Genomic DNA, 72,089 nt, shown 5'->3' with positions numbered 1-72,089 from the left:
TGTCATTTTTTTCAGGAAGAAAAAAATGGAGTTTCCTGAAGAACTCCAAAAACACTGCAAAGAATAACTACTATCCAGGAAATGTTGTTTCATGATTGGCTTGGACATCCATGCCAGCCTTTTTGTAAGTAGGCAAGTTTTCATTGTTCTGGGTATTTTGCAGCATTTTGCAACAGGGCTGATGATAATTAATCACAGAGCTATGGATCTGCATGATTTGGTAGAAGATGATGTTCCTAAGATCAAAGTAGGCAAGTGAGGCTATTATAAATGAATTTTGGCATGGGGAGGGGCTTAATAAGGGAAAAGGATTAAGACATTCAGTTCCTTTAAGGCAGAGACTGTCTATTTTGCTTGCAAATCTTTATAAAATCACATCTGCACTAATGACCTTGTATAAATAATACTTTCTATTATTACTAATTTTTTTTTTGGAAATCATATGAAAAGAAAGGCCTTTATTGTTTTCTTTTGTTTTGGTCTAGTGAAAATATTCTCAATTGTTCAGGCTTAGTTTCAATACACTGAATTGCAACATTCAATAAAAAAAAAATGCCCCAGAATATCCTGGAAGGTTAGAATTCAGCATTGGTTCAGAAGATTCAATGGAGTGTGAAATGTGAACAACTTGGTCGTTCAAGATGTAAAGATCAGGTCAGTTCACATCAGAATTTGTAAAAGTTCAATTGTTCAACCATTCTTACTGCATTTCTGGGTGTGGGAATGCTGCTTTTGTGCAATTTACAACAATTTTATGCTATAGAAATTAGAAATACAGGAAGATGTTACCAGCTAGGATATAACCCTTCTTCTAAATTCTCTCTGTCCATTTTTCTTCTTTTTTCATATGTACAGGGAAGATACATTATGCCATTACTTACTCAGTAGCAGATAGGTTTGACAATATCCCATAAACGCTCTCCTTTGGTACGAGCAAAAAGAAAAGACTGAAATTTGAGTTCCCACACCCAAAACTCTCTCTGCCTTCAACTTTTTTTTTAATTTAGAAGTTTCAAACAATAGGAAAAAGTGGCTAAGAAGAAGAGGGTGTGGGATAGACCTATTTATCCATTGTTTTGTATTTATTAAATATTGGATATCACAGTTTACCCCTTCAAGCTGCCTAAAATAAAAGAGGTGGCTCCATCAATTGACATAAATGGGAAACCATAACGGATATAAGATAATGATGCCCTATGCATTCATTCAAAGACCTAAATTGGGGAAGTAAACCTAGGTATTCATTGAAGCTCATTCCCACACATCCTCACCTACTCTTCTACATGAGTTTAATATGAAGATCTGAAAGAAGTTTTAAAGTCTTATTTACACACTGGGAACCCCTAAAGCTATCATGGACTCTATAGCTAAAACTGGTAGTGTGGCTTAGGATGTAAACCAACAAATAAACATAGTTGCCACAATTGGGATTTTGAAGTGAGTTACCAAAGACTAATGGAAGTTATAATAATATATGTAGCTCATGGTAGAACTGTATAGTCCTTCTGCTCTCTGAGCTTGGTTGTTTGCTTACAGACATTTCATTACCCAATTTATTAATATCACCAATGCAAGTAGAGTGAGGTTTGTTTAAAAACAGCAGCTTGCCCTGCCATCAGCCACTGTCCAAGTAAGCAAGGATTAACACCAGACAAAGAATCAAGCACAAAACAATACCCTAATCAATGAACTAAAAGAATAAACTGCTCCCTCCCCCAAACCTAGCAGTTTAAGCAGTTTAAATAGAGAGTAAACCAGGGGTGGGTTCCACTTATCTTTACTACTGGTTTGTATTGTGCCTGCAAACTCTTCTGCTCATGTGCAGAAGCTTCTGCACATGCACAGATCACCTATGATGACGTCCAGATCAGTGGGGGGAGCGTGCCACTGGTTTTACTACTGGTTTTTGCGAATCAGTCCGAACTGGGGGCAACCCACCACTGTAGTAAACCCTACACTCATTTGTACTAATGAGTACTAAATCCTACACTCATTTGTACTAATGATGTAACCTAGTTGGTTAATAAAACATTTGTGAGCAAACAACTAAACTCAGAGAGCACCAAGGACTCCGCTCATGTAAATATCCCATTTTCAACAACTCTTGTGGAACAGAAATTCTGAAAACAGAATTTTCAGCTCCTTTCAGATCTTCATGCTAAAACACACAAAGATTTGTCAAGAGTTGATGTGGATACGGTGAGCAGGACTTGCCAGCATGGCCACTTCCATATTGGGTGAGCTCTTTAGGAACTAAAGTCAATTAACTGAATGCAATCCACTTTTCTAGGCAAAGCATTATTACAAAACATTAACACTATCCTATCTGAGTTTTTAATCATGATTGTAGACTCAATGATCCCATGCCTAGCCAAAAACAAAACACCCAAATGAGGGGGGAAACAGGAACAAATAATAAAAATGACCAAATCCAGTATCCATTCATCAAAAGTCTGTAGAGATTCTCAGTCATCCAGGTCATGGTTGTCCCAAAGTACTTTTTCAGGAGACAACTGAACTTTCCTGTTTTTTCTTTGAAGATGTTTTGCTTCTCATCCAAGAAGCTTCTTCAGGTCTGACATGATAGTGAGATATAAATCCTTCCATTCCCCACTATCCAGTCAGAGCTGAAGAAGCTTCTTGGATGAGAAGCGAAACATCTTCAAAGAAAAAACAAGAAAGCCCAGTTGCCTCCTGAAAAAGCACCTTTAGGGCCATTCATCAAAATTTACTCAACTCTCACGATTTCCAGGGAACTCAGAGATAAATTGTGGCATGCAAAAACCAGCACTTTAAATATCATGTTTGCAGTCTGAAATCTAGAAGCCTAATCAGGGCTTCCTTAGAAGAAGAGAAAATGATTACATAAACAAAACATGCGATTTAGTAACAAAAAATATTTGATAAATTAGCAATAAGTAATATTTTAAAAATAGCTGTTCTAAGCTATTTAGTTTTAGTTCCTGCCAAGGTGGGGGAGGGGGGAAGGAAGGGAGGAGAGAGAGAGAGAGAGAGAGAGATTTAAAATGTGGATGTGAAAAATCATTCCAGGTTTATTCCTTTGATGTGGACTTCAGAGTCTGCCTTCATAATGCAGCCTGTACATCAACCAAGACTGGATTTTTTTTTTTTTTTTGAATGCTACTCCACAAAATTTAGAGGCTGCTTTAAACAACAAAACTGCTTGGATTTAAATTTATGCTACTCCTTAGAGACAAACATAATTAAAGCAAATTTAAAATTCATTAAGTGAAAAAGATAAAACTTTGAAACACATACCCACAGAAACACACACCCTTTATAGTTTTTTTTTTTTAAAGCACAATGGTACTTTTTTTCTGTCCTTTACCCTGTTAAAAAGAAAAGCTATGGGGCCTAGTTCTGTCATGGCAGGAGCAGGCAGTTGGATACGGTAATGCATGCCTGAAGCCTTCACCAAAGATGATAAGCCTGCATGAATTTTACGAGTTTCAGTATCAAGGTTGCCCTCGCCCAAGGGATTTAAGAATAAGGGGGAAAAAAGAGAAGGCAGATGTATGAATAACTGGCATTGTAAATCTTCACCGTGGCAACCTACAGCTAGAAAAAGTCTGTGATGGGTTCATGACTTGAGAAGAAAGCGACACAGCAGAATGTGAATGGATTTTCTTCAGCTACTTAATACACTGCTTAGACCAGCTTAAGTATGTGTGTGTGTGTGTGTGTGTGTGTGTGTGTGTGTGTGTAAACGCGTGTGCACATGCACATGAGAGAAAGAAAGAGTATATATGTAAGTGTATATGGGAGAAGAGGATTGTATTTATGTAATTTGTCGATGAAATTGCTGGTTTTACCCTGCTTATTAGCTTCAAGGGAAAGGTACACTGTAGAAAAAAACATCATTTAGTTGCACTTTTAAATGTCTAGGGGGGGAGAAAGGGGGGAAAAAAAGATTGAAGGGAGAGGTGTTCCAATTTATGCAAGCACATAACACCACGAAGCAAATTGGACACTCAACAACACAGCACAAGGTCACTGCGGAAGTCACAAGAGTGGGGTGGGGTGTAGATAGCTTGAGGTAGAAAACAGACCATGATAAATAGCTTCCCATTCTGCAAAATCTGGTAGTTAATGAAAATAAGATGCATCTGAGTTCTCAGTGAACACCTGACACACACACATACTCTCTCTCTCTCTCCCCCTCCCTCTCTCTGTCCCCCTCCCTCCTCTTTCTCCCTCCCTCTCTCGTTCACTCATGCTCAGGTCCTGCTGATGTATGAAAGCAAAGGGCTGGCTCTAATTGCACAATTATAAAACGGAAATGATGCAGATTTGGCAACACGGAGAAAGGAGGCAGCTCAATAACATTGTTTAATAACAAGCAAATAAAGCTCAGAGGGGAAAGAGGTGACGATTTCTGCTTTAGGCTCATTAAGGAGCCTGAAACATATTGTAAAAGAGTGATATTTAATTATGGAATGGACTGATAATATGGAGCAGGGCCTCACTGGGAGAAATAGACCCCTGTGCTCCTAAGAGCTAGCAGTTCCCTCCAAACATCAATTACCATGATTATCAAGCCAGGGCTTTAAAAATGCACCCGCCTTAGTATTCCATCAGTGACCCATAAACAGGCCCAGGCAGAAGCAGGGGCTAAATTTATGGGCATCAGCAGCCAGGCCCAGGTGGTGGGGGGGAAGAATTTCCCACCACTCACCTCAGCACAGGAGTATGGAGGAAGAAACGAAAGAGAAAGAAAGAAAAAATTGTCTTCTGCCCTGCCAAAAGAGCAATTTATTACTAAGCATTTGCTGGAGACAGCGTGTGTTGGCCTGCTGCCTTTTCCCCCCTCTGTTGACTGTCTGAATGAGAAATGGGAGCATATTAACCATCTTATGGGTTACAAAGGATGGCTTGGCATGGTCCCATCAAACTTAGTGCTGCTCAGGTGGGTCAGAAGTCAAGAGAGAACATTAGCAGCAGAGATTTAGAATCTGGTGCATTTTCTTTAACCTTAACTGTTGGGGACAGAGGATCACTTTATTTCTTTGGTCAAGAAATCATTTACTCTGGAAAGACATTACAGGCAGGGCCATAGCATCCACCTTAGAGGAGATAAAGAGATTTCTAATAGGGTGAAAAAGGAATATTCCTCTTGGGAAGCTGCGCTTCTATTCCCACATTAATGGTAAGTCATTGTTCAGCTTGGTACTTTATAAACTAGCTGCCTTCCAATTTCCAAATAACAATAAAAGAAGAAAGATACTAGATCATAAAAAGTAAGAAGCAAATAATATTTAATCAAATATTAGTTTCTCTTTTATCTTTGAAACAATCCCTTCCCAGAAAGGATTATATACCAAGAGTCAAGCCCAGTGCGTACTATCTATTCCCAAACTTTTCTACCTATTGTGCAACACAAGCAAAGGAACGGTAGAGGAACTCAGATTCTCTTTCATTTAATCTTGTGTTTCTCAATTTCAGCAACTTTTAAGATGTATGGACTTCAATTCCCAGAATTCCCCAGTGAGTCATGTATAATCAAACTTGACCAATTTTTCTAAGTAAGTACCCTTCTGTCCATGTTATTTCATGTGAATCTCAAGATAAATTTATGTTACTCATGAAATATAATTTTGTCTGGAAAACAAACTTTGTTGTGCAACCTGGTTAAAGAAGGGCTCTTTAGATTTTTGAAGGATTGAATGCAACTCCCAATTGCTATGGCTGTGGATTAGATATGGCTTTATAGGATGCCCAAGGTAGGAAAAAGGCAGGGATAGTAAGCCTGGTGGCTCAGCAGACTAAAAGCATTGTGATTAACACCAGCTGTCTGCAATTACTGTAAGTTCGAATCTCACCAGGCTCAAGGTTGATTTAGCCTTCCATCCTTTCTAAGGTAGGTAAATTGAGGACCCAGTTTGTGGGGGCAATAAGCTGACTTTGTATAAATATACAAAAGTATGAAGGCTATTGCTTAACGCATTGTAAGCTGCCCTGAGTCTCCGGAGAAGGTGGCATATAAATCAAATCAAAAAAAAAAAAAAAGCAAACATTTTAATATTCTCAGAAAGACAATTGTAAGTTTTTCTGTATTAGCAATGCCACTTCTTACAACTTTATCAATTAGTAGTTTGTATCATTAGCATTTTAATAGCATACTTTGATTTTGAACCTTGTTTTTCATATATAAATTCTGTAAACTGCCTAGATTTTGGCTGCATTCAAGTGGTCAGATTTCATATGTTTAATAGACAAAGAAAGAAATAGCTAAAATGGAGGATCCTTGCATCTGCTTATTTTCAGGGTCCTTATCTTCCAAGAAAAGGCATTCTGGGAAGATGCCAGAAAACCTTTTCTTGGTCTGACAAGTGTGTCTCTTGAATAGAACAGGACACAGGACAGGACAGGACAGAACAATAGGTTTATTGGCCAAGTGTGATTGGACACACAAGGAATTTGTCTCCAGTGCATAAGATACCCAGTGGATATCACTTTTGATATCCCCAATACCATATCTCTCCTCTCATTTCTTCCACAGCCATTTTTATTCCTTCTCATAGCTGTCTGTTCTCAGATACCAGTGCAGATGTTTCCTAGCTGTGGATATACAGCTGGCAATAGGGCCATCTATAATGGCACAGCTTTTTAATGTGCTGGTAAGCTGCAGATAGTGCCCAATGATGTCATTTTACAGAGAAGAAGACTAGGTAACATGAAAAATGCCAAAATAAATTCATGCTCTTTATCACGGACTATGATGGTGTATCTAGTAGACCAGATTCCCTTAAGGGAAAGGAGGCATTCCAGAGGAGTAAGAGGTAACTCAATTCAGATAATTTGTGTGAAAGACAGAGAAGAGAGCTGCTCCTTAAAAGTTCCCAGCGTATATGCTTGATAGAGGAAATAGGCTTCTTCAGTCTGGCAAGACTCTGTCTATAGATATGCAACAATAAAAGAAAACCTGCTTGGAAGATTTGTGCCTTTCTTGGTTTGGGGGGCCTGACATCAATCTTGCAAGATCAAAGCAATCTTTTCCCCACATCATATATTCTGGGAACTATTAGGGAGATGCTGTCTTCACCTCTTTTTTCTCACACAAAGTATTTGAACTGAGTTGTCTCTTACTTCTCTGAAGTGCACCCTCTCTCTCCTGGAAATCTGGCCCATTACATTCCATCACAGGACCACTTGATTGAGTCATCATTCATCACTAAGATACTGTATCGTGTTTATATCAATAGGTATATGTGTCTGCAAAGTATTTGATTGACCCCAGGATCATTTGCAACACTGATATCTTTATGATGTGTGAGAACTTCAACTCCTAGCATTCCCCAGCTAGGATTCTGGTCAAGGAATTCTAAAAGTTGAAGTCCACACATCTTAGAGATGCCAAATTCGAGAAACACTGCAGTTATTACTATATTGTTAATACAAATTGCCATTAAAATGGTTTCAAACTCTTCAAAATGTCTCTTTTTCCTACAAATTAATCTCGTCATAAGAAAGTCCTTACAGCAAAAAACATTATAAATTATTTATATATACAAATACATGTCAACATTAGAGACTATCCTTCTCAGTCATTGTTGGGTCAATACCCATAAGCCTTAGCCAATGTGCCAATAGTCATATTGTCTGGGGATTATGGTGACTGTTATCCAACACATGAGTAGTGAACAGAATTTAATAACCAGAATAAAATCTTAGATATTTCTCTTTTCTGACCATGAGAAATTCTTGCCAAGCACCTACACAAAGACACAAAAGAAGCTTGAACTCATGAGCATTTTGGATAAAGTTGTCTCTTCTGTTCCTTTTAATACTTGATATCTCCAGTGTAATCATGAAATAGCAGTTACTTATTTATCTCACGTCTTGCTCCTTGATAGCTACCCAGTCCTGCCGGCATGACCTCTGAAGCACACACATTAATTTTACTTCAGTATTTCTATAGCATCAATTAATAAAAACTGACTACATTTTCAACAAACACACATGTACTGATAAATGAGGGTCCTGACTTAATTGCTCTGTAAATTAAGAGCTCACAGTGGTGACAACAGAAAATAGTTTTAATATTTAAAAACTCATTAAATTTGTGTACATTCTGCATAATTAAAGACACACAACCACTTTTAAGAGCTAATTCAAGATTAATTTTGAAATGTATAGTTCAGACAATGGAGTTTTTGAAAAGTTTATAAAAATATTTTTATGATTCAGTAAGCCACTGGTTTTTCATTTTTGTTCAATTGTTCTCTTAATTAATTAGAAGATATACAGTATATGTATATTCTAATAATATATGTATGTATATATATGTGTGTGTTTATAAACATTTAAATATATAAATATGAATAATGTATACACACAAACACACACAATTTTGTTTTCCTAATACAAATAGATTTAGGTGAGGCATATAGAAATAATATTACATATTTTTGTGGTTTAGGGGTTTGTTTTTTTGTGTGCTTGTTTTTTCCATTCCTACTCTGGACACAATATCTTAGTCTACTTATTTAAAAAAAAAGTTAACAGTCACTTTGGGAATATAAATGTGTATTTTCTATGTGCTTCCTCCCCCATTATAGATACAATTAAATTCAACTGCAAATGCTGTAGCAAAGTACCATACGTTGTTCAGGCAAAGCAAGATATAATCTATGCAAAATTTTGCTTTCTGAATTTATATAACAATAAATTTGGTATATGGAAATGAAACACTTTCAAAACTTGTAGAAAACATATTATACTTTCACAAACTGTATTGCTTTCTCTTCTTTTTTCTTATAAATTTTAGTTATAGTTGCAATTCATTTAACAGGTTGTAATGCTAATAAGAATAATCTTCATTTTAGATTTATATTTTAGTTTAGATCTAGGCTCCATATTCTAGAATTAGGGAGGTTAAGCACTAGAGTCTGGTGTGCATGTGTTAGTTTGTGTTGGGGGTAGGAATGAATTGTAGCTCTATCAGAACAGGCTAAATAAAATTTGTAAGGTTGATAATATATTATTAGAAATTTCTTTTGGAGTTTACAAATAGGGAAATTTCTGAAAACTTCAGACAAAGTTCTCAGGAATGTAAAAGAAATATGAAATTAGCAGACAGATTTGAACTGCCATCATCAATTTTGTAGTGGCATCAATAAGATGAATGGATTCCGCCAGTTTCTTTTCTCTTTGCTCAAAACGTCTCATGAAAATTGGATATTTGGGAAACATATATCCCAAAAAATAATGTCTACTGGAAAAGGTTGTAAACCAAATCTGGCATTTAATATGGTTGCTTGACTGGAAATAGTCTAAAATAGTGTAGATTATTTTAAAAACACATATAAAGTTAGTATTGTGAAGAAAGACCATATGATATTGAAATTAGAATAAGTCTTTTCAGGCTTGTATTAAGATAACAAATACAAAAGTGTGAAACAATAGGTAAAAGTTAGCAATATCCACAAAGGCAGTGTTTCTCAACCTTGGGAACTTTAAGACATGTGTATTTCAACTCCCAGAATAATGCACTTGTCTTAATGTTGCCAAAGTTAAGAAATGCTGAAAAAACAGCAAATTTTGATTTATATATCCCCATTTACTGTACAAATAAACCATCCCCTTTTATAGTAATTTGTTTTTATTTCTTTTTCCCTATAATGTTACCTCATTGAAATCTTGTTTATTGGCACACATTGTTCAAAGTGAGTCGAGGTGGCGCAGTGGTTAGAGTGCAGTACTGCAGCTACTTCAGCTGACTGCTAGTTAGCAGATCAGAGGATTAAATCTCACCGGCTCAAGGTTGACTCAGCCTTCCATCCTTCTGAGGTGGGTAAAATGAGGACCCATATTGTTAGGGGGCAATATGCTATTTAGTATACTGTCTTTGGTGTAAGCCGCCCAGAGTCCTCAGAGAGCGGGCGGCATAGAAATATGACTAGTAAATAAATAAATAATAAATAAAAGTCTACCATAAATTATGTAATATTAAAAGATGGGTAAATATGTGAATGTTGAGAATGTTCCAGCTATAGTGATGCACAGTTCAATCTCATTGATTTACTTGTTCTGCCATTGAGAATCGGAACTTAACTGAGCATTTTTATCTTCAGATGAATTGTGCCTAGTATCATTATTATCACAAAGACGTACATAACCCAAAGTGTCTTTATGTTGTTATAATCCCATAATTGATTGCAAAAGACTTAGGGTAGAGCAGCATCTGATATTCCAGTGTGTTGAACACCAGCTTCACCTGGCTAATTCTGAGAAATGATGGGAGGTGTAGTAAGAGAACTTTTGAAGGGCCATGTATTGCCATGGGCCTTTGTCACAGGGGGTTGGGAGGAAGGGCAGTGACATCTTGCACAAGCAAAGGATGTGACTCACATATTGCATATCATTCTTGTGATAACTTGACTGGTGCAAATTCTGTAATTTGTATCATTGCACACAGACATTATGCCACCTGTAAGAATTATGAAAGTTTTTAGAAAGATGCAGGGATTTCCACCAGGCAAATAGTCATAAATCTTGCCGAGGGAAAAGGATCATTGTAACAAGGAGAGTAAAAAATAAAATGGAAAAAAAAAATGGAAGCTTACGCCAGTGATGTCACACATAAGTGAAATCATTGTCATGTTTAGTAAATTAGTATGGCCTAACCACACAGCAGCAGTAGCAAAAAAGAAAAAAAAAAGACAGAGAAAGAGAGAGAGAGAGAGAGAAAGAAAAACCCTCCTTAAGCTACAATAAAGCCTAAATGATTTTAGACTCCCATGATCCTTTGTAGTCATCTTAAAGCACTACTTTAGTGAGCTAAACCTGTAAAGTTTTCTTTGGAGCGGCTGTGACTTGATTAGATCTATTTCAGCCTCGTCGTGGTAATAGGCTCCTCTCTGTGAAACTGCTTAGCCTCTGTTCCCCCGGCAGCTGGAGAAACTGGAATTAATCAGGTCTGCTGGGGACTTCTTCAGCATCTCCGCAGGCCAGCAACTCTGGAATCATTTACTACAGAATCTTACTGTCAACTCTTTGTCATTTAGGCTTTTGATTATGCTTCTTTCCCTGGAAAAGGAAGAGGAAAAAATGGAAATGGGTGACAGATTATCCTAATGGAAAATTTCTCTACTTTTATAGGCATCTATTATCCTGCTTTGTACTTTATTTTTTTTTTTAAATTATAGGTGCACAAAAGATTCAAGGGGAAGAGGGTAAGCGGGAGAAAGCAAAAGGAAGCGATTAAAATGAATGAGTTACTTCTAATTAAAGTACTACCGTGCTAATAAAATTAGCTGCTAAAAATGGTTTATATTTTACTCATGTCAAAAATAGAAATTTGCAAGACTGTTTAAAAGCATTTGCAAAGTCATTGAGGTGACAGTAGGCACTTTTCTTCATCAAGCATCCAGATAACTTTTTAACATATGTCATTGTGGGACTTAGGAATCCATTCTTTACTCTGGTGAGCGATGAGCCTTATTTCCAGGTGACAGAAGACGGGTCCTTTGGGGATTCCTGCATAAGACACGCTTAAAGATTTGATGTTGGCCATCACTGAATCAGCCTTTGATATTTCTTTATAATCTGCTTCTCTTCCAAAATGCTGGACCAGGGCTCAGTTGATGGGAATGACAAAAACTGTTGCTCAATGATTCTGGAGATCACTGGGGCTGTAGGAGGTGTGATAAATTGTGAGAATACTCAACTCCAAACTTACACTTCAAAAGAGTAAGTAATGTTTTTTTGCTTCAAAATATTAAAAGAATAATAGTACCATAAAAATGACAAACAGACATAGAAAGGGAACATTCAAGAGGATAAAGGCATTTGATTTGTCCCTCTCCATTGTCATCTCAAGGGCCCATCTCATCCATCTTAACCAAAGGCCCAAGGGAACTGCCAGGTTTTAAAGAAATACTTGAAGGAGGGCAAGGTGGAAACTCACTCAGAAAGTTCTTGACATTTTGTTAGATGATACGAAAAAGGTGAAAGGAATGAGCAACCTAGCAGATGACATAGGCAATGTGGTGGCTACCAATGACTGTCCTTCCTGCATATTCAAAATAAAATTGCTGGCTTTTTCTCTCACTGCATAATGAATATTTGGGGGCAGGCCAGGTTCAGTAGAGCAAGAAATCTGAATGGAACTATGAATATTTATTTGGGCTATTCTATGCATAGCATTTATGTGGTGCCTAGAATAGCCCAAAGCACACATTCTGGTAGTTCCTTTAGGATGGGCTCCAGCACATGTCCAAAAGCTAAGAAGACTAAATCTCTGATCCCAATGATCGATCCAGATTAGATCCTGAAACATTACTCCTGGGACTTGCCTTAATTCTATTTGCCTTAATTCTATGATTGTTTAACCTTTTAGTTCTTTTTTTTTTTGAAACAGTATTCCAAATGTCTAAACTTGCTATGGTGCATGATGGATGATTTATAGGGGAACCATTCCTACTTAAATTTAGTTAAATTGGGTATAGATAGATACCAATATAGAGAAGTGGGGAGAGGGAAGAGGGAGATGTCAGTTTTGCCATTGCTGTATATTATCTGATTTTGATTTCCCTTTCTTATATTGTTGGGATCTATGAACATTTCAACTACTTTCCAGCTTTTAAATAAATTTCTAGCAAACAGGATATGAAAAGTCCTATGTTTGTCCAAATATGGCATAGGAATGGCATCATGAAGATGTTCCCATTAATTTATTCCAAACAGGTAGCAAAAAGTACAGTCTCCGAGACAAAGTATAGTCTCCAAGGCAAAGTAGACCTGAAAATTCTGTCCAGATGAAGGCTGTGTCTCCCTTTGAATGGCTCCTTTTGAATAGCTTGTAGGTGGCCAAGCTGTTAAGGGACAAGGCCCCCTAAAAAAGAAAGCAAGACAAAAAATGTAGCCAAATTAATTAAATATTGATATTATTTGGAGAGGGGGCTTGGTTACTCAGGTCGAAGGAATGCATTGGAATGGCAATGGGCATTAAAACATTGGCATGATTGAACTGAGGGCTTTTTTTGCTACTTCCATATAGAATTTAGCACTACAGATCTAGGCTGCAAAAATTGGGAAAACCACTAGAGATTTTGCTAGCCCAGACATGGTAATCCTAAGAGATTTTAGGGCAGAATTATCAGGTCTAGCTTTCAGCCAAATGGTAGAGTCTTAAGGGAGATCAAATTGTTCTCATAGAATGAACCATAGTTCATTGTAAATGCCTTGTAGCCAATGGAATTAATAATAATTCAGAAAATGCAGCGCCAGCTGCAGAATGGCTATAGAGAATTCCATTGTCAATACAGCATGATTAAAAGTTTGCAACATTTGCAACACAAAAAAGAAGAATCATGATCGAGATTCAGCGGATGAAAAAACTGAACAGAAATAAATGGACAATGAGCACTCTTTTCTTTAAAAGTACTTTCAAAGAATAAGAAAAGAAGAGATAGGACCACTATGTGGGTGTTCCATTCTTGGTCCACTCATCATACTATTCTTGATACACTCATAAGTGAATGGTTGAAGAAGACCATTGTTAGTGTGTAAATTGAGAAGAGTATGTATTTGGAAATGGGTTTAAGATATTTTTTTTATGGGAGAAAGACTGCCCTATCTTTAGACCACAACCTATTCAGTCATCTATTGCCCAGCTCAGCCCAGCCCAGCATTATTGTTCATCTTGAGTCTAGTATTATGGAATTTGATCATAATCCAGAGGGCCATACCATCATGGTATTTTTATTTACAAAAATTTACATAAAGACTCAAAGAAAGGAAGGCATATTCTATCATAATCTCTTCATTTTCTGTGCAACTGCAATTTAACTGGCATTTTATAATGATATCTTTGTACGTAATTGTATCAATTCCTATAAGTCTTGATTTTTTGGGACTGATTGTTTTACATAACCAGAGACATTAGAGAAATAAAAGGCAAGCATAGCTGCCTACATGAAGACTGAGAAGTTTAAAAGGGCTGAGTCTTTCAGTATGTAGTGGAGGAAGAGGTAAAGAAAAAAAGGCTCAAATCAATCATTCAGAAAAGAAATAACTTAAAGACTTAGGTTAGACACAATGACCTGTTTAATGTCATAATTGGCTGCTGCCAAATTCGTCAAACTGAATGAAGTTCTTAACTAAAATGTCATAAACTTCTCAACATGAAGATTTATATAATGCAGGTATCTGGCCGGTTATACGTTTGTTATGTTGCATTTGACTTTTTCTAAAGAAAGAAAAAGAGGGGGAAAAAAAGAAGGATCTGTACATGTCTATGTTCTGGAGTTTTTCAAAACTCTAGGAACTAGTCCTGATATATATACGTTATATACTCAGTATATATGTGACACACACAAGATAAACAGTCATTTTTCTGATATAATAAAAATCAGATTTAAAATATTTTCAACGGGAAAGCTACATGTTTATGATGAATGGATGTGGCTAATGTTAAATTTGAACAGTGTGTTTTTAACAAGAGTGTCAATGGAACATTTCATAATTAAAGTAAACTCCTTGAGGTCCTGTTGCCATTCAGGGATTCTAATGTTTACTCTTTAATAATTAGTTACAGTAACGGTATAAAACATTTTATGGGATGCTGATTCTATAGAACCTGCATTTAACTTTTGGGAAGGATGTAGGATGCTGCTGCTTGGATGCATTGAGATATGTGACAATTTTAGTCCATTCCTTTGTGACCAACGTCTAGTCAGTGCTACAGAGCTGCTGGCCCTATCCACTTGTTTCCTGATTTTTGTGTGGATGTTAATAAAAAAAAAGTCTTGGAGACTTTGGATGCCAACTCTTGGATGTCTCTATTCTGGCTTTAACATTTCTAACTCTTCTGGTCAAATTGCCCCTTCCCCTTTTTTGACATATAGAACCAGTGCTCCACTATGTGGTATCGTTCCATGTGCCAGTTCTCCTTGGCTAGAAAAAAAGACAATTTTCCTTACTAGAGAGAAAAAGGAAGAAGAGCCATTATACCAGTGCTCAGAATATTCTGTTGTTGGTTAGATGGATAGAGCAGATTTTGAAATATCTTTCTGGACAGGGGTAGCCATCTCAGATCTAATCTTACATTAGTAACAAAACCAACTCACATCTCTGACAGTCTCCCTGAATGGGCACATATGCAGATGCAGGCTCGCTCAAGCAAAGATATTGCCTTTGAGGTTCTACATGCAAGAATTTAGCAAATAATCAATTCCTGGATGAGGAAAGAGATGAAAGGACCATAAACGGATGAACTCCACCACTCCGGTCTGCAATCATTTATGGAGCAGGCCAGCCAAACAAAATAGCCTGATTTCAAGCATGTGGTGTCATAGTCTCGTCCTAGTACTACAGTCACAACTATCCTAAAGTAATTGAAAACATTGGACTGAAACACACCTAAATCTAATTTTTGTTGTTAAGTTATTGAAGCATCTGCTTATTCAGTAAATCAAGAAAATATTGAAAAATGGGATATGAAGGCTGAAGCAGTGCAGAAAAAAAAATCATAACTTTCTTCTTGTATCTATAGATTCCCTCATTGTTTTGGCACGAGCTTAACTTGTGTTATTAAACTTATCGCTCTCCTCTCTCTCCCCCCCCCCACTGTCCCCTATCATCATCTATCTGGAACCAAAATAAACCACACATTGTTCTTGCATAAGTTTGCATGCAGACATCTAAGACTGATTGCATTGGCATTGGTTTAGACTGTTGTTATTAGGCAAAAATTACCTTAAATCGATAGCGAGGTGCAGTGGTGGGTTGCCTCCAGTTCGGACCAGTTGTAAAACCAGTGGGAGGCCCCACCCACCTCCCCAGATGTCGTCATCAGTGATCTGCGCATGCGCAGAAGCAATGCACGTGCTCTCTCTTTGCTCTTGCACACGTGCAATCCCATTGCGAACCGGTAGTAAAGGTAAGTACTCCTGGAGAGGTGGTTTATTCTTAGTCATGGTATTACCTAGTAAATATCATAGTTTGTTCAGGTCTCATTTAGGGCTTTATTCCCTATTATTTTTATTGAAGGTAAGTTCATCCAGAAGCTTAACGTAATATCTGATAAAATTAGGGTCTCTAAACAATAAGGCTATTTGTTTCTGGGGACCCTAACCAAGAGAAAAAATAAAATAATACACAGAATAAAATAATACACACAAAGTTTTTCCATCATCATCATCATAAACAAACAACAACAACAAAAAAAAACCACTGGAAACATCAGGTTGAGAAAGTTTTAGAGAATGAAAAACTCAAGATCTTGTGGGACTTCAGGATTCAGACTGACAGGCACTTGGTCCACAACACACCTGACATAACAAAAATTGAAAAGAAAAAAGTATGGTTCATTGACATTGCAATACCTGGTGATGCACGGATTGAAGAAACCACCTTACTCGGAACAGCTTACATCCTCTGACAATACCTTAACAGTTCCTAGGTCCTTGGTTAGGACTCGAGCTGCTGAGCTATTAACCAGCCTCAAAGGCTGTGAATCTCACTAGAGATTAACCAATAATAATAATAATATATACCTCCAACTCTCAAAATTCTATAGCTTTGCATAGTTTAAACCTGCATAATTCTTAAATTGGCCTGTTATTAATACTTTTGCTGCTGTCTGAGGCACATATGTTTGATTCTTCAATGGCATTCAGTGAGTTATCTGCAAGGTCTCTTACTGCTGCTACAGCAATATGAACCAGACTACACCCACATGAACAAAGAAAATTTAACTTTCATAAGTTGATTTTTAAAATGCATTCACTTTGACTCAACCAAGTACATCTAAAAAAAGATGAAAAGCATCTTTAGCGTGCCAGAAACATCTGGTTTCATATTTTGAGCCCAAAAGGAAATTGCATGAAGTCTAAAGTCTTATGTTTTGATTTACATTATTATTGGAGAGCTGAGAATCTGCCAGTCATAAAATAAAAATTTTATGATAATAAATAAATAAGGAAAACAATCTGACAAAACATGTTATGGAACAAAGATGCATTTCAAGTTTAATTAACTGATAACAATGTTTAGGAGAGCAGAATTGTGCCACCAATTATGCAGCTAGTAAATGCATGCCAGCCATGCAGAGCTGGCCTATAAAAGTGTGATAGAAAAGAAAGAAAGAAAGAAAGAAAAATCTCCTGCAGCAAAATTTGTCCAAGCACAAAGGGAAGGTATTCAGCATGTAGTAAATCAGACGGCAATTAAGATCCCCTCTGAAGACGTTTATGAGAAGGTATTTTATAGATTGTATTGCAGTTGCTGGGTTTCAAGTGTGCATTGTAAATTGCACAATTGTCATCAGTCTGGCTTTCCAATATGCCTACTGATAGTGTCCACAGCAACTGCGGGGTTAGAAATTTTCATTGTGCAGATATAAAAATGGGAGGGGAAGAAAGAGAAGGCAGAGAAGACTATATGTCCATGGAGTTGTATAAATTGGTCCTGTCTATTCCTGGCCTTGTGTCTTTCCAAAGTGGTGCAGTGGGACCCTAGCTTCAGAAATATCAGCTGCTGGAAGACGCATGTGATCCTCCATTTTATGGGAAGGAAGATGTGCTTCAGTCTTCTACAATTCAGGGATGGAAATTTTCCCTGTTGCCTTGTTTTCCTCAGCCTTAAAATGAATGTGTTATTCCAGTCCTCAAGAACACCTAGTGAGACCTCAGCACAAGTATATACTACAAATAATAAGGTAAATTAAGGTATTCATGGTTTTATAGTTTGTTACCTTTAGCTCAGCTCAACTCAGCAGCCCAAATCCATTCCTTTTCAATATTGTAATGGCAGCATTTGTTTTCCAATTTGGACAAGAGCCTTAAAAAAAAAAAAGAGGAAAAAATAGTCAGACTCATTTAACAAATAGAAAATTGTTATATTTTCAACTGAGGTGCACAACACTTCTTCATTACTTTCAACAATCCAACTATGGAATTTGCATATGGACATTAAGTATGCTGTGATGTGTCCCACTGACATCTTTTTTTATTAAGAGTAAATGCTTTGCATTCTCTTTTCAAGTTTAAACTCATATTATATTTTTTTTACAGATATTTAGCTGTAAATAGGCACAAATAGAAGCATCACAGTTATAATGTGGTGGAAAGGACCTTGAGGTCTTCAAGTCCAATCCCCTACTTAGGCAGGAAACCTTATACCATTTCAGACAAACAGTTGTCCAATCGCTTATTAAAAACTTCTGATGTTAGAGCATTCACAACTTCTGCAGGCAAGTTGTTCCACTGATTAATTGTTCCAACTGTCGGGAAATTTCTCCTTAGTTCTAGGTTGCTTCTCTCCTTGATTAGTTTCCATCCATTGCTTCTTGCCCTGCCTTCAGGTGCTTTGGAGAATAGGTTGGCTCCAGAGGTGGTATTCAGCCAGTTTGCTCCGGTTCGCGCAAACCATTGGCAGAAATTTGGCCAAGGTCGCTGAACCGGTAGCAATGGCCAGCTGGCCACGCCCCTGAACTGGTTCCCCAGTCGCCGCTCACTTGCCCCGCCTGCCATGTTTGTCACCACCATGTTCTTTGCACACATGCATCCCATTGCCTTGCAAGTTCAATGGGATGTGCAAAGAACATGGCAGCAATGGCAGCAGCTTTTTCCGTGACCTCCCTCTGGTACTTTTTGGCAGCCTGCAGCCACAAAGTGGCTCTCAAAGAGGACGTGGTGGGGAGGGTTCTTTGCCAGCCGGTTTCCAGCAGTGGCGGCTGGCTGGGGGTAACCGAAAACTCCAGTCAGCTTGCCTTCTGAACTCTGGACCAGCTGCCGTGGAAGGTAAGCAGCCTGAACAAAGAGGTGGTGATGTGGAGGAAGTGGGACTAGGGCCGGGGTCGCTAAAGGAGGGGAAACAGGGGCAATTGGTGAACAGAGGGCAGGGGTAGATAGGTGGAAATTCAAAAAAAATTCCTTCCTTTTCTTGTGGGCATGGCTAGGTGGGGGAGGGTCATGTGACTGGGCATGGGCGTGAGTGATGTCAAGTTGGCCACACCGACTCAGTCACATGGCCTCCCCACCTAGCCATGCCCACTGAACCGGTAGCGAAAATTTTTGAAACCCACCACTGGTTGACTCCCTCTTCTTTGTGGCAATCCCTGAGATACTGGAACATTGCTATCATGTCACCTGTAGACCTCCTTTTCATTAAACTAGACATTTCAGCAACTGTTCTTTATATATTTGAGCCTGCAGACCCCTAATCGTATTTGTTGCTCTTCTCTTCACTCTTTCTAGAATCTCAAGATCTTTTTTACATTGTGGTGACCAAAGCTGGATCCAAGTGGCAAGTTGCCAAGATGTATAATTTGAAGGGAGACAACAGGTTTGACTTTTTGATCAACCTTCACAGGGTGTTACCTGAATTAATCAAATCATAGTAACAGGAATTTATTTATGTATTTATTTTATTTATTCTGCTAATCATAGGTCAAAGTATAATACAGGGAGGCCATCTTTCAAGATCTCAAAACATTTATTTTTTGCTTAAGAATAGTCATAAACACAACTGTTAACCTTAGGCAAACCAAACAGAAACAATAGTAAAGTTGCCAGAACAATGCCATACACAACAAAACCATGTAAAGTTCACAACAGGTCTCAAGCTCAATTAAAACATAGTTAACTTGCTCCTTTTGGGAGAGAGTTATACTGATGGTGCTGATTCAAAAAGTCCCTCTTCTAACCTGCTCCCACAGTCCTGCAAAAAATAGATGGCTGTTGTGGTCCGCCAGCAGCTGGCAGTGGAGTCGGACAGTGATGAGGCTGAGGAGGAACATGGGTCAGTCCTGGAGGCTGGGGAAGGCCCAGATGAGGGCTCTGGATCAGAGGCAGAGATGAGGCCAGAGCCATCAGGGAGTGATGTGCGGAGCCTTCAGAGGCTGACAGTAGAGAGGCAGAGAAACAGGAGGAGCCTGTTCCTAGTGCACGTATGAGAAGAGCTGCCAGAAGGCAGGAGCAGCTAAAGCAGAGAGGATGACTCGGGAGTAGGGCCAAGAGATGATTGGCTCCTCCCATAAGGCTTAAAAAACCAGCAACGGCTCTTGGCCTCTTTGCCGGAAAAGAACGTTGAGAGAATTGCTTCTTGTTTCACTGTATTTATTTCTTGTTGGCGTCTTCTGCTTCTGACCTTTTGCCAAGAAAAGCCTTTGGCAGTTTGCCTAATTATCCCAAGGTCAGTGATAAACTGAGGAATGGTGTTTTGAAGAATTTGCTTTAATTTATTTTGGACTATGCTGAGAATGAGTTAATTCTCAGCTGTTCTAACAAAGTCTTTTTGTTTTTGAACTGTTTGCATTTAATACTAACTACTTGAGCCTGAGTCACAACAATGGCAAACATTTTCCAAAATTTGTGATAGGACTAATGTTTATGAACTAAGGCAGGCTTTTGTCTGAATGGAAGCCATGTTCCCTAGTGGAAATATTAAAATATCCCAAAGCCATTAATTTATAGAAAATACCTTTTCTTTAACTGTTAAGGTAGAGAAGTTGTTGGGAATACTTTGTCGTCCTATTTTCTTACTACAGTCACACACTCAAATCTTGGAGATCAAAATTATATCTTCATAGAAAAAAGATGAGGACGTCTTCCCTCACTCTATCAGATTGTGGCTGCTGCTATCCTGAAAATTGGGTGGATAGTGCTGTATCAAACTGACCCTCTTTCCAGCCCATCAGGATACTTTGATCTGCCCAAAAGATCACCCAAAGATGGTTTTAATCAAAACAGTACAGAATGTTTTATAAGGATGTTTTGACTCATTTGCCCCAAACCTTCCTGGAACGATGGAACTAATTTTTTTTCATCATCTGATTAAGATTCATGATAATGAGTCAAAACATGCCACTAGTAATTCCCAGCAGCACAGAAGACAGGATGTTAACTTCTACAAACACAAGCATGCATACAAAGAGAGACACTACATGGAACTAATCCTTCAAGCATATGGATGGGTTCATTTTCTTAATGAAAAATTTGACATGTTTGGAATATCTAGAAAGAGAAGGAAGGGGGGGGGGAAACTACATCCTACTTAACCACTGAAACCATTTTCTATTTTTCTATCACAAAAGCAAACAAACAAAATAGACATTTATACAAAAACACACGCATATATATCTATTTCCTGTATTATGCATTCGTTGACACCGGGGATGCAATAAGAGGCAATTAGCATAAGAAATAACCTTACGGTCTGATCCTAAGAAATAATGCTACACATCAGTTTACATAAGTTAGCGCAAATACTAACACTAAGAGGCAACATTTACTGTGTTATTAATGGCTACCGTCATGACAATTGTCTTCAGCAGATCCTTCCCAGTCTCAGCATGGCAAATCTCCTTCTCTCCATGACCTTTCGAACGGCTTTATCAGTCAAGAGTTATATGCAGATAAACCTCCTCCTTGCTTATCTAGGGAGGATGAGGTAGCTTAACTGGGCAGCAATATTGCATCCAAATCCCCCTGATTTCAAAAGTTGGGATGATCACCATTTGAAACCTTTAAGGACAGTTTCTCAAATAATAACCCAGATTTTCTAAACATTCAAAAATATATAAAGCTATTATATTTAAAGCTTGACATTAGATGGCACATTCGTGTTCAAAAAGGGCACTAGGTATCTTCAGGACTGCCTTTCTCCAATGCTCTCTGCTCATTCAGAAAGATCTGGCCAGGTTGTCATGCTCCTAGTTTCATTGATAAAAGAGTGACACCTTTTTGGACCTCAGAGGTATCCTTACTCAGCGGCCAAAGCTGTCCTCTGAAATAGCATTCTCTCTGAGATCTGCAAAACATCCTCCTTGCCGCTTCTTGGAAAACTTGTTTCTTTCAGCAGATCCTGAGACAAGATGATTTATAATGCAATATTCAATTCTGTGTATTTTTTCATTTATAATGTTTTCTCAATATGGTACTTAATATTGTTATGTTATTACTGGCTTACTGACTTCTATTTTTAAAAATTGTCTTATTAATTTATTTATTGCCAAGAGTTGCTAGTGTTAGAAAATTACAACAAATTATTTCTAGTTAAGTTTCCAGTAAATATAGTCTGAGACAACTCCTCTATCCACATCAGAGCAGACACACTCAGCACTCAGTTTGGTTAGCAAAAACAAACAAAGATAGCTTAACGTTAATTTATTAAACATCAGCAAACATCAAAATCATTGCGAAAGTCAAAAAAAAAAAGAATTAGATACAAGAAAGGCAAAAGCAGGATGAGAGAAAGATATGTACACCGGGCAAGAATTAATATTTCTGTGTCTCTAGATAGCCACAGTACATCAAAAGGTTACAGAACTTTCTGGAACCACTGAAAAAAATGCTGTCTCCAAGGGAGTGGCTTTGGGTTATTCTAGCTTTAATGAGTACATAATGGGAGCAATTTCTTTCTGTATCATGAAATAAACAATTTAAGGGATAGGGTTGATGTATGCAACAGCTTCAGTGACTGAAGTTGCTTATAAATCAGATGAAAGAGAGAGAGAGAGAGCAGAATAAAAATGACACCTGGTACCAACCTGCCTTACTAAATTTCTCTGCCCTGAATCAGCTGTGAAATGCAAAACATGTGGAGACAAGCATCACCTTGCACGTAGATGCCCAGATTACTCCAAATCTCAGAAATGGGAGAAATGGTGCCAGTCTCTTTTTCCAGGATGGATCTTAGATAAGTCAGGCAAAGTCTCTTTGAAATGCTTGCTCCCCATGGTTCTCACATCTGGCTTGTGTTGCCCGTTTTCCCCTTAACAGCATTCCTACCCTTCTTTTTCCTACAATCTCTTATAATTAATTTCTTGTTTTTTAATGGTATATTTTATGTTGATATATACATAAAACATAAAAGAAAAGAAAAAAGAAAAGAAAAGAAAAGAAAAGAAAAAAGAGTAGAACCTAAGAAAGAAGTCATTCTGCTCCCACCATTTACTTGAGTTTCCAGATAGGACATGCTAAAAATCATACTATAGAAAATCCACCTTAAAAAAAAAAAGAAGTAGAAAAATTAAAAAGGACTGCTGCTCTTTTTAACCAGATGATCCTGTAAGAATAACTTTTCAACCACAGAGTTCCGAAACATTTTCATGCCAGCAAGGAGAAGTAAACTGAAAGTTGTTGGAAAAAGAATGACGATTCATTCCTTTGTGTATCGTTGCTACCTGAGCTTTCCATTGTGGATGTTACAGAAGTACATTGTTATCTTCTAGATTTCCTTCCATCCTTGGAGCCCTGCTTGTCTCAAGAAATGTAAAAGATGCTGAACCATAATAGATCTCAGGACTCTGACAACAAAGTAACTGCAGGTTTTTTTTTTTCCAGCTAAAGGGAAATGGAAACACACATGATGAGTAATTTAAATCTTACTTGTAGATTTTGTGACCATGAAAGTCGCTAAAGGCTGATTTTGCTTAGTGTGTGAAGAATGTTTATAAATGTAAACTATTACTATGAGTCTCTATCAATATCAGTTCATTCTGTATGTATTTGTTCATCTTCAAACATTTGCCACATTTGCTGCAAATTCTTCATCAGAGTTTTCAGGCCGAGGAATTCTTATTTCACATGCCTCATTCAACAAAACTTTCAGCTCCACCATTTTTTAAAACTAAAATCTAAAGAATCCAATCTCCAATTCAACTTTTTAAAATATCTGCTTCAAATTATCCATTCATATTTTTCCTGGAATCAATCTAAAAGTTGGTACATCATTCATACCACAGTGAGAAGGTCAGTACCTTTTTTTCTTATTTTTTTGGATTCAGGCTAAACTCTGCTAAAGCTGTTGGCTGCTCTTCTGCTAGGTCACCAGGCTGCTTTCCCTCAGATAAAGGTAGAATCTTATTTTCTCTGTCTTTTCAATTGCTCCGTCATGAAAGATAAGATATTGTTGGCAAGAAAGTTAAACAGTAAAAATCTCTTTTATTAAGAAATAAAGCAATAAAAGGTAAGAGGTTCGGAAGTGATCTAAATTGCAAAGGAAGCATGCCACTATAAAGTCAGAAATGTCAGATCAGCAATGTGCCAAACATTTAACAAACTAACAGAATAACAGAGTTGGAAGGGACCTTGGAGGCCTTCAAGTCAGTGATGAAATCCAAATTTTTTTACTACCAGTTCTGTTGGTGTGGCTTGGTGGGCATGGCTTGGTGGGCATGGCAGGGGAAGGATACTGCAAAATCTCCATTTCCACCCCACTCTAGGGCCAGCCAGAGGTGGTATTTGCCGGTTCTCCGAACTACTCAAAATTTCCACTACCGGTTCTTCAGAACCTGTCAGAACCTGCTGGATTTCATCTCTGCTTCTAGTCCAACTCCCTGCTCAAGCAGAAAACCCTATACCATTTCAGACAAATTGGACAAATGATTGTCCAATCTCTTCTTAAAAACCTCCAGTGCTAGAGCACCCACAATTTATATTACTACAGTATTACCTCCCTATTAGCATCAAAGCATAATATTATCCATAGGAGAAGAACCTCATATTTTCTTTTTGGTACCTTTATGGAACAACAAAACTAGATACTTGCAATAGAATAGGCAACAATATAAGGAGCATCTTTAGATACAGTCACAACCTTCAAAATAGCAGATGTGACTAGAGGATCAAAGTCTTGCTCCTTTTTAGTGTATGCAATATGAGTTACGCATATTAAAACTGCGTGAGGTTTTGATCACATGGACAAGCCCATAATTTTGAAGCCAGTGATTATCATTGTGGATAGCTCTGAGTGAATATAATGGGGGAAAACAAAGATTGTACCTTACCTAAGATCATCATGATTTGGATCTCAAACTGATATAAATTGTGGTTACATTTGAATATTTCTTATGTAAAATGCTAAAGCAATCTTCAAATGTGTGTTAGAAATATAAAATACATGTAAAACAAGGAATAGAACTGAACATGAAATATTTTTTCAACTCTTTTATTAAAAAAAGCATGTAACAAACCAAATAAATTACTTCTCCTACTTTTCAATCTTGGGTATTCTTTTATTATCTTTTTATGAATTTGAGTCTTTCTGAGATAACTGACATTGCAAATAAAAGAAAACATACTGTATATCTTTATTAGTTTTGTACCAATCTATAGATGTTGATTGAGATTGTAAACACAGACATCTACCATTGCATTTCGAACTATTTTTCCATAATGCTTGCTAAAGGGATTTATTCTTCTATATTATACCACAGTTTTCATTTATTTTGCACTGGTGTAGCTCCTGACATTGTCATTAATCACTAACAATCAGTGGTTGCACTATTTTAGTTTGGACCAGAAATCAAGTTAGCTGTGTTAAGATTTTACACTTATTAAGTAATCACAGCATTGCTGGACTGATGATTGAACCTCTTAGTGTTTTAAATATTATAGTAACCCAGCTTCTTCTTCTTTCAACCCTATCTCCATGACTGGTCCCATCCCTTCATCCTCCTAGGACTATAGGTTCAACTCATTGCTCTCCTCAAATTCCCTAATAAGACACAGGGACCTGCAGACACATACTACCATTTTATTATTGGTAAAACATATAGATCTTTTGCATAAATTTGATTATGTCTGTACACTTTTGATTCCAAGGGATGTGGCAGTATGTATGTGTCAAATTACGATTGAACTTTCTTTAAAGCCAATTAACTTTTGTTTAAGTCATTTCCCTGAGGATTTTTCTTTGGACATTAGCACAAATTCTGCTGCTGGCCTCTATTTCTTTACACAAATCTATGTCCATTTATTAAACATCATCCATCTATGTTTGAAAATTAGATACTGTATGTTATCATATAATATGCCCAGCTGATACTTCCTTCTTTTCTTCCTGCTTCTAAACTCAGAATAGTACAAAGTGACCAAACTATGGGCAGCTGCACTCCATCATTTACATGGCAGTGATGTATGTATCCATGGGTCTCTCATCGGTGTTCATATTTCTTGAATAATGTATATGGTGTGGACTAAATTCTCCTAAGCATACTGATGTCCTCTTCTTACAAACAATGCTGAACAGTTAAATGGAAATGGATGAAATGAAATGACAAGGCTCACTCAGATTTAAAACAATAGATAAAACAGTTGGTTGTATTAACTTTTCTAATAAATGCTACCATAGATTTTGAGACCATAGTTGGGCCTTTGAAGATTCATATTCAAGGATAGGCATTCTATTACTACATGGGCAAAAACATAGTGTTCACAAGTGACAGGTTATCTATGATATGCTTGTATGATATCTGTGGATTCCCAAAATTGCTCCTGGGTAAGATTTCATATAAGATATGATTGTGTAATGTTTCAAGTATTTTTAAAATGGAACAGGATACCCAGACCTAGCACCTTAAATAGTAGCTGAGCTCTGCAATTTTATTTCAACTCTTGTTTGAAATATCCATCAACTTGTATGGAATGGATATCTTCCTTCTTATTCTCTCTGTTTTCACTCTTTTCTCATGCATTTACTAGATGTCATTGGGAATATATTATGTCAGTAATAACATTTCAATAAGAAAGAGAAGATATTAATATATCTCGATAACATAAATAAAATAGGTATTTTATTTAAAATCCTAGTTTCCTGGAAGCCTGGCATTCAGACAAATCAGCCATCAATAGGCACATAGAGATAAACAACATCTACATATATCATTCAAAAGAGATGGTTAAAAAAAACTAAAATACCACAATTGCTGGTCAGCAATCAAAGCCCTAGTTGGAACTGCCAACTCAGACAAACCATAAACAAAAGCCTAATCAAGGAACCACCAAGAATACTCCCACCAACATTGGCAGGGCAAGTATATAAAATTTGAGCAAACCCCCACTCCCTTCTAGCACTGATTATACTACCTCAGAGAGAATCAAGAACCTCACAGTTCAACTCTGAGCTATAAATATTCTATTCTATTAGTAAAATAGGTGTCTTGACTGGATATATTACTGAGATAGTAAGTTACTCTTGTACTTACATTATGAGATTGGCTAGAACGGTCTACCATGGGCAGAAAAAACTCAGAAAATCCACAACTAAGTCTGGAATAATTGTCCGTGCTTGATCCAAGAATAGTTCCTTCAAGTTTCCTCCTTCAAGATATAAAGAGATAAACTGTGATGTTTGTCCTCTTTATCTACTAAATACAATGATATTGAACCAATATCATTGCCATTCTGGCAAATGGCTCTCCTGGATATTTAAGATACATCTAAAATTTTTTAGTCTTTGGCTGGAGGAGATGTAAATGCATTAAATTCACCAACATAAGATTTCTACCATTTTAATGGAATGGATATCTGCATGTAGAACCTGAAAATCTGCAATCAGAAAATCTGCAGGAATTTTGAAAACAAATCACAAACTTTCACTGAGACATTAAGTACTTTTCCATTTTTAAGAGATAGATTAGGTGCTGGAGCAGTTGTAAAACTGAGAACAATGAACAAGAAACTACAGATTCCTTCCTTCCTTCCTTCCTTCCTTCCTTCCTTCCTTCCTTCCTTCCTTCCTTCCTTCCTTCCTTCCTTCCTTCCTTCCTTCCTTCCTTCCAAGAATGCCTCGTATCTGTATTTATGAAAACAAAAACCTTATTGTATGGAGTAGTAATTCAGTAGATTTGTTACTGAAATATCATTTAAATTAATTTAAGTGTTTATAGGTGTTTTTTTTTTTGCCACCTCCATAAATTTCAGTTCAAATGTAAATTTGCTGGCCAAGAGTAAGCAGTTAACATAAATGTGCACTTAGTGGAAAATGTTTGCTTTCAGTTGAAATCAAAGACTCTGAAGTAAGCTGGTTGCCATTTAATTGTATAATAGAATCCACCTTCATGGATTCCTTTGCAAAGGCAAATATATTTACATGATATGTAATATATTCCTGGTTCCTGTCCTCTTCTTCGCATTCTATGCAAAACTGCACCTTCTCCTATAGAAAACTTTTTGGGGTGTTCTGGATATGTGGAAGAATTTTCAAGGAATCCTTGGCTTTCTGGACAGATCCAAGTTCATTCAAATAAATCATTCGTCTCCCTGTTTTCTCAGAAAAAGAAGAGGGAGCTCAGAACGGCTGACGATGCTGTAGAAAATAAAACAAGAAAAACCACTCAGAGTTTTTTTCAAATTGGTTAACGTACTGTAGGTAGCAGGAAGGTTTCTAAGAAATGGCGAACTATGTAGCAGAAAAGAACAACAATGGGAATAATATCTATTCCAGCAATAAATTAAACTCAAAAATACTATCAAGATAAATTTCAAAGAAATTCCTAGTAGTTTGAGAATATGGAAAAACAAAAGCCTCTTTTATCCGAGAAAAGCATTTTTGGAGACTATAAAACATAGTTTGGAATAGTTTGGAATAGAATTGAAAATCACATTAACAAAAGAAACAACTTCCCTTCCTTAAAGTTATGAATTTAATGTTGAGCTTTATTGACCATTTCCCCAGGTATTGATGTCAAGCTGACTGGTCTGTAGTTTCCTGGATTCACTTTTTCCCCTTTATTAAGATGGAACCACATCAATTCTTTTCCAGTTTTCTGGCAGTTCCCCTGTGCTCCAGGATTTCTGAAAGAATTTTCTCAGTGCTTCTGAGATCACATCTGCCAGCTCCTTTAGAATCCTGGAATATAAACCATATGGTGTTGGTGATTTGAACTGGTCCAAGGTAGATTCCTTGCCTATTTTGATCTGCATTCTTGTTCTGTCTCTCATGATGCTGCTTCTGATAGGGTAGGTGTTTTTTCCTTTTTGCATGAAGACAGATACAAAAAGGAATTAAACAATTCTGGTCTCTCCTTGCAGCTCGTCGCCTTCTTCCCATCTTCTCCCATTGATGGATCAATTATTCCTTTAACTTTTTTCTTCTTCCTTATTTATTTTATTATATTACCTATTACTTATTTATATTTGTTTTCTTATTCTTTTAATTAGTCTTTTATTTATGTTGGTTTATAGTCTTTTAGTTTAAAATATTTTAAAAAATGATAGAGACTGTGTCTAGTATGGCCTCTCTAATTGAAAATGCCAATAACATTTGGGGGCTCAGTTGCTGGTGTCCCAGGATTGTCAGAGCAGTTGGACTCTACCAATTTAGATCCCTCACACATACCTTACACTTTCTTCAGACAGACAACACACTCTACTGTATTGGAAAATCTTGACATCTACTTATCCCTCTCACAAACTTTCTGAACGTGTTAAACAGGAACAGGTATTTAAATGCATGTAAACAAACACAGCCTGAGGCATTTTGTTGCCTGAGGCAAAGAACAAGAGCGATCAGACTGGCGTTTGAAACTTCAGTATTAAGCTGGGACAGCCTCCACCACTGCACTATGAAGTAATAGGATAGCTCAGATATTGAGGATATGAGGAATGAGAAAACAAGTTCTGTCATCTAAGTTGCTACTACTCCCTTATTATCTTAGGTTCGGATCCTCAAGGCAGGCACCTCACTCTGGCTAATGGTAAAGCTTGCCCATCACATAAAGGACACTGACATATTGATATTTGCCCCATCCATCACCTCAGCTAATCTATATATCTGGAAGATTATCTCTGATCAACCTATCACATCTCTCTCTCCTTCCCTCCCTCCCTCTCTCCCTCTCTCTCTCCCCCCACTGTTCTTTGTGGTATTTTTCTGTCTGTAAAATATTTGTGTATTTTAGTTTAATTCTCATGAGAATTAACCATTGGGCAAATAAATAACTTGAGGGGGAAAAAAAAGACAGCAGAGCTGCTTGAATGTCCTTGGAGGCACTCGATTTTTTTGTTTGCCACAATTTGTCATTCTCTGCTCAGAGAGATCAACAGTTTTTAGCACACAGATCAATATTCTCTTAACCCAGACCTAATCTAAGGAGAATTTCCCTGTGTTTCACCTTGGCCTGCTCCTGAGTGCCGGAGTTACCCTTTTTTTCAGCAATAATTTTGTCTGTGTAAGACAGCAATTTTTCATTCTTTGGTCAAAACTAGTGACAAAAGAGGGAATAATGGTTCCTGACATATCAAATGATAGATTTGACACATAGCATGCTGAGCCGGGAGCTTTTACGTGCCAAGGTAAAAAAGACAGATAAGTTTTCTAATGGCCCTCCTGACATAGCTACCTCTTTTCCCTTCTCCTTGCTGTACCTAAACAGTCTCTGCTATATTTTCCTCTCCAGCTTCCCACACAACCTCTCAGTCTCTCCAAAGAAGGACTACTATATTGGTGGGCAGGAAGCAATGAAATACACTCTACACTCCAGCCCAAAATAAACCTTTCCCTGTCCTATAAAATGATCAATCTATGCCCCTTTCCCCCACCCCCCTTCCTGAGTGCCAGAGATGCTGTACAGCATGCCGCTTGAGGAAACACTAACAAATATAGCCAGCGAGAGGGAAACAGATGGGACTAAGAAATTAAACCAGCAGAGATCTGGAAAGTATTCAAAAAATAGAGTTTGTAATATGGGAAACAGAGCTGCTCTTTAATTTCTTTTCTTTGAGGAGGGGTGGGCAGTTGCATTCCCAAGAGGTATTTGGGGGGAATTCTGACAGGGCTTGTATTCTGTATTACCAACGGTATCCAAAGTCTGCAAATGATGCACCATTAAGTCTCTTAAGCTAAGCAGTAGGGCTTACTACTGAGTAGATAAGCAGAGACATTTATTTTTATTTATAATAACTGTATACTACTGGGGAAGAGGAAATGTGATCCTCCTAATGTTGCTGAGTGACAATTCGGTGCCAGATAATTTGGCTAATAAAAAGGGAAGCTGGGACTTGTGCACAAGCAACAATCAGCAAGGGGCAAATGTCTCCCATTGGTAGTAAGCATATTTAAAAACATCAGAAGTAAATCTTAAGCAAAGTAAAAACTATTACTGTGTAAAAAAGGATAACATGTTTATTTCCATTGATGTTAAACATAGGTATCTGGAGAATATTAACAAAGTCAGTAGAGTAGACTCCATCCCATGGCTGAAGCTACCACTTTAACTTTTTTAACATCTTCTGTGGATTTCTGTGATTTTCACAGACCAGTTTTACTCTGGTTAATTTTAACCATGAAACTAAATATGTGCTCAGATAGATCTCTTTTGCCCCTGTATCATCATGGTATCAACATACATATATGTTGTTGCTAAGAGTCAACATCAATTTGATGCCATGTAATCAGTCAAATCAATCAATGTCCCCCCATAGGTTGGAGAAGTCTGACAGGCTGGTAGGCCTTCTTTTACATTGCAACCAAGTAGGATATATTATCTCCATCTATGTTTTAATGACTGTTTTGCCTAGCATATCAAGCTGTTTCAAACCCTTTTATCTCCCTTCCCTTTCTTTCTCTCTTTTTAATTGCCCTCTACTTTTAAATAATGTTTCTGGGTTGTTGTTGTTGTGGAAGAGGTCATGTCAGGTAGGAGCTAAACGATAATTCAAAAATATTTTTAATCAGTGAACCAGATATATATTAGTACTATGAGTACTAAAATTAAATTTAAGAATGATTAATTTTCTGATTTGCTGTTTCCTTATTGCTGTTTTATTTTAATTTTTTTTAAAAAAAAAGTTGGGGTTTTTTTTGTGTCCATCAATTAATTAAAAAAAAAAAACAGTAAATAAGATTTTTTTTTTAGTTCAGTTGGAAAGGCAGTCAGCATTGTCATACAAAAACAACCTTTAATAATTTTGGCCCCTAGATCAGGCACAATCTATTATTATTATTATTCCCCTATAGTTCTGTTCTGAAGCATATAGTCATATTATAAAATAGTGACCTTGCATATCATTTTTTTTTCATTGTTTTGAAGTGTTTTGTTTTGGTCTGAGAAAAATCCAATGAACTCAATGCATGCTAGTAGCTGATTAGCTTGACAAAGTTGACTTATTCTTCCAAGTACTTTTAAAATATTAAAGCTTTTTCACACATTTCACATGAAATAATTAAAGATTTGTGAAACTAGCTAGATTAATTCTATCCTTTGTAAGGGCTTGCTGGCCACTTTTAAATTTGATCCAATAACAGAATAAATAAAAATTATTCAAGAAGAATGCTGTATTTACAAGGTCATTGAAGAACTGATTTTGATGTTTGCCACTTTGCATTTATAAATACCAGAATCTTTAAGGCCTTGTGGCTTGTTTCTTTACCTTCTATAAATGTTTATATGTGCATGCTACACATAAGGGAAAGATTATATGTATAGATCAAATGCATTTTGATTTCCTCTAACCTAATTTTTTTATCTTAATGAAAAACATTTTTATTACAACTACATACTTTGGTATATTCTGGAGAAGTTTTCTTGGGTCTAATATTTCAGTCAACTCTGGTATTAATAGGAAGTGCAGTAATAATAATAATAATAATAATAATAATAATAATAATAATAATAATAATAATAATAAGAAGAAGAAGAAGAAGAAGAAGAAGAAGTTAATAGTGTGGTTGTGTCCTTTTTTCCTTCTCCTAGAAAGACCTTGAAGGGAGAAAAGATTCACCAAAGAATAAAGGGGCTAAGAGCATAATCCGATCATGTCTGCAACCTTTCTTTTCTTAAGTATTTTATTCCAGTCAGTGATTGATCATTCCCATTAGCACCAGGCAGTACTTACACAGTACTGAATACATTGATTGGCAAGTTGAATCATTCCTCAAACATTATCATTTTAAAATAAAAGATAAATAATGTTCATGTGCATAATATAATGCATATATAATATAATGCTTCTTTTATAATATGCACATTGTTTACTTGCCTGGAAACTGTTGTTGTTGCTACTATTGTCACTTAGCATCAGAAATTGGAGATGGAGAAGAATTTGAAAGAAATTTTGGAACTTTGTTATTATATAATTTGATAGCAATAAGAATCTTATATGGACAAAGATGTAAAGACATACTAATTCCCACAATGGAAAAGTGGACGATGGAGGTGATAGAGTTAACAGAGATGGTGAAACTGATTGTTTTAATTAAAGAGATGAATTTGTCCAGTTTTGTTTCTACTTGGAAACACTTGGAACCTTTTTCTTGAACCTGAAAAGAAAAAAAAAGAAACTTAGGTTCTGATAACTGGAATGTTTTTATTCTTATAGAAATTACTTGAAATTTGGGAACTGTAGAGCAAGTTGAAGCTGTATTTTGTGTATTTTACTGCACTGACAAAGTCAGAAATCATCACTCCCTCTCCTTCTCCCTCTCCCTTTCCACTTTTTTCTTTTTTTCTCTTGTCAGTTTTCTAACTTTTATTTATTCTTTTTATTTTATAATGAAACTTAATTAAAAAAAATAAATGGAGAACACTAGTTTTATTTATGGAGAACATCCAATTTTTGTGGACCTTCATCTCCCCAAAATCAATAGGCAAAACTCATTGAGCAAGATGTAGAAGGCCACTTATTCACCATCCCTGCTATAAGTGTATAAAGTGCTTTACCTAAAACTAATGCCAAAACATGATAAAGCACTTCCATATAAGGTTTTCAGTCTGCAAGCTGACAATGAATGGAAAAAAGGGGCTATGGGAAGGAAAGGGACAAGGCAGTATTTTCTTGGTGGTATTATTATTATTATTATTATTATTATTATTATTATTATTATTATTATTATTATTATTATTATTCCTAATGGCTGATTGCTCAGTGGCAGAGATGTATGTTATAGAATAGAATAGAATAGCAGAGTTGGAAGGGAGCTTGGAGGTCTTCTAGTCCAACCCCCTGCTTACATCACTTCAGACAAATGGTTATCCAACATCTTCTTAAAAACTTCCAGTGTTGGAGCATTCACAACTTCTGGAGGCAAGTATATACTGAAGGTCTTTGGTTCATTACTCTGTCATGTCCAGACTGGCTTGGAAAGATCTGTGTCAGCAGTTAGAGAGCTTTAAACTAAATGGTGTTCCCTTTGATCATTTTTGGATAGCCCATATCAAGCTCAACATTGAAAGACAGGCATTGTATGGATAAATGTTTCTGATCTAGGTAGACATAATCATATCTAATATTGGGTGCAAGAAAGTCCTAGGTGCTATCTGAGTGGTTTGATGGTTTTTTTTTTTTTTTTGGAGTGGTTATGATTTGGACAATAACTTTCTTTTTCAGAGAAGACATATTAAAACACAAAATAACTTTTCCTTGATTTTATTTACTATAAGACGGAAGGAGAGAAAGTTGGAAGATTCTGTTATTATACCCTTCAACCAGGGGTGAAATCTAGCAGGTTCTGACAGGTTCTGGAGAACTGGTAGCGGAAATTTTGAACAGTTCAGAGAACTGGTAGCGGTAATTTTGAGTAGTTCGGAGAATCAGCAAATACCACTTCTGACTGGCCCCAGAGTGGGTTGGAATGGAGATTTTGCAATATCCTTCCTCTGCCACGCCTACCAAGCCACACCCACCAAGCCACACCATGCCCTCAGAACCGGTAGTAAAAAAATTTGAATTTCACCACTGCCTTCAACAATAAAAGATCATTCCTAAAATCTCTGTGGTGTCTGATTCTTGATATGGCCTACCCTGAAGGGCTGATTAAAAACACAGAAACTTCCAGTTATAATGGGTAGAATTTGAATTTAAGTTACCAGTGAGATGGATAATTTCCTTTCCTTCTACAAAATTGCTTCTTGCTGCACTTAAGAAATGCATTCTCTTTATGTGGGAATGTAACAGCAGCTAAGAAAATAATAAGAAACAGAATTCAAAGGCCATTCCTCTTTTCACTAAGCATCAATCCTCTTTAGGTCAGGCCTTCATAGCAGGTTATGAAGACAAAAGTCCAGATAATATTAAAATGTCAGACTTCGTAACGATGATGGTAATGACAATTACATATGCACTCTTGCCACATTCTTTCCAATAATGAGAATAATTTGAATGAATGTAGCTTTGGAAATCTGGATGTTAGTAACTAATTAACAAATTAATGCTTAATTTTTATAATTTACCTTCTGAGATAATAAGTAGGTATATTATTACTCTAATATAAACAGAAAAAGCAAAAATCTAACTCTTTAAAGAAGCACATCGGTAAGATATATGAATACATATTCCAAGTGTTAACTCTACTAAATCATATTAAACAAGAGATTTGATTAGTTTTTTTAAAAAAAATCCATGATTGTGTCAAGTAGTAATTGTATTCCTGTTTAAAAGACAAGCTCATAAAATTCAAGTCATATACACAAGTGAGATTAAACAGGAAAACTTATTCCTAAATAATTAGGAGGACTATGGAATTAAAATTTAGCATTATCAGGTTATTATTGAATGGAATATTCTGTTTTCATATAATCCTTTGTAGGAAAAGGAATAGTCCTAAAAACATCATCTGTGTTCAAATCAAACTTCAAAGTGAGTCATTTCATTTTCATTTTATTTGATGTATATACTCTCTACTCCCGAAGGACTCAGGGCGGTGAACAGCCACAAGATAAAACACATAAATACAAAATTTAAAAGCAAAGTAAAACCAAATTAAACAATTTGGCCCAAGACAGATTTAAAACACTCAATAATTTAAAACAGATTAAATTTTACATTTTAAAAAGGGAAAAAGGGGAAAAGATTAGGCCAGGCCAGCCTGATGGAATAAAAAGGTCTTAAGAGTGCGGCGGAAGGTGCGCAGATCCGGGATCCTCCGTATTTCCCGGGGGAGCTCATTCCAGATAGTAGGTGCCCCCACAGAGAAGGCTCTCCCCCTGGGGGCTGCCAGTCGACATTGTTTGTCCAACAGCACCCGTAGGAGCCCCTCTCTATGAGAGCATACCGGCCGGTGGGAGGCTATTGGTGGCAGCAAGCGCTCTTGTAGGTAACCATAAATGCCTACTAGCAATATAGGTTAAGCCAATATTTTGTTTGTTCCAAATCTATGAGAGCATTTAGATTGTATGCTAAGCGCATTTGGATGCTGATTTAAAATTATGGTTAATTGCTGTTTTCAAATTGGAGCAAATCTTAATAAAAAATGTTGGTTGCAGTTTGAGGGAGGAAAGGTCTTGGGATGCAGTTTGAGGGAGGAAAGGTCTTGGGATGGATAAGAAAATTGACAAGTGCAAATTGAAAAGGGTTTAGTGTGTTATGTGAACATTAGTTTTGGGCAGACATGCAGAGGAGCTTAGTTGAAAAGAAAATTTCTGATAGTTCATAGCCATAATTAAGAAAGAGGGGACTTTATGAGAATTCTTTTTTGTGTCAATTCATGGCAATAAGATAATGAAATTGGAGCATCCCTGTAGAATTGCTTAAAGTCTCCCAACCTCACTGTAACTTCAAAGGTATTTAGGCAGCTGGGCCTTCTGAAATGAACTCACAGCCAACATGCATGCAAAATAAATAAACAAAGATGTCCATTGAATATAATCATCAATAAGCTTTCACTGTATGTGGACAGTATATGCAGTATAGAACATTGCCACACAATAGTTGGCAACATTTTGAGTTATGCACTTTTCTTCAAGCAAAGCAAAAAAAAAAAAAAGTGTAATAGGAAAAGAATAGAAATGTTCAAAAGTTAGGCCTGCAGCTTTGGACGAATTTTTTTTTTTTAATTTGATTTATATGCCGCCCTTCTCCGAAGACTCAGGGTGGCTTACAATGTGCTCAGCAATAGCCTTCATCCTTTTGTATATTTATACAAAGTAAGCTTATTGCCCCCACAACTGGGTCCTCAATTTACCTACCTTAGAAAGGATGGAAGGCTGAGTCAACCTTGAGCCTTGGCGAGATTCGAACCCTGCAGTAATTGCAGGCAGCTGGTCTTAATAACCAGCTTAATAACAGGGTGCCTTAAACCCCTGTACTACCAAGGCTCTTACAGTATTACTATTTACAGTAATAGTAGAGGCAGTAGTAATAGAAACATGTGGAAGAAATATATGAATCATTAGGACTCAGTAATCTTTAGGTTCAATTTGGATGAGGTAGCTCGAAACATGCAGAAGCAGGTCTGCAACTCATTAAGGCAGCCTTGTCTTTTTCTGGGATAGCATAGCTATTGGTGTGAGACTTCCACTGTGAATTCATGGTTTTAGGAAGAGATATAGCTCCTTGTTTAATGTGTCTTGGGCAGATGCAATGTTCTTGCACCTTCATTTTTCAAAATACTTTTCGGAATGGAATACGAAGCACTGTAGAGCCTTATGCATAACAATAAAATAATGGTTGCCTCCCTTGCCTCCCCCCCACAGTTTTAAAAATGCAAAAATTTTCTGCATCTGAGCTTTGTCTTCTTTGAAGAATGAAGGTCATAGTTTCCTGGTCTAGCCCAGAACAAAAGAGAAAAAGAAGCATGGTGATCGTCCTTGATTAGCAAAGATTAGCAAAGATGAAGATCAACTTTACATACTGAAGTTTTAAATATGTAGATTTATTAGAGTATTTTGCTTGGTGCTAAATAAGCTGCTGTCATATTATAGATAAAACTGATTGATATTGAATGGTTTGGGCTTCTGCTTCTTAACATGGAGCATGAATGTAGGTGAAGAGGATGTTTGAGTTAGGCTTTTCTATTCTATATTCATCACCTTATATAAAATAGGAAACTTCAGATCTATCTATCACTTCCTCCAGGTAGATAGATATACTCTAGGTGAAGAGATTGGTCAATCACCTCCTCTAGAAGTAAAAATAATGTTATTCACTATCCCAAAGACATAAGAAAAAAAAAAAAACAGGTTTCGGATAGAGATTTAGTAAAATGAGAGCAGCTTCTCTATTCTTCGGGGGAAGATCTTAAAATCAGACATAAAAGATAAAGCTACACATTCTCTGTTCCAGTTTCTTCTAAGACTATAATCTTTGGCATAATTAATAGGAAGTCCCATTGAACTCAGCAGGACTTACGTCTAAATAAGCAAAGGGTGTCTTTGTTATTAGCATTTTTATTGGTTTTCTTCATTTAGCAATCAAGACAGATTGGAAGGAATAGGAAGGATAGAAGCTTTGCTTGCAAAAGGTCCCTAGTGTCTCCAATTAAAAAAAAAAAAAGATCTTCTGAAGCAGGACTTGGACATTGTTTTGTCTGAAACTTTGGATATCTAGTTTAAGTTGGAAGAAGAACAGTTGGCTACATAAGGGCATATTAGGTAGAACAGTTTCATATCATCTTAAATGAAGCAGTTCTTGTTCTTGGTGCAAGATGTAAGCAGTGCGATATTCAAAAATGGTTAAACAGCTGCATCAGATGAAAACAGAGTTAAACTATAACAGAGATGGGTCATGTAGCATCTGGTTGTTCTTGAACTCAAACTGTTATGAACCCAGGTCAGTGCAGCCACTGGTAAGAGATAATGGGAACTCTGATTCAGCAACATTTGAAGGGCTATGCATTGTGTGCCTCTAGATCAGTAGATCTAGTAGGTTGTGACAGGTTCTGAAGAACCGGTAGCAGAAATTTTGAGCAGTTTGGAGAACCAGTAGTGGAAATTTTGATTCGTTCAGAGAATTAGAGAGAACAGAGAACTGGCAAATGCAACCTCTGGCTGATGCCAGAGTGGGGTGGAAATGGAAATTTTGCAATATCCTTCCCTCAGGAGTGGGGAGGGAATGGGGCTTTTGCAGTATCCTTCCCCTGGAGTGGGATGGCAATGAAGATTTTGCAATATCCTTCCCCTGCCACGCCCACCAAGCCACACCACGCCCACAGAACCGGTAGTAAAAAAAATTGGATTTCACCACTGCTAGGTAAAGTATGAAAAGTCAAAGTCCATGTCCAGATCAGTGCCAAAGAGCATAGTTTTGTTTTCATTCATTATTTAAATTTCATATATTACTTCATTTAACTATTTTCCTCTCTTCCCCATTTTTTGGGTTGACATGTTGTGGGACAACTCTATAGGTAGTTGGCTGTCCTTCCAAGAAAATTCCAAGCTGCTTTTTTTGTGTGCCCTCCAGATATATTGAAATGCTTAGTTGGGATGGGCATACTCAAAACAGTTGTTTTTAATGAATACATGTTATTTTTACATGAAAGATGCTTGAAAAATCATTTTCCATTTTGGAAAAAACTGGTTTCTTTCTTTCTTTGAGCCATGGTGGCGCAGCAGTTAGAGTGCAGTATTGCAAGCTACTTCTGCTGCCTGCTGGCTGCCTGCAATTTGGCAGATCAAATCTCACAAGGCACAAGGTTGACTCAGTCTTCCATCCTTCCGAGATGGGTAAAATGAGAACCCAAATTGTTGGGGGCAATATGCTGACTCTGTAAACTGCTTAGAGACGGCTGTAAAGCATTGTAAAGCGGTATCTAAGTCTAAGTGCTATTGCTATTTCATTCATTCAATTGTATCTGTCCTTCAAAATTGAATTTCCACAGGGCAATATACAATATAAACATCTTAAAAATAAACAAACACATTTATGAAACCGTACAGTAAAATAAAAATCAAAAACACTAGCAAGAATAATTAAAAAGTATTATGCAATATATAAATTTACAATATACATATTAATATATAAAATAAATCAAAAGGAAAGAGAAAATAAAAGTGTCATTGCATGGTGCCCTAAATGCCAAAGAGTATGTCTCTAAAGATGGCATTCTAAAACTGGACAGCCTCTGTGAAAGACACCTTCCTAAATAATTAGTGACTCCCCTCAACAGAGTCTTTGAAGGAACTTGTAGCAATAACATGTATCTTCAGGTATCTTAATAACTGCAACTTGAGTTGATATCAGAAGAAAATTGGGAGCAATTGAAGATTCTCCAAAATTGGCATAGTATATAACATCTGGCTATAATCAGCATTCTGCTGCAATATTTTACATTTAAGTTTCTAGAACATTCGCAAGGACCGCCCCGCAAAAAGTATCTTCAATATGGATTATTACAATAAAACAATTTCTATTCAAATAATAAAATTGCAAAAGTCATTTTATGCCACAGAAGACACTTGTACCTCCTTTGTCACAGATGATCCAGAAACATCTCCAGGTTATAAACTTGATTTTTTAAGAAAAAAATTCAGTGCAATTCATCTGGACAGAATGAGCTTCAGTTTATTGGCCCTTATCCAGTTTATAACTCTATCCAGGCACAAATTCAAAGTTTTCACTGCTTCACTTGAATGTGATGAAAAGGAGAAATAAAGCAATGTGTCATCAACATGCTAATGACACTTTACTTAAATCTCTTTATGATTTTACTCAGCAGTTTCATTTAAACGTGGAGCATCATGGTAATAAAGGATATCCATGGAACCTCTCGCTTCTCTCAGAAATCCTATGGGTTGAATAAAGATTCTTCATTACCAACTTTTGCAGACACTCATCCAGATATGAAGAGAACCATAACAAAGCTGTTCTAGCCATGGTGAATTGAAGCAGCATCTCCAGATGAATACACTACTAATAATACTGAAATTCTCAGAAAGCGTGTAGCATGTACATTTAGACATCTGGCATGGCTGTACTTGTCTGGTATGAGTCAATAAATGGGTATGGGGAAAAGGGAGATGAATTATGGTCTTGAAGGGCCATTGTGCTGTCATGAGGGCTGATGAGCTGACCTGGCAGCTAGACAAATCTATTGTGGGGAGATGTAGAACAGGAGTCCAAATGGTCCAGCCTGGTATATACGGTAGCTATTGGGGACTAGAGTCCTGGGAGGGCACCCACCTTTTCATGCTCCAGATTAATTAAAAATTGAAGAGAGAAAAAAGTGGAGGAGAGAAAGAGAGGAGAACAAAATTATCTGTGAAATGGAGCTGGAGAGGAAAATTAGACAGTGAAGTAGAGCAGTTGTCAGTTCCTGGTCAGGAAGAAGAAGAAAGATCCACCAGTTGCTTCCTTGGAGGAAGAGAAGTGATAACCCAGAGAGGTGGCATCTTCATGTAAGACCAAGGAAGATTTGTTGGTTATTAGTGAAGCCCTACTCTCTGATAAATAATGGGTCAGAAGACTGTGAGAGAGGTTCTTCCCCCAATGGAGAAGCAGTAGATGTTCAGCTAAAGAGATTTAGGAGAAAGCCAAGCCATGCTAAGCATGTTACAGTAAATCCATCCCATCCCTATCTTCTTACTCTCTCTTGATACACCAAGAAACAGGGGAGAGAGATGGAGTTGAAAGGGACAGGAAAGAGAAGAGCTAGTGTGAGGAAAACCTACGACGAAACCTGACACCAGAAGAATAAGTGAATACTGGGATTGTGTTGTATATACATGTTGTAAATAGATGCACTGTGAATAAGAAAAAGAAAAAAAAGTCTAATTTTATGTGTCAATTGCCACCCTTGCAAAGAAAAATACATCTCCAGTTCAAAAAGAATCTCATCACACTATGAGAGAAATCAAGATATAAAAATAAATGTAAAAAGATTTATAAAATCTATTTAATCTAAAAATGGAACTCATTTGCCATCACTTGAACAGCTTGCTTACTCAGAAGGCTAGTGTTGCCTAGGCCAATTAACCAGATTATCTGGATCCTGTGATTATACTTTCTAAGTTCTAAGTTCTAGGCTGATCTTGCTGCTAGATACAATAAATGATGATGATCAATTGTTGAACAAACAGATAATTGTTTAAATTCAATTAAACACTTTGTCCAAATCCTCTTACCAGGCCATGCTCTGGATCCTTCTATGGAATAAGCTGCCAAATCTGTAGATGAGTAATCAATTGATATTAAAGTGTCTATCAAATAAGCTACCAAGGATTCTATGTGATCATTGAGATAGTCTCAAAAACACTTGGAAAACAGCACTACTCAGTGTTGTATTTCAGTATTACTCAGTAATGTTCAGTCAAATATGTGAAAATGTTTTCTTCCACCTGAATTCTAATTGTTTTTCACTTTGCTGTATTGTGTTTAGCTGGCTACATAGCAAAAGCTAAATAGACTTTGACTAACGCAAGGTCACTAAGGAACAATTTTATCAGTTGTGTACATCATCTTCTATTCCACAGAGGGAATGAGATTTTAACAAAAGTTCTCCTGGTAATAGTCAGAAAATTTCCCAGAACACTCTGAAATCTATTGGAATTCATTAGCCTTCAATGTGTATCATTCTAATAGATTCCCACCAATGCAGAGAAGAATAGTGACTGTAAATCCCGATCTTAACAAAAGTGATCTGATCAAAGCAAGCAAGTAGATAAAAATCCACCTGTGGAAATGGAAAAAAAAAACAGATTTAGAGTATAATCTTCTTGTATATGTAGTTGGCAATAACAACTATAGAAAGATTACAAGACAGCAATGATATAAATTGTATTACTATCATGAACTCTTGGGCTGTCATAATCTCGGTGAATCCAGTTTAGATACTGGAAGCCTATAGAACCCTCATTCTGGAAGTCCACAAAATCAGGTCTGAAGCTATTTCTATCAACTCATGTTTAGAAAAGCTTTACAGTGGAGTGGGTACTGTACTAGCAGAACCACGAGTCTTTCCCAAGTGCCCATGACCAGATAAAAGCACCTGAGATCGATGTTTATTTTCAGCCCCCCCACTTCCTGCTCAAAGTAAATAGAAGAGATCACAGTCTGGGCTCCAACAGATCACCAGTGCAATCATTTTTGTTAGCTGTGGTGAGAACATATTGGTTCCTGCTGCTAATAAATTATTATATATATAAAAAGTGTTTGAATATTGTTTCTATATATAGAGGGAAGGCCAATTTCCATCTGTCTCTTGGTTTTACTATTGTCAGATTTAACACCATGCTTTTGCACTGTGTGAGAATCAACTTTTACGCTATGAGAGTATCAGAAGATTCTCCCCAGCACATAAAATTAAAATCAGAGCAGGAAAAGATAAAACCAAGTACCTCTTGCTTTTGTCACCTCCTCCTGAAGTGGCTCCATCAAGAGGTAATCACCTTCGGTATCTTCCCAAATGGATTGGCCTCAAAAGGTGTTGCTGCAAATCGCCTGCTAAAAGGTATATAATAATCTAAACCTCATTCAGCTTTTCACAAAATTCTAGGTAAAGTAATAACAACGTCCAGGTGACTAGTCAGCTGGATTGGTTATTTTCTCCTAGTCAGATTTTTCCATAGATGTTTTGTTTTAAACAGATTTCTAGTTCACAAAATTTAGATTTGCTATGACAAGTTTAATAGATGGAACACCTAAGAAAGTTAGCCCATTCTTAAAAACTAAGACATGCAAACAGATCTATTCTTTTTTTTTGAAAAAAGTTTTATTTTAAATTAAAATAAAAAAAAAGACAACATAAAAATATTCTTACAAACAATTATAGACAGCATCTCAATCGGTTAAAATCATTTCGTGCTTACAATTTTCCAAATCTCATCATATAACAATTATTCTTTACTTGAACTGAAGATAAATATTTAAACATTTCATATATGTTATCTCATCTCCATACTTTTTTGTCAAACCATTGATAAAATATCTCCCATATCAAATAATATTGTTTATCTTCCTGTTCTCTTATTTCAAATGTCAATCTACTCATTTCAGCACAGTCCAACATTTTCATAATAATTTCTTCATCAGTAATTATCTTTTCTCCTTTCCAGTTTTTGGCAAATACAATTCTGGCCGCTGTTAAAATGTTCACAATTAAGTATTGTAATTCTTTATTAAATGTCTCTGGTAAAATTCCTAATAAAAATATCTCTGGTTTAAAGTCAATATGTCTCTTTGTCATTTTTTCTAACCACATATGTATCTTAGTCCAAAATCTCCTTGCTTCCACGCATGTCCACCACATATGGTAATATGATTCTGGAATTTGATGACACTTTCAACATTTCTCTGATTTATTCTTAAATATTCTGGCTATCCTCGTCGGGGGTAAATGCCACCTGTAAAACATCTTATACAAATTCTCTTTATATGCTGTCGACATTGTCATTTTATAATTATGTGACCACAATTTTTGCCATTTCTCTAAATCAATACTATAGCCAAAATTCTTCCCCCATGCTATCATTGATTCTTTAACTTGTTCTTCTTCCAATTTTACTTCAAGTAAATATCCGTATAACTTTTTAATTATATGGTCATCCGAACCCATTAATATCTTATCTAAACCAGTCGAAACATTATAAATACCTTCTTGTTTGAAGTCTTCTCGATATCTGGAAAGTATTTGCATGTATGAAAACCAATCTATCTTAATTCCCTGGTCTTCTAAGTTTTGTTTCAATTTAAGTTCACCCTTTTCATCCAATAATTCACTATATCTAACAATTTGTTCCCCTCTAAATACCACTGGATAAGAAAAAGCTTCAATTGTAGATACCCAGACTGGAATCTTCAAATAATGGTATTTTTTTATCTTCTTCCATGTCAAAAACAAAGCTTCACGTATCTGATGTCTTCTAAAATATCCCTGGACATCCTTGTCAAGTACCTTTTTCTATTTCAATAACATCAGTCAATTCTCCATTAATCATTACCTTTGCCGTCTGTTTCGTATATATGGCTTCAATTGCCTGAATAAATTTCCTTCCAAAGCCCATCTCTTCCATTTTTAATATCATAAATTGCCAATTCACATTGTCAAATGCTTTTTGTGCATCTAGAAATACCAAAGCCATTTGTTTTGGAGGATGCGCTTCATAATATTCTAGGGTATTCAAAATTATTCTTATATTGTCTCTAATTTGTCTTTTTGGAAGAAATCCATTTTGATCTGAATGTATAAAGTTATTCAAGTATCTCTTAAGTCTTTCTGCCAGTACTGAAGCAAAAATTTTATAATCCGAGTTTAGCAGGGATATAGGCCTATAGTTTTTAATTTGCTGTGGGTCTGTGTCTTCTTTGTGAAACAGTGTGATATAAGCTTCAATCCATGATTGGGGTATTGTTTTATTTATCATTGCTTCATTCATAACATCCAAAAATGGGAGGCATAAGGATTCTTGTAATTTTTATTTTATTTTATTTTATTTTAAATTTATATACCGCCCTTCTCCCTGAGGACTCAGGGCGGTGTACAGCCAGAATTAAAAAACATGGAATACAAATATTAAAAACAATTAAAATATATATAAATTTGGCCCAAAATTAAAAATACAAACCAATTAAAACATTTAAAATTTCTTCTTAAGCCAGCCCGGCTTGCTGGAAAAAGTGGGTTTTAAGGGCACGGCGGAAGGCGCTAAGGTCTTGGATTCTCCTTATCTCTGGGGGCAACTGATTCCAGAGGGTAGGTGCCCCCACAGAGAAGGCCCTCCCCCTGGGGGTCACCAGCCTGCATTGATTGGCTGATGGCACCCTGAGGAGGCCCTCTCTGTGGGAGCGCACGGGACGATGGGAGGTCGTTGGTAGCAGCAGGCGGTCTTGAACATAGCTAGGCCCGATGTAATGTCTTATAGTATTCAACAGGCAAACCATCTGGTCCTGGTGTTTTTCCATTTTTTTGTTTCTTAATTGCTTCTGTTAATTCTGTTAATTGTTATACGCCCATCCAGCATTTCTTCAATGTCCTTGGGGATCAGAGGTAATTTTGCGTTCGGTAGATATTTTTTATCTTTCCCCTCTTCAACCTGCTCTCTTTTATAAAGTTGTCTATAATATTCTTGTATTATTTTTCCCATCTCTTTATTTCCAAATTTACTTTGTCCTTGATCATCAATCAGTTGCATTATTTTTTTTGATTCCCTTTCTTTTTTCAATTTATATGCCAGCCACCTTCCTGGTTTATTTGCGTTTTCAAAATAATTCTGTTTAGCACTTCTTTTTTTTTGGGCTATTTCTTCCTTCTCCAGTAAGTCCATTTTATGTTTCAACATATCCATTTTCATTTTTACATTTTTCTTGTGTGGATCTTTCTGGAGTTCCTTTTTAGATCTCTTATATTCATCCTTTAATATTGTAAAAGTTTGTCTTTTTTTCACATTCCTTTTCTTTATATAATCTATAATTATACCTCTAAAGTAGGCCTTCATTGTATCCCAACGATTTTGTATCGATGTATATTCCTTTTTATTCTCCTTAAAAAAAAAACTCCAGCTCTCTTTGCATTTTCTGTACAAATTCTTTTTCTTTTAAAATTGTATTATTCAAAGTCCATCTAGCTTTCCTTTTTTGGCCTTTCCAAGTTGCTATCACTGAATTATGATCAGCCCATAAATTAGTGTCTATTTCCATCTGCTCAATTTTCAGAATCAAGTCCATTGTTGTCCATATCATATCTAACCTGGACCATGATGAGTGCCTCAAACAGATCTATTCTTGTTTTCTTTCTTCTACAGCTCATGACTTTGTAAGTCTTCTGAGATATCTCTGAATTTAAAAAAAATGTCCATACAAGTAACATGGTTGTTCATGAAAGTATTTTCCCTCAGAGTTGAGACTAAGCTGTTTCATATTTCTTCAGGATTCTAGGATTCTGGACTACTGAAGAAAAACTTCAGACAAGGTTTACTAAACATAATCAAGAGTTCAGTTTCTGAGCCACTCCAAGACAAAGAATATCTTACTTGTCTCATTCAGAAGATCTATTTCATGTTCCCAAGGAAAGTAGATCTACTCAGCTCTACTCTGTTGGCAAAGTAATCAGTTTGAAAACTGCATTCTAACTAATTGTCGCATTCTAACTAATAAATGCTGCTGCAGTAGAATATCAATAGTAATGACTGCTGTAGTAATGACAAGGACATTTGCAAAGTGACAGTTGTTGATCTAGGGGCATTTTTTTGTCCCCTAATCTTAGAAAAGGAGAAAAACCAGGCCCATATTTTATTGCAAATTAATAATTAGGTATGGGGATATAAAACAGTATTATTATAATCGTGATGATTGGGATGGGATGAATTAAAGGGAAAGTAAAGGTATTTGGTAATAATTCTCAGCACGCAACAGTGTTAAATAAAAATTTCTCATTCTCTTGTAGAAGTGGGACTTAGCAGCCTATTGATCCAATGCTGATAACAAGATATTTAGAGTGCAGGTTATCTCTGCAAGGAAAATGGGAAGCAATTGATTCCTAAAAGGATTTTGGAATTTCTGCATAAGAGATAAATATAAGTTGCACAGGTTGCTATAATATAAGATATAACACATTATAAAACAGAGGGGAACTATGTAAATGGCAAACAATAATTTTCCTTTACAATAGCCATGTTGGGTTTTTTTTTGTTCAGTGCTACTTTAAGATATGAACAATTTCATATGTTTCTTTAAACACATATTTATTTCAGTTGTATAGAATTACTATTATTCTCTTACCTGTTATTGTAACATGCATATTTATATGAATCCTTTCTTATTGTGACAGAAATACACCATGTTTGAAATGAATGTTGGAGATTTTTTTCAAATCCGTAACTCCCCAATGTATTCAGAAAATCTGAATTCTATTCCAACTCTTTATTTCTGGATTACTGAGGAAAATATGTAGAAAACATAAATATATGAAGTTGAACTCTATAATAATGTACAATTAAAAAGAACAATGCTGTGAAGAGTTTATACACACACACACACACACACACACACACACATACACAGAAATAAAATCTTTTTGCTGTGTATTTTTGTTGTATTATGGATAAAGAAGAAGAGGAGGAGGAGGGGAAGGAAAGAAAAAGAAAAAAGGAAGGAAGGAAGGAAAGAAGGAAGGAAGGAAGGAAGGAAGGAAGGAAGGAAGGAGGAAGGAAGAAGGAAGGAGCCAATAGGCCTTCAGTAGAATAGGCAATACTAATAACCATCCAGAATAAGAATAAATTAGAGAAAAATAAATAAACAATAACCAGATGATTAAAAATAAATATTGATTCTGATTCATTCAAACCCAGATAGTTATAGTCAATCAATACTGCACAGAAGGACTAAATTATAAATACTTTCTGGAAATAATTCAAGATGGGAGCTAGCCAGATTTTGGGAAAGAAGCTATTTGAAGAAAAGTGACTGCATCTCAGCCTTCCTGACTTCCTAGAAATTAGGGTTAGGGTGGATGGTGGGAAGACTTTAAACTGGAGAGATTCTGGTTGGAAAAACTGTTCTTGCAGTTCCATAAAGGGTACGTCCATATGTATGTACATCTTTGGTTCATCATATGTGTTAAAACAGCCTTTACATTTGTGTTATGTTAGTCTTACTATACTGTGGACTGTTAGCAGTTTAGAAAAGGCAAAATAAAAATGTTTAAAAATTAAAATCTTTTCACTCATACCATATGTCAGGAACCCTAAGCTCAATTTATGACCTCTGCCATCATTCTGCAATTCTCCTAAAGAAAGGAAAGAAGATTGTGGACATAACCCAACTGATGTCATGCTTTGCCCCAAAGTCAAATTCTGGTTAAAAGAATCTATAGGACTCAATTTGACAAGAAAGCGCTAACATTATGCATGACAATGAGAAAAAGATCAGTAGTTTGCAGTTTTATGTGATGATATGCCCTGGTTTGTGACAAGTCTGTTTGGGTCTAATAAAATGGGATTTCCCTCCTTTCAGTTTAATTTAAAGGAACTTTGGTTTGTCTGCAACTTGCCTCCAGCAAATTATGTCTATAGGATGTTTTCCAAACGGAGCAATCCTATGGGCATTCTAAACTGTCTTTATCAAAGAGTACACGAAGAAAAAGCTGTACTTGAGAGAAAGGCAGGCCAAAACATTAAAGCCACACAAAACCATTTAAAATTTAAAAAAGAGAGCCCTTTGGAAAAATTGTCTAAACAGCAGCTGCTGGAATAAATTTTTCACATGATATAAAAGATGGTAGAATAGGCAACAAGGCTAATGTAGTAAATAAGATTCCCAAATTAGCAGAAACTGGAAGCAAATAGTATCCTTCCGGTAACTGCTCCAACAGATCTCCCAACATTAGAAATGTTATATTTCTTCAGTGTTTGATAAGGCATAAAATCCAATTTGGCTCTGATTCAGGGAACGAGAGAATCAGCCACACATAAGGCTTTTATTGTGACTTTGCCATGTGTCATGATGATGAGGTTGTGATCTTGCCACTACAATCCCTGCAGAAGGCAAAGATAAACAACAAGCAAATGTGCTCATTGGCAGTTGTGCACACATGCAGGCATGCACATGAAGAGAGGGAGGGAGGGAGGGAGGGATCAAATTAAGGCAGGCATTTTAACTCAAAGATGCAAGAGGTATGTGTATATGGGGGGGGGATTGGTCTTCATTTAGGTATGCTCTTATTTGATGGAATTCTTGAGTGAAATGACCAGGTTTCAGATTTCTACAGCAGGTCCTTACAATTTTTTTTTTTAAATGTTGTTAAAGATTGTCTATGGAGATTCTCAGTCATCCAGGTCATGGTTGTCCCAAAGGTGTTTTTTTAAGAGGCAACTGGACTTTCTGTTTTTTTCTTTGAAGACCTTTCACTTCTCATCCAAGAAGTTTCTTCAGCTCTGACTGGATGATGGGAAAGGATTTATACTCCTTGCAAACAGCTGGTCATTTGCATTCTTTTAGTGAGTCATTAAGGTCACCTGGAGGTTTATCTGTGTCCTCAGGATCATCTGAGTGGTGCAAATGAGTGTGGAGCCTTCTTGGAACTATTGAAAGGACTGTGTTGTAGACTGGAGATAGATGATGTTGTATCCCTCCCCCTCTTTTGAGAGAGAGCTGTTCACTCAGAGGGCTGGCCATCCACGGCAAAATTGTTAGCTCATTTGAGATGTGTTGATTCAAAAACTGTTGCCGCACTGTTTCATCCAATTGAAGGTTAAAAAAAGGAGAGTTTTAGTAGCATATAGATAATATTTATGGGAAATCCCTTAAAATAATAATGTTATGTTAAATTCTGTTTACAGACTCTGGAATCTGACTACATGTGAGGAATTAAGTTTGCAGCAGCCATGGGAGCTGCCAAAAGAATTATTCATAGAAATTGGAAAACCAATTTTATCCAGATATTGAGGATGGACTTTTGTAGATATGTAATTTATCTGTTTATGAAAAGATCACACATAAGATAAGATAAAATAAGATAAGATAAGATAAGATAAGATAAGATAAGATAAGATAAGATAAGATAACATAACATAACATAACATAACATAACATAACATAACATAACATAACATAACATAACATAACATAACACAACAAACATAACATAACAAAACATAACATAACAATGTGTGTTTTATATTTTAGGTACTTAGTATATATTTTTTTAATTGGGAGAATCTTTCCTTTATTCTATTTTTTGTTTATTTTATTGTTGTTCACTAGTTTTTATATGTTACTATTTGTTTAACTTTTGTATCAACTTTTGTAATAAAATATAATAAAATGAAGGAAAATAGAAAAAATGAAAAGCATTTCATTCATTCCTTGTAGATATATGATCAGTACCACAGGCACATATCCTTATAGCCCTGTTTTTACCAATCGTAACATATGGCTGTGAAAGCTGGACCATCAGAAAGACTGAAGAGAGAAACATTGGAGGTCTTGGATCCAAGAAGAACAAGTAATTCAAGACTAGATGAAGTAAAAACCCAACAGCTCATTAGAAGCACAAATCCTGAAACTAAAGCTTAAATATTTTGAACATATAATGCAAAAGCAGGAGCCCTTGAGGACAATCCTGATCAGTGGTGGGTTTCAAAACTTTTTACTACCGGTTCTGTGGGTGTGGCTTGGTGGGCATGGCTTGGTGGGCGTGGCAGGGGAAGGATACTGTAAAATCTCCATTCCCTCCCTAATCCAGGGGAAGGTTACTGCAAAATCTCCATTTCCCAATTTCATCAGCTGGGACTTGGGAGGCAGAGAATAGATGAGGGCCGGGGCCAGTCAGAATTTTTACTACCGGTTCTCCGAACTACTCAAAATTTCTGCTACTGGTTCTCCAGAACTGATCAGATTCCAAGAATTGGAAGTGAAGGAACAACTACTGCTTGTTGTTCTAGTAAACCTGCAGTTCATTTTATTTGGTTTATGTAGGTAAGGTTTGAGATTATGCATCATTTAGAGTTTGATGTTTACCCTTAAATGTTTAATTGACAACAATGAAGGAAGGGGAGAAGATAGCACAAGACAAAATTTGTTTATATATTTCTATAATGTACTTCAGAATTTTATCAAATACCATGTACTGTATAATAGCTATTTAATATGAGACCAGACTTTTTAAGTACTTTCTTTTTTAATCCATTGTTTCATACATTCAAAACTACTTGTACTTTAAGGTACGATGGGAATTTTGTTGGGGCTGTTTCAGAGCAGGCTGTGTCCTGGTCACCTTCTGAATGGACTCTACATGGGCTGCCCTTGAAGAGTATCTGGAAGTATCAGTAGTTGGTGCAAAATATGGTGGGGCAGGCAATGCTATGTGTCCCTGGATAAGTACATGTTATACCTGCTCCACGAGAGAGCTTTACTGGATACAGTCCAAGGTATTGTTTTTAATCTTTAAAGAGAGCCTCTTTCTTTATTACATTTACCCATACCACCAGGTCTTGCAGAAGACACATTCTGTGAATTTTGTCCATTAAAGAAGTGAGGCTTTTCTGCCATTGCACCCACCCTGAGGAACATCATCCCTTCTGGGGTGATGTGAGTCCTATCCTTTATGGCTTTCCATAAAGTTCTCAACATATATTTTGTTTAGCAAGCCTGGGGAATCCCCTGGTAATACGAAGTGTACATGCTGGTTATACTTTATATAATGATCTTCTCTTCCATGGTTTTATCTGTATTATTTGCAAATTGTTTTAATTCCTGGTTTTATTGTATGTTGACCAGAGCCACTTTGGGTGAGAGGGGCAGCCATGTAAATTTAGCAAGCAAGCAAACAAACAAATAATCAATATTTAGTTAGTATTTTAGATAATAAAGAACATGCAACAGCCATTCCATTATGAGAACATAGAAGAAAATATGCTCACCAGAGATTACATTTAAATAGATCTCTCTACATGTTACTGACCATTTGATTCAAATGTGACCCCCATTATACAGATCTTAAGAAGTATAGCACATATGTTGTACATTGCAAAAATACTTAGTGAATTGCCCATATTGTTCGAAACCTGATACAGTTTCAACATTTTGTGTTAAAATGCTATTATTTAGCACACTTAATTCCAATGTCATTTAAAATTAGCTCTAGTTGGCTTCTGTTCTCAAGTGTTTTTCAGCAAAATTTGGCTCCCGTGTTGAAATCATCTTGGAATACTTCAGCATTGTTTCTTTGTTTTTATTCCTTTTGTTGTTGTTGTTTTTCAGACATGTTAACAACAGGGGTGAAATGCTCCCAGTTCGGACTGGCTTGGGCGAGTAGGTAGAGATGGCGACGGGCAGTTCGGAGAACTGGTAACAAAAATCCCTGCCTTCGTCCCTCATGCTCAGCTGAACCGCGCAATCATCAGAGGCTTTTTTCTCTTTTAAATGGCTCTGACCAGCCAAGCTCTGACTATCCTAGCTGAGTTGCCTGCTAATCAGAGCCATGTAAAAGAAAAAAACTTTTTTCCTTTTAAATGGCTCTGACCTCCCCCACCTCAGCTTGCTTACCTTAGCTGCTGGTCGCAACGCCTTGCTGTAATCCATTGCATCAGCAAGCAACTGAATCTCTCTGCTTGCAATCAAGCAGGTAGGGAGTTGTGGACTTCAACTCCCAGAATTCCTTAGCCAGCAAAGCAAAGCTGGCTGAGGAATTCTGGGAGTTGAAGTCTACAAGTCTTAAAGTTGCCAAGGTTGGAGACCCCTGTTCTATTGGGTAAGTTTTTTTCCCCTTTGGGAGCTAGATAGTTAATTGGGTTTTTTTTAGTTGTTCTTTTTTTAGACCTAGCCATTTAAAGTTTAGGAAGCTTTAAATTTAGCTGCTTTTATATAAAAATAAAATAAAATAATATTTGTGCAGCTTTCTGAGATTTAGTGTGTTTCTGTAGTGTTTCACTCTAACTACACAAACACACAAATCTCACAAAGCTGTATGTGGAATTTTGTATGTGTAAAGTGTGAAAGTTGGTTTTTTTGGGTTTTTTGTGGCTGTGTGAGGTTCCTGCTTGTTGCAGGAGCCATTTTGGGTCTAGCACAGCTGCTTTTACATTGTGGGTGAGTCAGTTGTGTTCTGTTGTGTTGTGTGTTTGTAAAGTGTGAAAGTTGTTTTTTTGGGCTTTTTGTGGCTGTGTGAGGTTCCTGCTTGTTGCAGGGGCCATTTTAGGTCTAGCACAGCTGCTTTTATATGAGCCAGTTGTGTTGTGTTGTGTTTTGTAGGTTAAAAAAGGGCAAAGAAGTGACATTGACTTGGCCAAGCCCACCTGAGCAACAAGCCACGCCCTCCCAGTCACCTTACCACCAAGCCCTGCCCACTAATTAAGCCACGCCCACAGAACCGGTAGCAAAAAATTTTAGATTTCACCCCTGGTTAACATGCTTTCTGAGTTTTGTGTATTTATTTATTTATTTTATTTGTTTAAATTTCTATACCGCCCTTCTCCAATATAGGACTCAGGGCGGTGCACAGCCAAAGTAAAAACAAGACATACATACAAAACATACAAAATCTAAAAACTGATTAAAATAATTAAATATTTTGGCCGTAATTAAAACAATTCCAATTTAAAATCAATTTAAAATTTGACTCAAGCCAGCCCAGCTAGTTGAAATAAATGGGTTTTCAGGGCCCGACGAAAAATCCGGAGGTCTGTTATTGTACGTAACTCTGGGGGGAGGTTGTTCCAGAGGGTGGGCGCCACCACAGAGAAGGCTCTCCCCCTGGGGGTCGCCAGCCGACATTGTCTGGCGGACGGCACCCTGAGGAGGCCCACTCTGTGTGAGCGTACTGGCCGGTGGGAGGCTATTGGTGGCAGAAGGCGGTCTCGTACGTACCCCGGCCCTAAGTCATGGAGCGCTTTAAAGGTGGTCACCAACACCTTGGGCGCCTCATCGCCCCCCATAATCCCCTGCGCGGCCGCGTTCTGGACCAGCTGGAGCCTCCGGGTGCACCCCAGGGGGAGCCCTATGTAGAGAGCATTGCAGTAGTCCAGGCGGGAAGTGACGAGTGCCTGAGTGACTGTGCGTAGGGAGTCCCGATCTAGAAAGGGGCGCAACTGGCGTATCAGGCGAACCTGATAGAAAGCCCCCCTGGCCACGGCCGTCAAATGATCTTCTAAAGACAGCCGTGCATACAGGAGGACGCCCAAGTTACGAGCCCTCTCCGTGGGGGCAAGTGATTCACCCCCAATAGCCAGCGATGGCATCAGCTGGCTATATCGGGACGCCGGAAGCCACAGCCACTCGGTCTTGGAGGGGTTGAGTTGGAGCCTGTTTCTCCCCATCCAGGCCCGCACGGCCTCCAGGCACTGGGACATCACTTCAAGGGCATCATTGGGGTGGCCTGGGGTTTGGGGTATGCCGCTGGTGGTTTGGATGAATAAAGAATAGCAGAAAATTAAAGAGAAGTAGCACATGGCATATACAGATATTTCTTTCTCTGTGCATGGACTTGTGAATGCTAAGGATAGGGTCTTTTAGTACACCACAAAGCTAGATAGTCTTCTGTCACTCACAACTGTAACAGCATTGCCAGCAGTTTTCTACATGAGAGTATTTGCAGATTAGGAGAGGACTTCTGTTTAAGGGACTTTCCATCTGACCATTAACAGTAAAGGACTGACTATATTTATTTGTTTCAGCAAATTAGATCTTAGGCTCCCTTTCAGTTGTTACTCTTATAATAAGGTTAAAGCGGATTGTATGTTTCTAAGTTATTTGCTGTATTCTCCATGGGCAGAAAAGAAATGTATACATATTTATACAAATAAGGTAACCAGATAATACACATTTTGCCTGACACTCAGCATATTCACAACTGTGGCGGCTATCATCATATGCAAGTAGCTCTTAGTTGCAACCACAGATTTAGCTTAATTGGATGCTTACTCCATTGCAACTCCACTGTTGTCAATTCTACTTTAGGAATAAGGAGTAATGATGCAAATTAAATAACCTGAGAATGGCAATATAAAGTTATGGAATAAAAAGGGATATTTAAAGCTGTTTGCCACCAAGAATAGAATTTGAATTATATTTTTTCAGAGGCACCTTAAGTAAGCAGTTAAGAGAATTGGCTTCTCACATTCTCTTGCTGCAAATGTAATTCAGTCCTCTATTTTTAATTGTACCATGGTACTTTAAACTGTAAAACTAAAGTGAAATTCATTAACCGAATAGTATTTTAGTACTTCATAAAAATGCTCAACTTTTAAAAGTGTCTATTTTTTCCCCTAGGAAAAACAAGAAAAGTTAACCTCCTCCCTTAATTATCCATTCACATATACACTTTGCCCCAGTGTATTTAAAATGAAACATGATAGAAGTACGAATGTGTGTTTGTGTGTGTTTAAAACTCCCTGCTTCTTTTTTTTCTTCTTTCGTTGTAAATATACTGAGCACCTTGTACCTCCATGCCTGTGGTTATCTCTGTTGGTGCCTGCCAGGATCCCTGACTCCCTTGACTTTCATGTTTTAAAATATTCTTTTCATTAAAAACAAATGACAAGTTTGCATGCTGCAAAGAAAAGCACCAGCCTTTAACATCGGGCATTAATAAAAATGGCTGAAGCCCAGTGCTCGGCTTGGAAAGATGCCTACTTATGTTCCAGGAAACAAAACAAAAAAACAAAACCAAACAAAAAACAGGATGACAAGGAGCAGCATGAAGGATATGGGCTGGGAATATGCTTCTGCTTTGTGTTCCCAACAAAGCAAAATGACCATAAATCATTTGAAACACATTAAACCAAATCTACGCAGCAACTTCTTTTTATTTTGCATTCTGAGAAATGAGTATTTTGTGAATGGTCACACCCACATAGACACTCACTTTATAAATAGGCAAATCTCTCTTCCCCAATAGTAGTCAGAATTTCAAAATATTCACACTTGATTTGAAATGAATGCAATGATTCAAAAGGATTGTCTATCCTGATGTAGGAATATGCCATCTCCACAAAGCACCTAATATCGCAAGAAAAAAAAAAAAAACCTAGAGACTACGATTTAAGACTTAGTGTTTGAAGTGCAGAGGTATCTTGGAACTCAATTACTTTGAAACTCATCAAATTTGATACTCAACACATTTTGAAGTGAAAGTGTTATCTTGGTACTCATTGTTTGTTTGCTACTCAATGCACAAGCTAGAACTTGTTGGTGTCGGATGCCTTGTGACTCTCTCTATTATTCATTATGGGAAAAATTTGTCCGATAGTCATGGGTTTTGGTACTCAATGCCAGGACCAATAAACTGTGAGTACTGAGCAGTGGTGAAATGTAAAATTTGTTACTACCGGTTCCATGGGCGTGGCTTGGTGGTGGTGGGGTTTAATGTGACTGGGTGGGCGTGGGCAACTTTTTTTTTTTAACTTTTAAAAGCATTTTTTCTGCAACCTCTTCAACCGAAGAAAAAAATGCTTTTAAAATCCTCTGATGATCAGGCAACTCAGCTGGGATCGTCAGAGGCTTTTAAAAGCATTTTTTCCTACAACCTCTTCGACTGAAGAGATTGCAGGAAAAAAATGCTTGTAAAAGCCTCTGATGAACCCAGCTGAGCCGTGTGATCATCAGAGGCTTTTTTTTACTTTTAAAAGCATTTTTTCGGCCGAAGAGATTGTAGAAAAAAATGCTTTTAAAAATAAAAAAAAAGCCTCTGATGATTGCGCGGCTCAGCTGGGTATGGGGGGGGGGCACAGGGATTTTTGCTATCGGTTCTCCGAACCACCCGCCACCTAACTACCCGAACCACCATTGCCTAATATTAAGCATTAGGCAATGCTTAATAGATGTACAAAGGCAAGGACTTTCGAATACATATGGATTGTCAATTAGAACACAACACGCCAGATATCACAGTTGTTGAAAACTGAAACATACAATTTATTGACATCGTGGTACCAAGACATGCCAGAGTCAAAGAAAAGAACTGGAAAAAATCATGAAATATCACAACCTGGCCATTGAAACTACACAGCTTTGGATGAAACATGTAACAGTGATACCCATTGTCATTGGGGAACTTGGTACCATGTCCAAGAATTTTATAAGATACATCAACAAATTGCAGCTTCCTGCAATAACACCAGCAGAACTGCAAAAAACTGTGCTATTTGTAACATCGTACATCTTAAGAAGGTACTTGGTTGATACCTAGGACACTGGCAGCAACCTGTATCAACCATCAGCACCAGTCAATGGTATTTGTGATGCATTTTTGAATGTTCAGTTGACTAAGTTTCATGTTTAATGAATAAAGTAAATAATAATAATAATAATAATAATAATAATAATAATAATAATAATAATAATAATCTCTTTTATTCATTAAACATGAAACTCAGTCAACTGAACATTTAAAAATGTATCACATTTTATCAGGAAGCTGCAATTTCTTGATGTGTTTTGTAAAATTCTTGGACATGGTACCAAGTGCCCCGATGACAATGGGTATCACAGTTACATGTTTCATTCATAGCTGTGTAGTTTCAATGGCCAGGTTATATTGTTATTGTTATTGTTGTCATTGTCACTATCATTATTATGCCATCAGGCCATATCAAAATATAAAATACAAATACAAAACAGACTGCATGTTAGAAAACAGAGTTTTCTAAGACATAAGTAAAAGAAAATGTAAATCATTTCTGTGTCATATCTACAATTTATTCCAATCAGATCCACCTATGAAGTTCTTAATTATACCATAGGATTTTGTTCAGATATGATAAGTAATTTTTGGACTCTGATAACACATGCAATATGTTATTTTAATATAAGGATCTTAAGAAGCCATTCATCTGATGTCTAATCTAAGACACTGATTCTCTCTTATACAATTGACATTCAAATAATATATGTGTTATTTCCTCTATCTCTGGTGCTCTGCAAATACAAAAATGTTCATCATAAAGGACTTGGTTAAATGTTCCATATTATAATTCAATAATCTATAATATGTCATTTCATAATAATAATAACAACAGAAATATAAACACAATCATTTTTGGAAAATTGAAATATTTGAAAATTTAAATTTATCTTTGGATTAAAGGAACAGCCATGCATTGTATGTAAACCAGTGGTGGGATTCAAATAATTTAAGAACCGGTCCACCCAGGGTCAGATTGGCTGTCGTGGGAGACATGGCTATCCTTGTCCTCCGGCTCCGCCACACATGTGGAACAAGTCTCCCGCAATGGCCAATCTGAACCTGAGCGACCGGTTGTTAAATTTCCACCCTTTGCCCAAAGGCTGTTTCCGAGCGTGCTTTTCTGCATGTTGGTCTCACGGTTCTTTCAACCTTCAGGATGTGGCTCCTTTAAGAGGTGAAGTTTCTGAGGAACAAGGAAGGGGGGGTTTACCATAGAGACAAGGAGTTGATACTCCCAAGAGCTTGTGTGGGAAGGTGAAGAATTGGGAGGAACTGGAGGGAAGGAAGTGGAACTGCATGTAGGGCGTGTTGGTCAGTCTGCAAGCAAAAGTGGGAGGGGCGAGGAATTAAATTGGCAGCATGATTGAAGCTGGGCTCAATGTAGGAGAGACTGCAAAGTTAATTTGTCCAGGGAAATTATTACCTTCCCCCATATCAAAGTGGATCCTGGGCACTGTGCTGTGCTGCAATGGAGAAATGAGCAATGGAGCAGCCAGCAAGAGGGAAGGAGGAGGAGCAGGGAGAAGAAAGAGGGAAAATGGCCTTCTCCTTCCCACACACCGGCTGTTCCATTGCCATTTCTCCATTGCAGTGCAGCGCCCAGGATTGATAATGGGTGGTGGTGGTAATTTAAAAACTGGTTTGCCCAAACCAGTGTAAACTGGCTGAATCCCACCACTGATGTAAATGCTTTCCACTCAACCATATGTTGGTAGAAAAGTGGGTGCTACCTGATGCTAAACCCTTTCTGCTTCAGTAATGAGACTGGCAATTGTTACTACCTTTAAAGTTTTAAAGTGGGACAAGTTAAAGAAAGCAATTGGTGGATTCTTCTGGCTTTGTTTTTCATCCCACCAGGTGATGAACTTTTGGCAGGTAAACAACAATCATTCTCTCTAACATGGAGTGGAATCAATGGTGGGTTCCTCCCGGTTCTGTCCGGTTCCGCCGAGCCGGTAGCGGTGACGATATGACATCACCGAACCGGTTCTCTTTGTTTGGGAGCTGGGCCCTCCCATCCCCCTGCCCCCCCACATTATTCTTACCTTTTATTTGGCCCCATCCCCAAACTATTGCTGCCTCCTGAGTCCCGGCTAGAAGTTCCGCCCAGCTAGAGATCGGCTAGAAGCCGCGGGGTTCAAAGGGCCATCCTACAGCTGATCAGTGTTAAAAGGCAGTGTGGTGGTTGACTGGTGCCTCCAAAAACAATTGAGTAGACTGGTGCCTCCAAAAACAAATGAGTAGACCAGTGCCTCCAAAAACAAATGAGTAGACCGGTGCCTCCAAAAACAAATGGGTAGACCGGTACAGCTCTGCAAGCAGTTAAAAGCCTGGTAGACCAGTACCTCTGCTAAATCCTAAAGAATTGTCACATGACCATCAAGCCCCACCCACAAAATAAGCCATGCCCAGAGAACCGGTAGTAAAAATTTTTAGAACCCACCCGAGTGGAGTGGAGTTGGCCAAATGTAGCTAAGTGCATCATGTTCAGTTACCCATAAAGTTGCTTAAATAATGGTTTGTAGATGTTCCTTGCCGATAAATTGCCATTCAACTATTTCTAAACATAAGTCTAACATTCTTCTGAAAGAGCACTAGAGTACTTTTTAAAGTATGGATTAAGTGATTTTCTTTAAAAAGTTCTAAATGGAATCCTTGGTGCCATTGTGTGGAAAGCTATTAAATAAATAAAAGAGAAGATATATTTGTCCAGGTCATGCAGTTCTTATGAGAACAGACAGAATTTGGTTGACGTAATAAGTTATTGATCCTGTAATAATGTCATGCACAAATAGAGGGAATCGATTTGTTATTAAACTGCTGCTCTTGGATATGTAATCACCTAAATATGTAAAGAGTTACAAAAAGAATATAGCAATGGTATGTACATATTCATTATCACTGGGACAGACTTTCTGATTTAATTTGGATTCGTCTTTTTTGGTGTGCAACATCCATTCTTTTAAGAGTTCTGTCATGTTTTATATGAGATTGGCTAGTAGACTCTTCACAACAGGGTTCCATTATTCCCTCACTATTCTTGGCACATACTGAGCTTCAGTTGATCATGGTGGCAAAGGGTAGAGTTTATGCTTATTGAGATACAGAAAACCTTGTTGAAGAAGAGAATTGACCTGGTACAGCAGAGTAACAATTTTCTTAGTGGTTCTTCAGGAAGGTCACTTACCTAACAAGGGTAAGGTTACCGTAGAAAAGTGTAGCTTCTTGCTAAGAGTGGAGTCTTTGTGAGTTCAGTTAGCACTTCCAATACACCGACAGACTGCATTGTGTTTAACAATGGCACCCCATGAGCCAGTAGCTTTTTGCCCGTTGTGAAAAGATAGTCCTTTTAGAAGTTTGCTAAATGAGGCCAATGTATCTACTTTCATTGGAGTAAATCTGTGCAAGTGTCAGCAAGTAAAACTTACTGAAAATATTTAGTTAGAATAAGCGGTGGTGTGTCTTAGGTGATGAAATATTAGGACATTGTTATGCGCAACTTTATTTAATATTCATATATAAAGTATTCATGAATTGGTTTATAGCACAGCCTGATATTTCATATGCCCTATACTTATTATTTATAGCCTTGTCAATACTAAATAAACTTCCAACAAAAGGGAATTACATGCTTTTTTTTACACAAATTTAATCCAAGTTTTCAGCCAAACCTACTATATTATTTGCAATCAGATAAAATAACTAGCTTTGAAAATTAGCATACCTATGAGGCTTGTGTTAAACTTTACCTTTGTCATTTTTAAGCCACAGAAATAGATGTATAAATATAGGAAAAAAAAGTTTCCACTATAGGTCTTGGAGCAGTCATCTGGCCAAGCATTTTTTGGTCTTTGCTTACTCATTATTTATTTATTTATTTTTATTCCACCCTTATTATTTTTACAAATAAGTCAAGGTGGTGGACATATCCAACACCTCCTCCTATTTTCCACAGAATAACAACTCAGAGAGGTGGGTTAAACTGAGAGAGAGTGACTGGCCCAAGATCACTTCTTTTAACATGATTAGGAATCACTCTGGGGGTTTTATAGGGTCTTCTACTTTGAATTGGTTCCTTTTTTATTATAATGTGGTAGTCGATGATGTGTGAGCAATGATGTGTCAGTGTGAATGTTTGCTCTGGTGTGGCTATGCACACAGGAACAAACATTCAAGGGTTGTAATATATTTTTTTTAAAAAGAAACCCATCCCTAAATAGCGTGTTATATAAAATGGGTTTAGTGAAATTGCTTTTCCTTGGTCTGAACTGGAAATTCTGTTCAAGGAAGCATGTGCATATAAAGGGGATTAACATCTTGTTCCCCATATGATAACGTTCATAATCCAGATCAGGCCTTTACAGGTATTTACACAACAGCAACAGCAACAACCACAGCAGCAGCAACAACAATCTGAATGTAGCATGGATTGACTACAAAAAGGCATTTGACTCTCTGCCACATGACTGGATAATCAAGTGCCTAGAAATAACAGGAGTCAGTAGAAACATCAGAAGTTTTGTGCAAAGATCAATGGCACAATGGAAGACACAGTTGCAGGTCAATGATGAGAGACTTGGAGAAGTTAATATCAAGAGAGAAATATTTCAAATAGATTCACTATCACCACTACTATTTGTCATTGCACTGTTTCCTCTGTCAGCAATACTGAATAACCATGGCTATTAAACATCAAAAACATCTGCCAGACTATCCCACCTCCTTTATATGGATGATCTAAAGTTGTATGGAAAAACACCATCTGAAATAGAATTGCTGCTCAACACTGTTTGTTGTCAGCCCTGGAGGCCATCTTTTACTTTGAATCTTCAGGGCTGCCACACTTGGTGGATGGGCATGCTGTGGGAAATAGGAGGGAGGGTGGATGGAGATAGAGTGAGATGTATAGCCATAGCAACATTCTTTTCTTTGGAGGTCAAGGACATTCAGCCTGCACCTGGAGAGGCATGACTGGGAAGCTACTCCAGTTGGGATGGGGACATGATTGGACCATGTGATGGACATATGGGTGCAGGGGAAGCAACTTTGATTTTGATATGGGTGGGGAAAGCCCGAAGGCCTTTCAGATTTGGGTTTTCCCAGATGTGTCAATGTGACATCTCTAATAAAATGGAACTTTGAGGAAAATGCCTGCCTTGGAGTTTCACTTCTGTTGGGGATGTTACTTGGAATCCTGACATTCATATATATAGCCAAGATATTGCAATGGAGTTTGAATTGGACAAATGTGCCACAGTCACTATCAAACAAGGAAAAATAGTGAAAACTGAAGGAATCAAGATGCCCCAACAAAATAACATTAAGAGTCTGGATGAAGATGATTACTACAAATACCGTTGTATCTTTCAAGCTGACAACATCAAGCACACTGAAGTCAAGAAAAAGATTAGAGGTGAATACATCAAGAGTGAAGAAGATCTTAAAGTCCAAACTCAATGGAAGAAATCCCATCAAGGCAATCAACAACTGGGCATTAGATACACAGCAGGAAGAGTGAACTGGACTCAAGCAGAACTAAAACCAATGGATATGAAGACCAAAAAAATAATGACAATGAATCATGCCCTTCATCCTTGCAGCGACATTGACAGACTCTATCGACCAAGGCAAATAGGTGGGTGTGGATTGTTGAAAGTACATCAGATAGTTAAAGAAGAAGAAAAAAAGGGCTTTGGAAAAATATCTGAAGGACAATGAAGAAGATGCACTGAAGTTAGTATGCAAGGAAAGCTTTCTGACTACTGGAGAGACCAAACTGGCCTACAAAAAAGACCAAATGAAGAATAGAATGGAGGCATGGGAAGAAAAAGCACTACATGGCTAGTACATTGAAAAAATTACAGGGAAATCAGATAATAACAAGACCCGGCAATGGCTAAGAGTGGGAAAGTTAAAGAAAGAGACCGAGGGATTAATTCTGGATGCACAAGATCAAGCCTTAAGGACAAATGCATACAAAGCCAGAATTGAGAAGACAGCAACAGACAGTAAGTGCCACCTACTGTATGCAAAGAAGCTGAAGAAATAGTGGATCACCTGGTAAGCTGCTGCAAGAAGATTGTACAAACTGACTACAAGCAGCAGCATGACAAAATAGCAGCAATGGTGCATTGGAAGATCTGCAAGAAATGTCATTTGCCTGTAAGCAAGAACTCGTGGGACCATAAAGTAGAGAAAGTCATAGAAAATGAAGAAGTTAAATTGCTTTGGGACTTCAGAATCCAGACAGATAGGCACCTGCCACATAATACCCCGGACTTAACAGTTGTCGATAAGAAAGACAAAAAAAGTCTGGATAGTGGATATAGCAGTGCCTGGAGACATCAGAATAGAAGAGAAAGAAATGGAGAAGATAACAAAATGCAAAGACCTACAAACAGAAATAGTATGACTATGGCAAAGGCAAGCAAGGGTAATACCAATAGTAATAGGCGCTTTGGGTGCAGTTCCAAACCAACTGGAGCACCACTTGAACACTATAGGCATTGACAAATTTGCCATCAGCCAATTGCAGAAGGCAGCTTTACTTGGAACTGCTTCCATCCTGTGACAATATCTGTAACACTGTCAAACATCCAGATTTGCCTATCCCAGGTCCTTGGTAAGAATTTGATAGATAGATAAAAATGCCAAATTCAGTCTGAACATTGGGCTGACTGTGACTGTGACTGTGAGATTAACAACAACAACAACAACAACAACAACGACAATAATAGCAACAACAACAACAACAAGAAAGGTGGTTAGCTGAGATTTATTTTATGTTTTCTGTAATTCTTCCCTGAAAGATCTCTGGAGAGAAATCCAGAATTGTATCATTCTCTAACATTCACAGATACAAGAAGGAAGAGTTAAGGATAAAGGGATGTGTTAAAAGACACTAATTAAGTTTAATGTGGATTAGAAATTCCTTTTGGATTTTTTGTATGAGACAAAAAATGAAATTATGATATATGGTTATGATGAGTAAAAAAAATAGATTATAGAAGAAATGAAAGTTATGTTGTAATCATAGAGCAAGAGTTTGATTTACATTTATACTTATAATTGCTGTAAAAAAAATTTGGAACTCAATTGGAACTCGCCTGGCTTTGTTCTTTGTTCTTTATTTTTTTTCCTTTCTTTTATCTTAAATATTAGTTTCTGTTAGTTTTTATCTTTCTTGTTTAAACTCTTAATAAAGTTAATACAGAAAAAAAAAGAATAAAGAGATGTGTCAAATAATAATTAGCAGCCAGGAAAAGCATATTCAAAAAATGAGATCTAAAATTCCGATACAATCAATTGCATTAAGAAAAAAAAAAAAAGGAATACAGTGGCAAGCTTCAAAGGAATGACTTGGTAGAAAGTAGCAATAAGTCACACCATCTACAATTTTCAAGAGGAAGAAATAGTTAAAGTTAATACTTTTATTTTAGCTTCTTTCTTCAAAAGACTTATCTGGACACTCTTTAATCTGTAATTGGATACCTGAGTTATTAGAAGAAAGCTATACTCGTCATCTCCCTTTTAAAGAAAGCTCAGTTTTCATTGGTCTGTTTGAAACAATGATCGTAGCATCCATTCAAACATCTAATGTGGTTTGCAAGCTATTGGGAAAAGTTCCCTTTGCTTTATGTAAAGCCTGACTATTTCTAAGTAATCCACTTAATGTTTTTTATCCATAATAAGAGGGTGGCACTCTTGTCCACACACATACATTCATATTTTTTCAATATATGATATTATAGAAGTCAAATGAAAATGCTTCCATGGTTATCTAACAAGTCCCTTTTTATATATACAAGTTGTTGCTTTAGTGTGGCAGTCACCAAATGATGACTATGCAAGTGTTTTCAGAGCTATATGAACCAATAATCCATACTGTTTCAAAAGATGTCATGTATTTGTCAGGTTTAATATTCATAATAACATATAACACTGTAGAGGTAGTCCTCAACTTATAACAGTTAATTTAGTGACTGTTCAAAGTTACAATAGCACTGAAAAAAGGGGCTTATGAGCATTTTTCACACTTATGACTGTTGCAGCATCCCCGTGGTCACATGATAAAAATTCAGACGCTTGGCAATTGACTCATATTTATGTTAGTTGCAGTGTCCCGGGGCCATGTTATCTCCTTCTGAAACCTTCTCACAAGCAAAGTCAATAGGGAAGGCAGATTCACTTAATAGCTCTGTAAGTGTTGTGTTCTGCCAGCAGCCTGCGGAGCTGGCAGTGGAGTCAGACAGCGATGAGGCTGAGGAAGAACATGGGCCAGTCCTAGAGGCTGGGGAAGGCTCGGATGACGACTCTGCGTTGGAGGCAGAGATGGGGCCAGTGTCATCGGGGAGTGATGTGCGGACTTCGGAGTCTCCAGGGGCTGACAGTAGAGAGGCAGAGGAACAGGAGGAGCCTGTTCCTAGTGCACGTATGAGAAGAGCTGCCAGAAGGCAGGAGCGGCTAAAGCAGAGAGGACGACTCAGGAGTAGGGCCAAGAGATGATTGACCCCTCCCATAAGGCTTAAAAGACCAGCAACGGCTCTTGGCCTCTTTGCCGGAAAACAACCGTTGAGAGATTTGCTTCGTGTTTGGGTGTATTTCTTTCTTGTCAGCATCTTCTGTTCCTGAAATGTTGCCAAGAAAAGCCTTTGGCAGTTTGCCTAATTATCCCAAGGTCAGAGATAAAGTGAAGAATGGTGTTTTGAGAACTTTGCTTTCATTTAATTTGGAATACGCTGAGAATGAATTAATTCTCAGCTGTTTTAATAAAATCTGTTTGTTTTTTGGAATTGTTTTGTATTTAATACTAACTACGTGGGCCTGGGTCACAACAGTAACTAACTTAACAACCACAGTGATTCATTTAACAACTGCGGCGAGAAAAGTTGTAAAATGGGGCAAACTCGCTTAACAAGTGTTTCACCTAGCAACAGAAATTTGGGGCTCAATTGTGGTTGTAACTTGAGGATTGCCTGTATTGTTAAGAGCTGCATAAGAAATGAATTGAAGGCAGTACAAATGCTATCAATATTGCCATGCAATACTGAAATCATGCAAAGGAACTGATCCAACTATTAGTTTACAAATAATGAGGAAGGTGTGTGTATAGGATTCAGTAACAACCAAGAAGCTGATGGACAAAAGAGTTTGGGGAATTGCTTTTGATTCATTAATTAATCAAATGTCAATCCCAAAGGTAAGAGGAGAAAGTGTATCTTGAGATGGGATTTCAAAGCAATTACCATACCGTTGACTTCAATACAGTGGTCTGAAACTTAAAGTGAGCCAATTATTTTGCTTGTGGACCACATGGTGACGCAGTTCTCTTCCATTTATATCCTTTGAATTTGAATCATTACCAAAATTAATTCATCTCTTAATTATTCATTTAGGAATTGCTTTATTGGATTCCCAGGAGTAATATCTTAGGAATGTCTTTTCTTAATCAGATATTTAGAATGTAAGAAGAGTGAAGGTTTGGATTCCTTTGTGAGACTACTGGGAATTTAGATTCAAATAGATGTGCAAATAAGACAAACCTGTAATTTGTGCCATAACTTTCCCTACTAGCAAAAATAAGCTTCCAAACATGGACTATTTTTTAATATATTCTTGGCATCAATATCTTAAAATTCACAGTCTTTGAAAGTTAACATTGAAATAGCAATACTAAAAATATCAATCAAAAGCATGAAAAAATAATGCAGGCCTCCAACATGAATCTCAAATGCAAATGGAATAATTATTATTTTTTTTTTACTTATCTTGAAAATAATACAGATAAAAAACCCAAAGGAAATCTGTCAGCCTTTGAAGTACCTAGTTTTGCCTTCAGTGAAGAAATAACTGGCACCGAACATCTTCAGTGTTCAAAAAAAGCTTGTTTTATTTTGAATGAGCCACATTGAGATTTACGTGTGTGCGCTGGCCAACCTGAAAGTTCAAGTTTGCTTATTTATTTGTTTATTAAGTCTTAATTGCTGTATGTTGAAAGAATTCCAGGCAGCATACCAAAGTGCAAGTAAAAACTGTCCACCACTTAGACAACTGTGCTTTCAAGCAGTTTTTCTTGTAATGCATTTAGAAATGCAGGGATATCGGTTTAACCTACTAGGCCAGGCCAAATCTGTTAGCAGGCTCACTGGTTTCCAAAAGCTGAAAAATGCACTTTGAAGAACAGCAGCCAAGATCGATTGGATGATAACAGTATTTGGAGTACAACATTCAGGAGAAAAAAAGGAACTGCTCCCTTCTAAAGCAAACAGTAAACTCCAGGAAGCTGTACTAGACCCAAGTAATCATATACAGCTCTGACAACTCTGGTGCTGTTCCCCTTTTGCCTCCTAAGTGATTTTTTTAAAAATACTACATACTTTCTTAATCTATAGTAATTCATTAGTCTGCTCATGCATCTCTAACCCTGATGTTTTCTATTTGAACAAAAAGTATGTTATAAAATTAGAAATGATTTCTTGTGGCTTTTTACTCCGAGTTATCAGATCCAGATATTTAATCCAAACCTCCTTTTGATTGCATGAAACTGCAATTGTGCCTAATAAAGATAAATTACTGTACCAAAGGTGCTTTTCCAAGAGGAAAAGTACCTTTGGGACAAACATGAGCCGGATAACTGAGACTCTCCATAGACATTTAGCTATGCACTTTGGGATGAACAATCTTTGAATGGTGCAGGAATGTGAACAGATTTCCAGAAAAAAATGAAGATTACAAGAACCATTTGTGCTTCAGTTTGAAATGCAGACAGCACAGACTTATTCCCAAAAGTTTGCACCTGAGTTCAACAGTGAAGGGACACAGAGCAGAAAACATCATGCAGAAAGTACAACACCAACTTCTCAATGAAAAAAAAGCCAGTAATATCCAGTTGCCTATTGAACAAGCACCTTTGGGACAACCATGACCTCGATAACTGAGAATCTCCATAGACATAAATGCTTGTAAGCTTAACGTGACTGTTCATTCCAAGATTCTTAATGTAAAGTAAAAGAAGAGGGAAAAGCTAAAATAACATCCAGACCTTATAATCTTCCTCTTATGTCTTAACTTTCTAATGCAAGTTTGGATTGGTCCTGCATGATTATCATTTTTATTTTCCTTTTGAGGAATATCCATTCTTTTATTTCAATTTGAGAACTCCACAATTACACCTCTAAACTGGAATGCTCCAAAGAGGTAAAAAAATAAAAATAAACTAATGATGATGTAAGAAAAATATTAAGCATAAAAGCAACACCTATTAAGGGAGCTCTTAATCATAATAGGGAACTCTTCCTTTTCTTGTCAAATAAGCATATTACATTAATTGTTCTGCTCTTTTCTTAGAAGATTCAAGATTCAAGAAGATTCAAAAAGATTCAAGACTCAAGAAGATTCAGTCCAAACACTAGATTTATGACTGTATGAATAAAAGGCATAAATACAGATCTTCAGAATATGTAAAATGAAGTATTGTTCTAAGATTCCCAGCCACCCTTATACAGAAATATGTATATCAGCACATTTTGGCAGCCCATGTACCAATCAGGATAATGCTGCCCTTCCTCATTACTGTTATTTCAGTCCAAATAGGAAACTGAAAACTATTTCATTTACCTGCTTGAACAGTGAAATATACTAGCTTCCTGAAACAAAAATATATTTTAATGTTTTATTTGTCATTAAAGAATTGTATTAATTTTGAATATAAAAAAAAGTTGTGGTTAAGGATATAGCGCCATTTCCCATTTAAAACATTGAGGTTTTTTTTAAATAAAATAGTTCTTTAAAGGTCATCAGTTTTATAACTTATTCTTGATCTCTGAAATAAAATGAATACTTATCATATATCGCACAGAGTTTATGGAATGGAAGAATATACAAATAGTAATGTATTGCATCTGACATCCTTGTTTTTAAAAATATTTAATCTGCCAATCAAACTGCTGGAGCATGACTTAGGCAGCTGTATAGTATTTTAACATATTGAATGAATAAAGTGATGTGGACAGAAACCAGATCAAGATGACAAGATTAAGACACTCTTTTGTGGGCTCAAAACATGTCTGCACGTGTAATTCTCATTAAAGCCAACATATTTGACCAACGTAATTTTGAAAAAGATGTTGTCTTCCCTCAAAGAGGAAATCATATAGATGGCCAACAGCTACATTTTCTCTTGGCCTGTCAAGGAAGAACTAAACTGGTCAGCAATCCAGTTTAGAATTTGATAGCATTACAATAATTCAGGCTGCATGGCATACCTAGACATGTAATAGGAGTTACAATTGTATTGGTCATTTGCCAATTTGTTTGATGGCGGTATAGGTAACATCCTTCCTTACAGATATCCATGATACCATTGTATAATTCTCCTTAAGTATTTTAAAAGAATAGAATAGAGCTGGAAGGGACTTTGGAGTCTTCTAATCCAGCCTCCTACTCAAGCAGGAGAACCTATACAATCTCAGACAAGTGACTGTCCAGTCTCTTTTTAAAACCCTTCAGTGATGGGGCACCCATGATTTCTGAAAGCAAGCTGTTCCACTGGTTAATTGTCCTTACTGTTAGGAAGTTACTCCTTAATTCCAGGTTGCTTTTCTCTTTGATCAGTTTCCAACCATTATTTCTTGTCCTGTCCTCTGGTGCTTTGGAGAATAATTTGACCCCCTCTTCTTTGTGGCAGCCCCACAAATACTGAAATACTACTACCATGTCACACCTAATTCTTCTTTTCTTTAGACTAGCCAGACCCAAAATCTACAGGTTTAGTCTCCAGGCCTTTGATAATCTTAATTGCTCTTCTCTGAAATTTTTTCCAAAGTCTCAACATCTTTTTTGTAGCGTGGTGGCGAAAATTGATTGTAGTATTCCAGGTGTGGTCTTACTCAGATTTTATAATGTGGCACTAAGGGTTTTGTATTACTAGCGTTTTGTAAAGCAGCACTAAGTCATCACCATCATAATACATTGAAGAAACAAGGAATCAATATGGATTTGTAAAGTTATTAAAATATGGAAGACAGGTGAACAAAACCTCCTGTATTCAACAAATGCACATGTATAAAATACCTGAAGATACAGAAGAGTTTTCAAGAACAGTGGGAAAGCAGAGAATAAAAGGAAAACAGACGATTGTTGAGCTGCTAAAGGAACAGAATTGAATGAAGTGAAAACTGTGTGCTTACAAGTTCGCACTGTTGGGGCCAGACAGTTCACTAGAGTGCAGTTCATTTCCTTTTCCACTCTGCAACTTCAGGACTTTGAAGACCGCTGTAGGGATATAATCATTCTTCCATGGGCTGTGGGAGAAAAACCACAGAGCAGTTCTTCATTCATCCTCCAATAATACACCCCCATCCTCACTTTTAATTTGTCTTTCACAGTAAAGATACAGACCATTATTTCTTTGAAATTTCTTTCACTATTCATAGTTAACAGGGTTTTTTTTAAAGTCATAAAGCTGTATTAGCTGACTATCTGTCAGGTCCAAAATACTGTAAGTGGTAGACAGTTTTCATTCGCATGTTGGTATGCTGCCTGGAATTCTTTCAAAAATTCCAACATTTTTAAAATTCATTCTGCATTTCCTGATTGAGGAGGATTGCTCAGCTACCATCTGAATATTAATTTGTCAAAGAACAATTGAGAGACTTACCATTTGATAGTCAGACGTGCTACCCTTTCATATTATATAATACTGATTTTTTTTTCCCCCGTCATCAGCTTCTGCTATTTTGAATTTTGCATACTGCTATGTTTTCAGTGTGAACTCTGAACTGAAATGCTAGTTTTGAAATGATGCCATCCAGGGTTGATGCTGCTGAGGTTTCAAGGCCACTTGGCAACTCTGGAATACTAACCCTCTGACAACAAACTCGGAATATTAATTGTGTAAACATGGGTTTTTTTTTCATCGTGTGAGCAATACCAATTAAACGATGGGGTATCTTTTGCAAAGGCCCTTCTGCCGAATGAATCTTTCTGACAAACTAGAACAAAGGAATCTTAAATGCCTAGTTATTGCATACAAAGCTAGAATCTGATCAGTGTATCCTCACTTTCTGCTTTCTTTGACTGTAATGCATGGGTGTCCAACCCTGACAACTTTGAGACTTGTGGATTTCAACTCCCAGAATTCTCCAGCCAACATACAATTTATTGAGCCACTTTTGAACACTGTAAAATTTATAATTTAAATGAATCAACAATCCTACTAAATAGACATTATATACTGCATACTGTATGCAAAATAGAGTCAAATCTATTACGTGTTTATTCAAAATTCCCAATCTTATTTAGAGATAGTTCTTTATTAAATATATATTACATTAGGAATGTCTTATTTCCCTTTATTATGGGTAAATACATCTGTTAATTATACAAGGTACAGTATATATTAAATGACGCTTCATCAAATAACTAATGCCATGACATCTTAAACTCTGATGTCAAAGCCAGAGGTGCTAATTTCATAAAGTTCAATCTATATATTTATTTGCATGCAATTATATTATCTTGCAAAGACTTACATTCTTGAATTAATAGCATTACTGATGTTTTATTTTATATTTCTGATTATTAATAGTTATTTATAGTCATTTGTTTGGGACCTTAAGATGATGTATATGATTGTCCCTCTTTTATGTTTATATTCTTATATCTGACTAGCTCTTGGCAACTGATGTGAATCATGAAATTGGCATCACTGACCTAAGGTATCTTCATTTTTTCCTTGCTTTGGCAATTTATTAATTTGGTGACCTTGGTAACTGCCTAATTCACTTAGGTAGACAAGCCAGCTCCATTTCTGGCAACAGCATAGATAGATGAATAGGACAAAGGCGTTCATGAGTTTTTTAGATCCTAATCTGTGCATCCTGTTGTGTTTTAAGAAAGACCTGAGAATGTGATGCTTCATAAAATTAATTTTTAAATTAAATTAAATTTAATTTAAAAATTTTAAAAGATCAGCAAATATTTGGCATTCAAATTATAGATTAATATTTTGAATAGAATATGTTGGGTAAAACTTTGTAGCTCTCAATTTAAGATTCAGTTTACACAGTTGT

General features: G+C 36.9%; 1 long non-coding RNA gene across 1 annotated transcript; it reads right to left on the bottom strand.

Moving 5' to 3' along the window:
• Positions 1-17,720: 17,720 nt before the first annotated feature.
• LOC117667259 (uncharacterized) lies at positions 17,721-70,864 on the bottom strand. The gene is made up of 3 exons (XR_004591998.3): positions 70,676-70,864; positions 70,206-70,319; positions 17,721-17,805 (listed from the first exon to the last, which is right to left on the bottom strand). It is a non-coding gene; the product is annotated as an uncharacterized LOC117667259 (long non-coding RNA).
• Between the last annotated feature and the right edge of the window lie 1,225 nt (positions 70,865-72,089).

Source organism: Pantherophis guttatus, chromosome 5 (genome assembly GCF_059756535.1).
Source record: "Pantherophis guttatus breed Tessera chromosome 5, ASM5975653v1, whole genome shotgun sequence".
Classification (NCBI taxonomy): domain Eukaryota; kingdom Metazoa; phylum Chordata; class Lepidosauria; order Squamata; family Colubridae; genus Pantherophis; species Pantherophis guttatus.
The sequence above is the reverse complement of the archived record's forward strand: the minus strand, read 5'-3'. Positions and strand labels throughout refer to the sequence as shown.